Here is a 68,658-nt window from a genome sequence, read left to right as displayed (position 1 = left end):
CAATACATTGTGTAAAACAATAAGAAAATTTTAATGATATGTATTCATTGGACAGGTAGTAGCATTTGATAAGAGCCACTACAACAGTAGTAGTAGTAGTAGTAGTAGAGTATTTGATATCCCTGTGATCAATAGGACAACAACCAACATCATCAAACAAACAAAATTTATAGGTTATAACAGCCAGTAACACATACAACAATTTTACAGTTTACAACACCGTCTTCTTGAAACCAATACACTTACAGTTTTTGAAATTTCGCCGATGTTTTTCTTTCTTCTAACAACAATTATGAAGGTTGAAGGGTATTGTAGCTACTAATTCCAAGAGAGAAAGAATATTATTTTTACTGTATTATGAAATGTAATGTTACAAATTCGCATTTAATACAGAATGCAGTTTCTGTAGTGTACTCAAATTTCAGTGTGTTTTGAAAATAATCTGCGCTAATGTTCTCCTCGCATGATGGAAACACTGTTGGATACGACAAGGTAAGGCGTCTACGGTACATAAGACCACATTGTGTGAAATCGTTCATACCTCACGGACGGTACACACCATCAAAGCTTTCCCTTTCCGTCTCCAATAGTACAATTATGAGAACGGAGGAGATTATTTTCGAAACGCATTGATATTTGAGTACTGTATAATCTATTTTAAAATGTAAATGTGAAACATTTCATTTTACAGCAAAATTAAGTTATTACAAGTTTTTTTTACTGCTCTCTAATTGATAGTTACAATACCCATCACTCTGAAAGTCAAATCATAAAAAATAAAACTTTTTTTTTTTAATAAACATATATATGTGTATCACAGGTTTTGACAAAGGTTATACACAACAAACTTTAGGAAAACTTTCACAGACCAGAAGACCAAAATGATATGTGTTTTGTATCACAATTAGGTGTTCTTACACAAATCTTATTTAACGAAGTAATATCACGTCAGACACAAATATGCAAACATATATTCATATATCTTTTTCTTTTCTTCTTTTTTTAAGGTTTGAGTTAAAATTTTTAAGGTTAAATCAAATATACAAACCACGAGTCAAGAAACAAACATTTATTGATAAATTCATCCAGAACATTATTTTCTTTTTTTTTTCGACATGATTTTATACATATAAGTGTAAAATTTTAAAATATTCATCACAATCTTCGAACTGAAAAAAAAAAAAAAAAAAATTAAAATCTAAGGTGGACTTCGTTTCTGAAGTTACATTAGGTTATAAGCAAACTCGATAACTGTGAAATAAAAAGACAGGAAGAGAATTCTTAAGCATCAGTGTTACTGAACATACTCAATTTGCATTAGGCGTTGACAGATAATTTCTAGTGTTTATATTTCCTAGATCATAGTAGAAGATAAACATTTCTTTTAACCTTAATTTCACATAGAAACGTATGCGCTTCTGTCAATCATATTATTCTTAAAAGCGTTAATTAGACAACACACAATAAAGTCCACAAAAATATATTTTTTAATAGTATTGTGAGGTATCTATCTATATACATATTATAAATTAAAAAATACTCTATACATTTAACATTTTTTTCAGAAATTGGAATCTTTAACAAAGACTTATTATTCAGATCTTAATATTCGCACATACAACATTATTTCCTTTAAAATTTACTTAACTTTTTTTTTTAAATATAGTTTTTCAAAACCATGCCATATACTTACATACCAAAATTATATAAAAAAATAATCATAAATGAAAGTGAAATTCCAAACATTTCTTATAATATCTACATAATGTCGCGATCAATTTCAGATATAACTTAGTTTCAGCAAAGCTTGCTATCTTCGACCTCATCTTTCATCATTTAAAATAAAAAGTTCCATTTGCTATCTTTACTTACAATAAACAAAAATTATAAATACTATTTTATGTACAGTATTTATGTCAGGGAGGAACAATCAAAAAGCTTTATAATACACATTGCTAATGTTTATTTTTTAAAGGTAGCAGATAGTAATGTTCACAAATTACTACTTGGTAGTTGATAGTCTAAAGCAGCGTTTCTCAACCGCTATGTGCGAGATTTTTAATGTCTTCTAAGATCTTCCGCAAAGAAACTATTTTTAGAAGTTAATAAAAAAAAATATCGCCAATCTACTTGATTTCACACATGTTGTCCAAGTTTAAAGCTGGAAGGTTTTGCTTTTAACGCTGTTAATTTTCCTTTGAAAAGAAACACTGAACACAGAAAAGTAATTTCAATAACACGATTCTTAGTGTTGTCTTCCCGATTAAAGTCAAAAGAATTATGTTAATATGTTTCTATTGAAGAGTCTTACGTAATTTGCTTGTGAGATTTTTTATCTCGTGGTCGTTCCATAATTAAAAAAATGTATTGCATATATATTTTTGTGTGTTTGATTTTTTGCATTTAGGGGGAAAAAATCACATGCAGAGATGTGACAAAAAGTTTGAAACGTACTTTAGTGTGCCCCAAAGGGGGGGGAGTTGAGAAACGCTAGTCTAGAGCGATGCAAATAATCACAAATATATGGTCTTACTTCTCTTACGGAAAATAGGGACTAACATATTATATACATACATTTCTTGATATGCCATATTTTTTAAAACAAAACGAAAAAAAAAAACAAAAAAAACAGTTCTTTACACAAATTGAGTAATTGTTATTAACGATTTGATAAAAAAAACTTACATTCAATTTTTTTAAACATTAACGCTCGTAAAATTTTGAAACAAACTTATTATCGCACATTCGCATATAATTAAAAGTATTTTACATTGTTTTTAACTGTCGTGCAATAAAAATATTTTCTTTGGACAATATACTAATACACTCAGGAATTTTAACAATCATTTTACTCATTTGTAATTGTGATTCCTAAAAATACTTTGTACCTCCAAACCGAAGGGCATGTATATACATGCACTAATGCTTCTATTAGTATACGGGAAAAATGCTTCGATAAAGTTTTGAAAATGAGAATGAAAAAACTATGATTCTTAATTACCTACAGAAATATAATAATAACAAAAAATCCTTTTGGATAACAGTCTTCTTAAACAAGGAAATTATTATTCTTTGCTGGCAGCCCAACACACTATATTGCCTGTTGTATCAATATTTGAGCTCAAAATATGTTCAGTACGGATCACAAGAAACTTAATGTTCATATCATCGACAGGAATCCGTGGTCTAAATTTAATTAGTTTGATTATATTGCGGGTTATGATTCAGCTCTTGGCTGTTAGCAACATTGTTGGTTCTCTGAGGAGCTACTGGATACGAATCGAGTGCGTTGTTGAACTGGACCCCGAGTCCTGATGCACAGCCACAGTTGTAAGTCAGGTTGATGTCGCGATTCGATTGCCTCACTGGCTTTTGAAGCACCGCTCACCTCTTAATCATAAAAACCCATTATTACTAGCTCCACATCTTGATCTTTCTTTCCCTTTTCGTCCAAAACGCGTTTTCTTAGTTTCACCTGAGGGACATTTATTCCAGCAACAAGGTTAGTGACATCGGAAATATTAGAAAGTGTAGATGGAAAATTTATCTGAGAAATGTATCTATGTGTTTCATAATATTTTTAATACTCATTTTCAAAACATTAAAGAAGCATTTTTCCCTATAAAAGTGTAGTGCATGTGTTTACATGTTCTTTGGTACGGAGTACAATTTTTTTTTTTTCCGAAATCGAAATTACAAGTAAAATAATATTTGTTTTACTACAAACAGCAATATACAGGAAAGCAAACAACAACAATTAGAAACAAAATTTAGTAGAGCAATTAACATTTTTTGGTGGTCAAAAAAAAAATAGTTCGGGAATGGTATAAGACATTTCAGTCGTTGTGTTTATATTATTATTATTATTTTTTTATGATAGTGTTTCAGTAAAGGTATAAAAATATACTTGTATAATTTTAAACAACTTTTCATACGTTAATGAATGTTAAATATCCCAATATATTCTCAATTCTTAATTTTCAACTACGTATTCAGGTAAATATTTAAAATTAGCAACCAAGTAACTTAACATCGTTAACTTCCAATTTTAACATTGAAATCTCGTTCTGAATTAACAGTAATTATGTTAGCATTAATTCAAGCTGTTTCGCATTGCCTAAAGTTAAGTTAAATTCTACATACGTGGGTCGTTCAATATATAAGGTTCCCTAAGCTGTAATATATATATAGTGGTTGCATCAATTTATCCAAACCCTTTGCCAAAAAAATCAGGGCTCTGGTTATTTAGCACTCTTCTCATATTCCGCTTCACTTTTTCATCTATTTCGAAATGTTCAGCTTGCAATGCAGACTTTAACACCGGTTAAAAAAAAAAAAAATGGAAGTAACTCGGCGCTAAATTGAGGCTGTATGGAGAGTGAAACAGCCGTTCCCCACCCTAAGTGTTCAATTTTATGTCTTGTTTGCGGGCTGAGTGGGGGGTGGGCCTTATCGTGAAGAAGAGACCAGGTAGCTAATGTTAACTTGAATTTCCCTGAAGAAAAGTTCAGGTTCGACATAAGCGGACTGGTCTCTTGTCAACTGGTGATGAAGAAATGAAACTGAATGTGAGGACAGTGCTAAATAGCCAGATTTTTTTTTTTTTTTTTTTTTTTTTTTTTTTTTTTTTTAAGGCTTGGACAAATTGGTGCAACGGTGAGACAAATGACTGAATCTCAATGAAGATTATGTCGAGAAGTGAGGAAGGACCCACCTACGCATGTATGTATAGTTTACAATTTTTTTTTATTTTTTTTAATTTTTTTATTTTATTTTTTTTTTTTTTTTACAGCTTAGGGAAACATATATTGAACGATCCACGTATATAGTTAAACATGATATAATTTCGCTTTAATTTCTTCGATCTAATATTTATAATATAGAACAAATAAAGATTAGGTAGAAAAAATGAGATATTGCGTTTTCATGACACAGTAAAGTTTTCTTTCAGCTTTCCAGCAAAACTTTTTTTTTAAAAATAATATAATTATAATATTTTTCTTTAGGAGGCGTGGCAGAGATAAATACATCGTATGTTATATATTTCAGTATACATACACAAAATTAAAGCGTTTTTTACAGTTCAAATAAATTATTTGTATTTATTCGAATGTGTGAATATACGAATTTTAATCATTCTAATTTACAGTATATTTTTGATTATGCACTTAAAAAAAAGGTTTGTGCTACGGGAAACACAGTATATTTTTTTAAATAAAAAGTTCAATATATACTTTTTATAGCAACTCATTCCTTGGTTTATAAATAAATGTCGCAGATAGAGAATGTCTTCTTACAAATAATTTATCTATTTTAAATAAACTATTTGTGTACAATAGCGCCAATAAATATTCCCTTTAACTATCTGTCTTTAATTTTATGTTAGCAATTATTTGTTTTCCATGAGTTTTAGAATAAAAAGTAGTAGTTTACTCTTGATTGAATATAGAGAAGTAAAGCTGTTTTGATGTAAACATTAGATAAATAAAAACATTCTAATTTTATACATTAGTCATGTTATGATGAAAGTTTTGTTAATCTTGAATAAAATTACTGTAAATATGTAAAAGGATTTATGTTGATAAAGTATTATATACTTCATATATTAAATGTTATTTACAATATAATTCTTTTTATTACTATCGCTCAAAGCAAGTAATAGTGGAATAGAATTTTATACATGTATATTTTTTTACATAATAGGAAATATTACATAAAACAGATTCTCTTTGGCGAAATGAAATAGGTGGAAACAATTACAGAAGTATTCTTGCACGTACCACCGCTTTCTATAACCAATTAACGTTTCGAAACTACAAGTGATTCATCATCAGAATTTTGAGCGAATAAAAAATGGGGAAAAGGACATTAAAACTACAAGGGAAACTAATCAGGACTGGATTACAATTCTGGAAAAGTAGAATGAATTATAAGTTTTACGTCTCATGGTTATGCGGCAAGGCTAAAGGAGACAGTGATGAGAAATTAAGGAAATGGTGAAATGAAGAAAGTGAGAGGAAACGGGAGAACTCCGTGAAAACCCACGCACACGGTGTTTGTCCACCACAAAGTTAATTTGGTGAGAGCTGGGATCGAACAAAAGACCCCTTGTATCAAAGATGAACGCTCTACCACTGAGCTACCGCGGTCCTACAATTCTGAAGCTGTTTTCCGAATATAGAAGGTGTGTTATCAATTCAGAATCTGGCAACACTCAAGTCCATATCCACGGCCATACCGGCGTCATAGAAGAACCAGGAAGATGAAGTCTGCTATCAACTGTGACTTTGTGGAAGTAATCTACATGTGGGATGAATGGACGTTTTTCTTTTCTAATTTTATTCTTTTAAAAAGTTTATGAACTACGTGGGCTTGAAACGTAGTTGGTTACACAAAACTAATGCGAATGGTAAGAACAAGAATATTTCTATAATTAATTACGAGACACCATTCGTACGTAATATATTTAAAAAATAGCTGTAAACAGTTTTTTTCTGCTGTCCATCTTTTTGGAAAGTGCAGAATGGAATGTCATAATTATTGCACTTGGATACACTACAGTTATTTTATTTACCAGACATGTACTTCCACTCAAAATCAAACTGTTAACAAGTACTCCTCAGTACACAAAAATAAAATTTTAGTCATGAATCATTATGATAAGATAATATTTGGAAAATACATACAATCAAGAGCAGTATTTCCCAACAAAAGCTATTTTAATCTTTGGGGATCGACGAAGTCCTTATTTCGAGAATAAAATGAATTAAGCTAATTAAACTGACGCAAAGAAGTGAATTAAACTAGCTATGAACTAAAGATATACCACATTGACTTGATCCCTAGTCTTTCGTTGCAAGCGCTGCTATCGGTTGGAGGAATTCCACTCGCTTTCTCTCGCTTAGCAGCAGCCGAACCCTTATTGGCTCAACGCGTGGGTGTGTGAGCTTTAGTTCGCATTTTTGCCACGGCAGCACAATAGCAAAAATTCATGACGCATTTAGAATTGTTTTTGTTTTTTTTAGCTCATAACTCATTACGAGTTACTATTAATTGTCCATGACAGTGTTTAGTGATACTTATATAAATTCTAAACAAGATTCAAATTACCTGAGAAAACACAGATGGTAAGGTTTAGAATAATTTGACCTATACTTCTATAAGGAGATCATTTGTTGAAAAGAAAAGAAAAGAAAAGAAAAGAAAAGAAAAGAAAAGAAAAGAAAAGAAAAGAAAAGAAAAGAAAAGAAAAGAAAAGAAAAGAAAAGAAAAGAAAAGAAAAGAAAAGAAAAGAAAAGAAAAGAAAAGAAAAGAAAAGAAAAGAAAAGAAAAGAAAAGAAAAGAAAAGAAAAGAAAAGAAAAGAAAAGAAAAGAAAAGAAAAGAAAAGAAAAGAAAAGAAAAGAAAAGAAAAGAAAAGAAAAGAAAAGAAAAGAAAAGAAAAGAAAAGAAAAGAAAAGAAAAGAAAAGAAAAGAAAAGAAAAGAAAAGAAAAGAAAAGAAAAGAAAAGAAAAGAAAAGAAAAGAAAAGAAAAGAAAAGAAAAGAAAAGAAAAGAAAAGAAAAGAAAAGAAAAGAAAAGAAAAGAAAAGAAAAGAAAAAGAAAAAAGATAAGATAAGAACACTTGACGTAACAGTCCATTTGTGAGCCTAAGCCTACACCAGCGTCATCTGCTAGGGATCGGCTAAACTACGCCCAATCTAACGGCGAGCACGTGGTTAGCGCGCTGCGACGCCTTGGACGCTTTGTTCCTAACAGGCGCATCAGGAACTTTCTAAACCTAGTGGCCGTCACGTCTTGTTTCCACGTGGCTCCCCAGTTTGCCTCACAACGCTGGGTGGACGCCGATAAAAAATGGGAACCACCGGCCAGGAATCGAACTCGGGACCACGCGGACATGAGTCACGCTAAACTACGGTACTCCCACGATCATTTACGCACAGATTACGTTAAAATAAATTAATAGGCTGAGAATGGTTGGAAAATACTGGTCTAGAGCAATGAATAATTGACAGTTCTTGGATGGAAAATTATTTGCAAAAAGATTTGATTTCTTATAATGTTTTAAACGTGATGTGTCTTTTTTTTTTCTGGAGTCAATCCCAGAATGCCTTGACAAGACAAAAGACAGTTTTACCAACATCTGTTACACTTTACATCTCATCTGGAAATGGAAAATATTATGGTATATGAGAAAATAAAATATTAAAACGCAACATTGAATACATGTCTGGTATACATACAACAATACACGTTGTAACAACAGGTCTTCTCTCACAAGTTGGCCAAGGGAATAAAAATTAACAAGGTAATGGTCATTTAGTAGAGAAGCAATAATTTAGAAATCGTTGTAAAATTAACAAATGTTTAGTGCGTAGTAGTACGGAACAGTTCAAAAATGAAAATTACAATTACATAAAGTTATGATAAATGGACTTTCGTTAAAGGCAAATATGGAAACTAAGTTTCCATAATCTTCGTTTTCTTTCTTTCCTTCATTTTTTTCTTTTCTTTTTTTTTAAACCTTTACAGTGAAGGAATTATCAATTAATTTGGAAGTTATAAGTGACGATGTAACAGCCTAGTCCCACTATGTTGGTCAAGAATAAAAAATATGTACATATCTTAGACAAAATATTTAATTGTGATACTTTCTGTACAACAATAACAACTTACAAAATATTTACAAACTTTATTATTTCAATAGGACAATATTCATGTCATATTAGCATGAAGTCAAAAACACTGAAATACATAAATAAGGAAGAAGCAGTTTGACGTAAGAGTATTATAATTTATTAAGAATAAAACCTTTTTAAAGTGTGTTTCCTTGGCCAACTTAGTTCTGATGAGTCAAAATATATATGTATTTATATATATATATAAAGATAGGAAGCTCTCAAACTTTATTAACAAACATCGCATCCTTTCTTAAAATATTAAAATATCAATGAAAGAAAAACAAATGCTTAGATATTTATATATATAGGGTGTCCCAGGAGGAAGAGATAATATTTTGGGAAATGGCAGTATGGGTGATTCTAAGTAAAAAGGTTCATATGAACATTGGTCCTAATCTCAACGGTTTGAGAGTTACAGGTTGTGAACCATTTTTGACTTTATGTTGCACATTGTTCACCCTGTAATTATTCAACGAAGGTGGGACATAGCAGATTTGAAAGGTGATGGAATGATCTTTCGAACAGTATGAAATATATAGCAGTTGTGTCTTTGAAAATGAGGTTATTAAAGGAAAGTTAAGATTATGTAAGGGAATTGGATGGCAACGCTGATTCCCAAATTTCCCTCAATAACTTCCCTTCCAAAAACACCACTGTCACATGTTGCATACCGTTGGAAAGCTCATTCCATCACCTTTTAAATCCTCTATGTCTCACATCTGTAGAATAATTACAGAGTGAGTAATAAGCAACATGAAGTCAAAAGTGGTTCACAACCTGTAGCTCTCAAACCGCTGAGATTAGGACCTACGTTCATATGAACTTTTTACTTAGAATCACCCATACTGCAATTTTCCGAAGTATTGCCCCTTCCTCTTGGAACACCCTGTACATATGATATATAAAATAAAATGTATGATGGATATTTTACAGTTTGAAACAAAGATATTTATAGCATTAATAAACAAATAGTTTTCATACAACCATACATTCGGCTTTTGAGCATACACACACAAATCATACGTATAACCAAACACATACAAATACATACATACACATGTTTACATATATTGAACGAGGGAATAGAGAATAAGGAAGAACCCCTTTCCCCCTGCTTCCCCTTTCTTCACATTTATAACATACTAGTTTCAGATAAGCTTCAAAATATTTTTGTCTTTGGTTTACAAGCAAATCAACAATGTAAGATAGGGTACGTAAGGACAGTTTTTGTAGCTTGAATTGCCATAGAAACTACAGCGACAATTCCTTTCTTGTTGCAACTTAAAGTATCTTAGACGCACACACATTTCTGGCACAATTAATATAAGCGATTTATTTTACTCGTTTAACAATTGTGTGTGTGTATGTATGTATTTATCAGATCTACAGGAAATCAAAAATAATGAAAATGTGTTCACTTGTACATTCATATGTGTGTGTGAACATTTACACTAACAACAACAAAATACTGTAAAGAGTTTTCTAACACTTGCACTTTTTGAGATCATTTCGCTAATCAAACTAAATATTCTTTGGTCGTTTTTGAAACAAGATTTCAATAATAGATTCGTCGGCCAACGTTGAAACATCTCCCAGGTTTCGATCGTTGACAGCTACCTTTCTCAGAACCCGTCGCATGATCTTGCCCGATCGTGTCTTCGGAAGAGCCGGTGCATGCTGGATAACTTCTGGAGAAGCGAAAGGTCCGATCTTCTCACGAACTATACAGAAAATGAAAAAAAAAGTAATAATTCCAATTTGTTCAATTCAGTGGACTGGTTTAATTGTACACCATGTTTCAAAAAGAATGATCTGATTTTTGATGGTAATAAATACGGAACATGGGATGTGCAGGCAAGGAAATAAGTGTTGTTTGAATGGGCGTGGCCTAGGGTTTCAGAAAATCGCCGTTAGATGTCAGTCAATGCATCTTCTCAGTTTGCAGTCAGTCAGAAGCAAGTTGACGTCCGCTCAACAGAAGTAGTTTTGTGTGCTTCAGTTTGCAAAGACTGAGTCAGTGATTACGGTCCAGCGTGCTTTTCGTCGGCGTTTTGGCATTGATCCGCCTGCATCCAAAAACATTCGTAGTTTGTATCGCCAATTTGAAGAGACAGGATGCTTGTGCAATGGAGTCCAGGTCGGCCTCACACTTCCAATGAAATGGTGGAATTTAGCTATCGTCTAGATGTTGTTTGTGCTGCTGCTGATTGACACATAAAGCATTTGTAATAGAATAGCTAAAACTTGAAGAATTTGTATGTATTTTGCAATTTATCCCATTTTTGTAGTATGTTTTTATCAATTCATATGGTCTTTTAAAATCAGGTTATTCTTTTTGAAACACCCTGGATAACACCCTTCTCATTACAGTACATTGAAAAATTGTGTACATAAATAAAATAGAGAATGTTTTTTTCTCTATTTTGTTTAAATTGTATCAAGCTTATGAAGTATTAGCTGAAATTATAATAAAGAACAAAAATACCCCATTAAATATTATAAGATTAATTTAGTATATGGAGTTCTATAAATATAAATCCTGGAATCCTTACTTTTTTTCTCTCTCACACACATATGAACATTTAAAAAATACTTCAAGCATAAAATTTAACCCTCTGCTCACAATACCTACTCTTCTTCTAACGAAGAATAGTAAGAAAGAAATGGAGAATCGTATAAGATGATCACCAAAATGTATTTTTAAATAGTAACCTAATTATGACTTAAAAGCAGCGACGCAAATACGCTAGTTGTTGCCCGGGGCAAGAACTCGCCTTAGCGCCCACCTGACCAACCAAACCAAAACGCTCTCCCAAATATTTGCCCAATTTTGAGCCCGTCCAATCCAGGGCCCGGAGCACAAATTCCGTTTGCCCCCCTTAGTCACTGCTTAACCCTTAACGAGTTTTCGTTACCATTTGGTTACACATTTTTTGATCTTGCCTATTGCGTTTGAAGACTATTATTTTTAGCTATTTTTTCCTTGTGGTTATTGGTTTACATGCTTTCTGCGATCCAGAGAAGCTATTGCCTTCTGGTGACAACTCTGGTATATTTTACGCGGAAGGTAGTCTGTGGATATATTGTTTTGCAAGCAGTGCCGGTAACAGACAGAAAAGATAGTGAACCGTTAAGGGTTAAAAGAAGTACTGTCACAGGCTTTAAAATATAACTTGCGTGGAATTCACATAAGAATCATCACAAATAGACTAATCTTGATACAATGTTAAATGTGTGTTATGTTTAACACTCCAATAAATTATATTACACAGTTGAAAGTCAAACAGGTCATGAGACTTGTTCGCAGATTCGAAAGTTCAAACGATGGTCGCAGCTCAAGCATATTAAATTAATTCCTCATTTTCTCACACTTAGTCTTTCAAGTTATTTGTTTGTAGTAGCCAGTTAATTTTTAAGTACAAAAAATAACTGTAGATTCATTATGTCGGTATTTAAAGTCATTAAATTCTAATTTGCGGCATAAGTTTCCAATAATTGGAACAAAAATGTTATAATACTCTTTCCGATAAAAATAATAAAAGTACTTAATAACCCGGCCACTTATAAACTTTTTATTTCTATTATACTTTGACTTCAAATTTAATATTAATTATCAAAGAAGATGAACAAAACAAAGAAAAGATTCCTTCCATACTTTCAGGTCAGAAAATCTATTACAAAATGTTAAGAATTATTATGTAATTTTGTCTGCGAATTCGTTTTATGTGCTGAAGACAGTTTGACTTGCATAACGAATTTTCTTATTATGTAAATCTTTCGTTGACATATTTTATCGTATGAATCAAATTCCATTTTGTACATGAACCCGATTTTCTGCGTCACTCTTTTGATGACGTGTTTCTACGTCATAACTACGAGCACTTTGGGTAACAATCTCAGCAAAAGTAATAGTATAAAACCTCAAGATACTTCCGAGATAACGTAGTGTGTTACCAGATATTATGTCGTTAGCTGTCTCGCCGTAGCTTTGAAACTAGAATTACATCTTGTCTTCGAATTTCGAACATCAAAGTCAGTATCTGTTCGGAAAAGTGACAGTTTCATCAAACAACAAGACGTCTCTGTGGATTTCCACGATATTAAGTACTTGTGCTACGATATTAAGCACTTGTGCTACGATATTAAGCACTTGTGCTACGATATTAAGCACTTGTGCTACGATATTAAGCACTTGTGCTACGATATTAAGCACTTGAGCTACGATATTAAGCACTTGAGCTACGATATTAAGCACTTGTGCTACGATATTAAGCACTTGTGCTACGATATTAAGCACTTGTGCTACGATATTAAGCACTTGTGCTACGATTGCGCTCCAAATGTCTGCGTTCTGGAACCATAACTCCAATAAGAAACGAAGGAATGTGGTTAAGAGAAATCTATCAACTACCAAATTGAGTTGAGATGATTTTGAGTTTAACGTCCCTTTCAGCAGCGGGGCTATATGAGATGGGACCTACTGATTAACGTGGAATCCGAACCACACAAGCTCCTGCCGGGAATCGAACCCGGATCTCCCACGCGAAAGCCGCGTACGCTAACCGCTTAGCAACGAAGGAGCTCCAACTACCAAGCATGTCTCAACACAAACAATTCACAAACACTACGTTACATCTAATTAGAAACATTAAATCAATCACACATTGAGGCTTGTATCTTTTTATTCATGCCTAGACTTATCAACTTAAATCAATGTCATTAAACTCTTCTATCTGGAGTATAAAAGAGACAGTTATGTTTAAGTCACGAAAACCTCTCACAGTGCAGCCCAATTAAGATTTCAAGTGTAGAACTTAAAAATAACCACAATAGTAAATAACTTCAAAACTCTCTATATAGTAAATAACTACAGTAACGAATCATCACATCATTCAAAAAAACACGGAACTCAATTATTTTCATTTCAATAAATGTAATTGTAATTAATTGGTTTACCTTTACGCTTGATCTCATCCTCGAGCTTCTTTGTGAACTCCACTCGATCGTTCGGAGTGACAAAACAATAAAGGCATTCGCCTTTGACCGGATGTGGTGTGGCCACAACTGCTGCTTCGGCTATTGATGGATGCTCTACAATGGCTGACTCAACTTCCGCTGTACTCAGCAAATGGCCTGATACATTCAACATATCATCCATTCTTCCTGTGATCCATAAGTAGCCATCTTTATCTCGTCTTGCGCCTGCAAGATTAAAAAAATAAATAAGAGTTTAATTCAAATATTCTTTTAATATTACGATAAGAAAATTGTACAGTAACCAACAAAAGAATATACCCATTCCCATATGCTATTATGTCAATAATTTTAAGATATGTTGATCAATTTAACTTACATGATGATGACCATGCAACTTGAGCTAATGCTGGCAATGACTTTTCCAAAAAGCTTTAAATTTCAGAATATCACGCATTAAGTCTCACCTTTGACTTAGCTGACCAGGATATTTTATTAAAGAAACTAGCAAATTTTGAATTTTTCTAAAAAAAAAAAAAAAAATCGCTAACATTTTGAGCTTCCCACTCACATAATCGTAAACAATATCTAGTTTAAAGGCTTTGTCTCTAAAAAAAATTATTAAAACATCAGGCGTTCCACAAGGCTCAAACCTTGGACATTAGGTATTCCTTTTAACGATTAATGGTATAACTTAATATACTGAAAATTCTCGTACGATGTTATTTGCAGATGATCTAAAATTATAAGCTAGTTCACTGATGACTACATAAAAGTACAAGTGGATTTACAAAGTGTAAAGATATAGTGTGATATCAATCAATTTGAGTGAAATTCACTCAAATGTAAAACTCTTTCGTTTACTAGAAAAAAAAAACTATGTAAGTTACGATTATTCTATTGTTAGAATACACCTTCATCACCTGAAACGATTAAAAATTTAAGTGTGTTATTCGACTCAAAGCTATCATTCACTCATCACATTGAAAACACTATTAAATCAGCGTACAAAAATCTTGGCTTCATATGTCGTTTTAGTAAACAGTTTTAGGTATAATCAATCGACAGCTTTTAAATTATTTTAGTCGTATGTTAGACCCAGGGGCGGATCCAGGACCGACTTCTGGGGGGGGGGCGGTGGGTTGTCATAATGCTACTTTTAAGGGCTCCAAACTCTGGGATGGATTTTATTTATATATATAAAACTAGAAAATTTCCACTTCTGGGGGGGGCGATTGCCCCGATCGCCCCCCTCTGGATCCGCCCCTGGTTAGACCTCAATTAGAGTGTGCTTGTGTTATTTGGAACACGAATATCGAAAAATATTGTAAAAGTGATAGAAAGTGCTCAGCATAAGTTTCTGAAATTATAGAGTTACTTTCCTGTACATTAATATCTGCATATATACAGGTTGTTTCAAAACAACACCGACAACGTTTGAAAGGCGATTCCTGACACGAAGATAAGACAAAAAGTATACACCAACATGGTTGCACAAATACTTCCTTTTGGAGTTATAGGTTGCCAAAAACATGATAAAATGAGCTTTAAAGTTCCATAGCTCCAACCTATGGGACGTAGTCGGGTCAAGACTTCACTTAAGAACTAGTATGTGCCCTACCAAATATCCAAGTTTCAGAATCCTGTGGTACTTCCGCAACAAGTTTTATAGTGATAGTTGGTGAGTACTTCAGAGTATATGCCCGTAGCAAACCTCCCTCTATGAAACTTGTTGCGGAGAGTACCTTAGGATTCTAAAACATGGATTTTTGGATAGCGCACATATTAGTTCCTAGGTAAAGTCCTGACCCGACTACGGTACGTCCCATAGTTTTGGAGCTATGAAAGTTTCAAGTTCAATTTTACATGTTTTCGACAGGCTAAAACTCCGAAAAGAAGCATTTGTGCACCCAGGTCTATAGTTTTTGCCTTATCTTGGTGTCAGGAGTCACCTCCCAAACGTTGCCGGTGTTGTTTTGAAACACCCTGTATATCATGTACTGAAGTTATAAGCAAATACAATATTTTAACACTGAAACAAAGAAGAAGTCTCCAGGACAGTACTTCTTCATAAAATCGTGAACAATATAGCAGTGCATGTTCCATCATCCAAAACAGAAATAACAATAGCGATATATTTTACTGCGTGAAAGCACGTACTGACATCTACATAAATCCCTTAAAAGACGAATGAGTGCTTCCTACAATAATATAGAATCAGTAGCACAAGATATTGACATATTTGGAATGAGTGAAGATGTTTTTACAAAGAACAGTGTGCAAAGTGATGAATAGAGACCAGTAAATGAACTAATTAATGTATGTAAAAGTAAGTGTATCTAAAATTTTCTTTGTGTTGGACTATTATATAATAATCTTAATTATGTGCAACACTAATTGAGCATCATGCCTGTTATGTTGAAATAAATAACGACACCCCATCTTAGGTGAAGGTCGCCATTATTCAAGTTTAACTTTGGATGTTTGGTTCTGGTATAATGCGATACAGAAACCATTTCTTTCGATTCGCGATGTGGTTCTGTTATATTCTTTTGGTTTGATTTGTATTTAGCGCCCCTTTTAGCAGCGAGGTTATATGAGAGCTCAAATGGTAGAGCGATGGCTTCGCATTCGGGAGGTCGTGGGTTCTATTCCTGCTGCCGACCATCCTGACTGAGGTTTTCCAGGGTTTTCCTCAGTTCTACCTGGCAAATGCCTGGATGGTACCTACTTAAACTGGTCCTGGCCAATATCTTCCCAAAACCTTTCCATTGTTGTTGTTAGATATCCAGTATAAAATGGCCTCTGAGCTGTATCTGGTGATTGTTAAATACATGCTAAAATATTCACTCATTTCATCAGGACCAACACCAAGATAACGTGTCTCCACCAAAAATACAGGACTTCTCCGTTTTTTTTTGTTTTTTTTTTAAAAAAAACTAATTTTAACATATAAATAAAATCTCAACTGATCTATATAAAATTTTAAGTATTGAACACCAACGTACCATCTCCTGTGCAATAATATCCTGGAAATTTCTTAAAGTATGTGGTCTCAAATCTTTCATGGTTCCCATATACTGTCCTCATAATGCCTGGCCACGGCCTTTTGAATACAAGATAACCCTCTCCTTCGCCTTTGATCTCCTCACCATTTTCCTTCAACAAGGCTGGAACCACTCCAAAGAATGGAAACGTCTGAAAATAAAAGAAAAAAAAATTAAATCTTATTTAAGAGAGAACTAGTTTCATAATAAAGATTGACATTAAGATACTTAAATATAGTAAGAAGAATGCAATCTTGCGTTAATTTGTCTCAATCTTTTTCATAGGGATAAGGGTGGGGAAGAGAATACGGTGGCTCAGTGGTAGAGCGCTCACCTCTGATACGAGGGCTCCCTGGTCCGATACCAGATTACACGAGTTTATGGTAGAAAATATTGTGTACGTGAGTTTTTCCAAGGATCTTTCATTTCTTCCCATATTCTTATTCCACGAATTTATTTGTATCTTTCATACACATTTCACCAATTCTTTCATATAATAATTCGGTTTCATTTAATTTTTCCGGATCAAGTTGCTTCATGATCTAACTAACTCTATGGCTTATGGACCCCGGAGGTTCAATGCCGCGTCCACAAAAGCTCTCCACTGACTTCTATCCTTAGCCAACTGGATCCAGTTTCTACTTTGTATACTTATTTCTGCAAGATCCATCTTAATATTGTCCTCCCATTTGCGCCTAGGTCTTCCTAATGGTCATTTTCCGATTGGATTTCCAGTTAGAACTTTGAAAGTGTCCCTACTTTCTTCCATTCTGGCTACATTACCTGCCCACCTTAGCTTCCTAGATTTGATGACTCTAACAATGTTTGGTAAACGATATAAATTATGCAGTTTCAGTATTCCCGATTCTCTTGGGTCCGAATATTCGTCTTGTTCTCAAACACTTTCAGTCTCCGTTCTTCCCTCAGTGTAAGCGAATATCGTTTTATATATTTTTAAGCTTCAAATTTCTCGACAGAATTCGCGACGACAAAAGATTTTGAACGGAATAATAACACAAAGTCCCTGCTTTTAGTCGACATTTAATTTTTTCGTGAACATGGTTTTGGTCTGTCCTAGATATTTGAAAGTATCCGCTTTATTGAAAGTATCATTTGATACCTTAACGCACCCATAATTTGCAGTGTTACAATCTCGATGAATTCCCATATATTTAGTTTTCTCTGCATTTACTTCTAAACCCAAGTCCATGCAAGTGTTTAATAAGACCTTTGTATTTCTTTCTATTGTTCTTCTATCACTCCCTGTTAAATTTACATCATCAGCATACGCCATAACCTGGTGAATACCATTCAGCTGTTCGTGATCAGTATTGAGTTAAACCACTCATGCTCTGGATAAATGTGTGCATGTAATATTTGAAAAAAAAAAAAAAAAAAAAAAACTAAGGGGGCGGGGGAAATCTAGCTTTACCCTGCCCTCCTGGCTTCTTATGTTCAGTCTACATTCACTATCAAATAAAGCGAGGACTCATTCAGAACTTAACACTTCTAACGCAAATTACGATTACTTATGAATGAACGCAGGAAATTTGAATTGTAATGACCCATGAAAATGTTAATTACTAAACATTATTGTTAGGTATATCTGTTGTTGTGTTTTGTTTTAAGTTCTATAATCCTACATTCTGTATTTCAATATTAGTAAAAGAATAACAACAGGCAATTTTTTATAAAAAAAAAAAAAGTGTCAACATCAGACCAAATAATTAGTAGAATAGCAGAAAGAATGCATTATCAAAATCGGACACTTTTTTTATCAATTATCTTGTATTCAATAGCAAATTTTCGGCAATCTAGTTGTTACTATTTATGAATTCTAAGAAGGTGAGACTCTTCAGAAATAAACTATGAAGATACGGGAAACTTAAAATAATTCAACTTATACAGGGTGGACATACATTTACATTTATACATTTATCTTGGTATATTTATCTCGGTTTGTATTAATACATACAAAAACTGTAATTTCGTACTATGTAAGTACAGTATCAACAAGGGGATATTAATGAATAGAGTAAATAATCGATTTCTAAAACACTAACTCCTCTATAGGTGCGAACACAACCGTTAGAAGTGTTCTGAATGTGAACACTGAATTGTCGAAGCACAACCATGTGGTCTGAGAAAAGAACGCATATTTAAAGGGGAATAAAACTTACAGTACCACACTTCTTATTCAGTGTTGCATGCGAAGGACGCTACAGTTCACAAACATCGAAAAATAACTTCCAGTAGAAATCAATTAGTTCCGGTTTCAAAGTTGAAATCCATAGAACAAAAACTAATAGATAGCTATAAAACTGTTTTTAAAATTGATTCAGCGTCCATTTCCACTCGTATCACTACTGAAACCAGAAATTGTTAAAATTTACTATTGTTTCCTTTTTCAATATTGATTTACATTAAGTAAAAACTGTCAGAAATATCGAAAAGTGTTTTCTTGGAATTGATTCAGAGTCCCAAGAATAGATTCGATCTCCTGCATTAATCTTCTATTCAAACCGGAAGTGAAAGAAATCATCCACTTCCTGTTTTAACCTTTATCGCCATAGACCAGAAACGGCAAAAGATAGAGATAAACTATTATTTTACAATCGATTCAGCGTCATAACAAAAGATCATCTTCTGTATCTCTACTAAGACCAGAAGTAGCAGAAATTTACTATTTAACAAGATTCACCTTTCGCCATCTCTCTCTTATAGTTGGAAGTTATAGATCTTGTTTCAATACTGAATTTGCATAGTTTGGAACTGTAAAATAGTTCCACAATTTTAAAACAAAGATAGTTAAGTGATAGAATATACCAAAGTAGTAGTTGTTGTTGGTGGTAGTAGTAGTAGTAGTTGTTGTTGTTAATAATAATAATAATAATAATAATAATAATAATAATAATAATAATAATAATAATAATAATAATAATAATAATAATAATAATAATAATAATAATAATAATTAGAGACCGGATGTTAGGCAAAATGCCTATTCTTTAATATTAAAGATATGATCAAAAATAACGCTTCAAAGTTTATGTGGGGGGTTATAGTTTCGATTTAAGCCAATTTTATTTTGCCTATTTTGCCTATTTCGACCTTTACTGCCTAAATAATTGCTTTAGTGCCTAATGTTGCCTATTTTATGCATTTTCTTTAAAATAAGCATTCATTGGGAAAATACAGTATATAATTTATACAACATAAACAAAGACGCATATATACGTATAATAAGTGTTTGTAAATACAAGTACGTGCTACGTTACAATGTACATACAGGGTGAACTTCAAAGATGTGCATATAGTTTGGGAGGTGATAAATTACATCAAAAGAAGACAAAAAGTCCTGCTGTATTTTGTCGAATTCTGTGTCGTGTACGAGTCACAGTGGTGCCAACTTGGAATCGAAAATCAAATCTTGACAATTGGAACGGAACAGATAGGTGTGCACATACGTTGGGAGGTGATTCGTGACATGAAAAGAAGATAGAAAGTCCTGTTGCATGTTGTCGAATTCCTCGCATATCAAAAGAAAGCAAAAAGTCCTTTTGCATGTTTGGAATTCCGCGTCGTGTACGAGCGACAGAGGTGCCAACTTGGAATCGAAAATCGTACACATACTTCGACAGATAATTCGTGACATGTAAAGAAGACAAAAAGTCCTCTTGAATGTCAGGAAACACCTCCCGAAGTATGTGCACACTTTTATGTCTCGTTCCAATTGTCAGGATTCGATTTTCAATTTTAAGATGGCACCCCTGTCACTCGTACACGACGCGGAATTCCAAACATGCAAAAGGACTTTTTGCTTTCTTTTGATATGCATCCTGCAACAGGTCTTCTTTTGATATCACGAATCACCTCCCGAAGTATGTGCAGATCTTTTAGGTTCACCCAGTATGTATGAATGCATAACAAGCTTCGTTTTTATATGTAATAAAAGAAGATATTAATAAACAGGTATGTTTCTATATTCTTTGAACATTATCTATGACCTGAACCTATTTTTTAATGGTATTGAGTATTTCTCTTCATTATTTCGAGTTACATTTTAGTGCCTATTTTACTGCCTATTTTTAAAAATTTTAGTGCCTATTTTACTGCCTATTTTTAAAATTTTTAGTGCTTATTTGCCTGCCTATTTTACAGGTTTTTAGTGCCTAAACATCCTGTCTCTAATAATAATAATAATAGTAGTAGTATTAGTATTATTTGGATCTCAATTAAGTTATTGTGTTAATAAAAGTAAGGCAGTTACCGCTGATCCAGGCTTCATGGGTGTGCAACCAGGAAGGGGCGTCAGAACATGACCACCTGTTTCAGTCTGCCAAAAGGTATCAACAATAGAACACTTTTCTTGTCCAATCATGTTGTAATACCATAACCAGGCTTCCGGGTTGATAGGCTCTCCTACTGATCCAAGAACTTGTAAAGTGTTCAACTGGTGCCTAAAAAGAAAGAAAACAGACATATTAAACGAATTCAGAACAAGTAATATAATAATTTTTGAAGACAATTACAAACAGTGAATACATATATTTTATTTGCGTATATCTTACTAAAAAGGAGTCTTTATACATAATTTGGGGTTCACTTTAATTTTTTCGGGTAAAGGATGAGGGTAGATAGTTTTTGTTTGTTTTTTTAAAGTCAATTTTCTGTTTCTTACATTTTCATTTTTAGCATATTTTTGGTATCTTTGTCGTAAATACAGGAAATGTACTTCATAGTTATACTAGCTGACACGGCTTTGCACCGGAAAATAGTATTTATGTACAATATTTAAAAATATACACGTCCTTGGCTAAATTTGGGTTTTAAATGTCATCAGTACCAAATCAGCTTTGTGACCCCGAAAACTGAATTCTACAGTAAATCTCTGTCATTTTAGACATTTTATTTTTCACCCCTTTTTACCCCTATGTTGCTGGGAGACTGAACTTGGATTTGGCATCTGGAGCATCACTATTCATCTCAGTGACCCCAACAAAACAATTAATTCAAAACTACTTAGGTAATATAGGTAGTTTTTGATTAAATGTACATGTCAATATCAGCCCCTTCCCACTCCGCCTAGGAGTGTCTTACACCCATAGTTTTTTTTAATTATTATTATTATTATTACCAGATTGTAAATCATATGTATAATCATGTCCAAAATTATTGTCGCATGTTTATAAAGATGATGATGTAGGAATATAATTTGATAACAAATTCGCCCGGTATTTCTTATAATCTTAGTATGTGTATAATCGGCGAAGACTTGTATGTGGCAAATTTCATGTCAAAAGAGCAGTAAATAAGAACAAACGAAAATACAACTTTCGTGTCCATTCAGCAACATTTTGTTTTACTCATTCTAATTTTCGTATTTATGATTCTTTTGCTATGAAATTTACCACGAATATACATTTCCCGATTATACATATAGTATCAATATTAAAAGTACCCTGCAAAATCGTTATCAAATTATATTCTTGCAAGAAGATTGTTATAGATATGCGACAATCATTTTGGACATGAGTGTACATATCAACTTGTTTTTAAAACTTAGTTTCCCTGCAGAGTTTCATCTTTCTAACATGAGGAGTGCATGGGACGCTCTACTTTTGGTATAAATTTTAAACCACTTCTTTCCTTTAAGATAACTATATAAATATATATATATATATAAATAACCTACGATCCCTTTGAGACTTCAGTCTCTTCGTCACAGCTGCTTAAAAGTATGCCTAGCCAATTGTCTGGATTTGCATACCAGGCGAACATACAAATTTGTTTTTATATATCAGATAATTAAAATACTTGTGTTAATAACGCAAATTAATATCTCCTGCTTATAAAATAACGTATTTTCAATTTCTCGCGTATTTTAGCCTGTATTTTTACACTTCTGTTTATTTCTCGAAATCCTGAACTAATGCCTATGTATCTCATTTATGGTACACAAATAGTTGTTCTCTCTACGAAAGAGAGAAGTTTCATATTACTTAAAGAAGATAACATTAAGGTTGTGTTCTCTTACTTTTTCACAGGTTCATCTCCAAATTTCATAAGAGCTCTAATTGCTGTAGGTGCTGTGTAGAACTGTGTTACTTTGTACTTGTCGATCACTTCCCAATATCTTCCATTGTGCGGATGAAATGGTACACCTTCAAACTGGAAATAATAAAATATATAGATTAAAAACTGATTCCAAATATTTGCTACTGAAAAGAACAATTAATCCAGTTAAATTTTATTTGTTAGACAAAACTTATGGTAAGGTGTACCAAGTTGATGGTTTCCCCTTAAATTTGGAAATAAAGGCATGTCTTAAGCGACATTTAAAGGTAATGAATATAATGAGAAATTAACAGAATATTTTTTCTGTTTCTTCTACGTCAAATTTCTTTTAGTCCTTGCATATATTTAAGGGTATATTCCAGTTTACGAGCATTTAGCAATCACCTCTGATTGACAAGTAGATAAGACTTGTTATTTACAATAAAATATGTAATTATAGTGCTAAACATACGTAGGTGAACAAAAAAATTCTGCATCACATTTTATAAAGTGGTCTTAAGTATAATAATAATAATAATAATAATAATAATAATAATAATAATAAATAAAATGACCTGCACGGTATCTGAATAAAAACACAAACGTAACTGAGAACTTTACATTTTCCATTATTTTAGAATTATGTTTGGCATTTCGACGTCTTCTTCCCGTTACCAATATTTCATCAATTTTAGTGAAATAAAATTTTGAACTGCAAATAGTTAATTACAAACAAAAAAAAAAAAAAAAAATCTATCAATTTACAATGTAAATATAGTTTTCTTTGCATTAATTGTTTACCCAGAAACCTCATTAAGAATTCTGACGAAATAAGTCTTAAAACAAAATATGAAAATCTTTGTGTACTATTTTTAAACTTTGAAGCAGCTTTACCTATAATACCGATAAAATCTTTTCAATTTTATATACAATAAAAATAACTGAAGCAAGCATACCAAAGCTTCTACCATTCGACTCGATCGGCATTTGTATGTGTGTCCGTCTGTTTTACAAGAACTCTCGTAAAATTCACTCGATTTTCATGAAGCTTGGTATACTTTTCTTCAATCGTGACGGGGACATATAGCCTCGTTGCTGACGTCCCCATTACTCCCCCCTACTCAATCAAACAATCAATATTTTTCTTCAACTTGCAGAAATAACACCGACTGATAAGCTGGATTATCACAAATTGTGTGCGAGATGGGTGTTTAAAATGGTGACAGAACTTTTAGTTTTTGTATCACGCATTTCTATAAATAATTATATACGATTTATTTTACACTATACACATATTTATTATTGAATTATTATTTTACAAGATCTCCCAATCATTAATTGAAGCACGCTTATACCAATCAACATTGTGTTCCATCAAGATAACTTTCCTAAAATTTATCCGATTTTAATAAATGTTTACATGTTTTTTCTTCTTTGAAGATTAGGAGAAAGAAAAAAAGAAAAAAACTTATTGCCTGGGGTTGAAACCGGTTATAGCACTAAACGGTTACATTTAAACATTTTTAAATATATCCTATTTTTGTGGCATTTTGACAAACGTGAAAAAAAAAATCAACGAAAAGACTTAACAGAAAATTGTTATTTTTCTAAATTTAACATTAGCAACCATCTCACTTTAAGTTCTGACTCCTGAAAAACTCCGTACAGTTATAAGCTTTCGGTTGTTCCCTTGAAGCCTTGTTCATGAACAATAAGGATAGAATTAAAAGAAAAAAAAAAACCCTCCAGGAAATATAAAGGAATGAACCCACTGGGGAAAAGCAGAAAAAAAAAAACTCTTTGTCAATTGCTGCTTGTTACTCGTCAAGTAGTTAAAAGTGTTGCTTGCTACACATCGTCAAGTGGTCGAAAGTGCTATTGGTTACACGTCAAGTGGTCGAAAGTGCTGCTTGTTACACGTCAAGTGGTCAAAAGTGCTGCTTGTAACACGTGAAGTAGTCAAAAGTATTGCTTGTTATATGTCAAGTGGACAAATGTGCTGCTCGTTACACGTAGTTACTACTTGACGTGCGGCAAACAGCAACCGACAACGTGTATGTTCATTGATCTTCCCGGTAACTCCACTATTTATGTTTCCTTGATGGTTTTATTTCATTTAGCCGTATTTTTCCTTTGTGAACAAGCCTCGAGGGAAGAGCCAAAACTTGCCAGCACAAGAAAGTTTTAGGAATATTGTCTAAACATTAACAAATTTTACATATATATATATATATATATGTAAAATAGATCTATAGAGTATCTATAGAGTATATAGATATATATGTATTTCATGTGTAATTATGTGTGTATGCATATGTTCCTCTGTAAATGGAGTTTGACTCTGTAGAGGACTATTATAAATAAATAAATAAATATATGTTACATATACAGTAATACTATATTTACCATTACAGATGTTGCTCCATTAGCAAGAGGTCCATAACAAACGTAAGTATGACCGGTAATCCAACCAATATCAGCTGTACACCAATATATATCTCCGGAATGATAGTCAAATACATATTTGAAGGTCGTTGCTGCATATATCAGATAACCAGCGGTTGTATGAAGAACGCCCTTTGGTTTCCCTGTTGATCCACTGTACAAGTAGAGAACACACGTTTATTTTTATTTTTTCATTCATTTTCTGTTTAAGTCTGTCTGAATTGATACAAAAGGTAAACATTATACAATAACATGTTCATGATTTATATCTTTTTACGAAGAAGTAACTGTGTTATGTGAGATTTTATGGACTACAGTTGTGAATATTGAGTATATCTATTCCAATTTATCTCTGGTCATTTAATTTTGGAAAATTAATGTAGAACTGCTTTCTACAAGAAAGAAATGTCACTTACCTGAGCAAGTAGGAAAGCAAGTCAGAAGTTACAACAAAATATAGTACAAAAATTCCATTTTATGAACATCGATCTATTAGGCAACAAGAGTGACTTTTTTTTTATCAGACCTTTGTAGAGTTAATCAATATTTAATCAACATATTACTTTATTCTCTTTGTCTTCTAAACCAGTTAAATTATTTCGACTATGTAACTCAACATCACAAGAATAATAAAACCGTTAAAATCAATTTCAAAAAAAGTGTGTGTGTCTGTACCTTGTGTACAGCAGAAAAAGAGGATCCTCAGCATCCATCCATGTAGGTTCGCAATATGGCGACACGTCATCCATTTCGTCATGCCACCAAAAATCTCTATCTTCGTTCCATGAAACCTGATTTTAAAAGCAATCAAATATTAATAAGTTAAAATGAAGCAGAACACACCATACGCCTTGAAATAACTATTTGCAATATATCTGGTAATTTGTACATGTAAGACATTTATTTAAGTAGGATGATACGAATATATTCTTCCAAACTATTTTCAAGTCTGTTCATTAAGATGCTTAAATTTATTGTTTTGAATGTAAAGTATTATTTACAATTTCTCTTATAACAAAAAAATTGAAAATTACTTATATTTACCCAGATATTTTCATATATCGTACTTTCATGTATATTGTAACGTACCACGTGCTTGTGTTTATAAACAATCACATGTTCTTCTGTTTGTAAATATCAACCACATGTATTTACGATGGAGTACTATACCTCACGTTGGATTACTACAAGAAGCAGACAACGGACCACCAGCGCCATCTAGTCACATGACAACATGCGAGCAGCACCGCCACCGTGCCTGTCACCAGTCTGCAATTCAACGGACAGTCACGAGTCTGCGATTGGTCTCCCTCCTGTAGCTTGCGTGGAGCTCTAGGATTAACCCAACCTCATAGAATCTAGTCTGCTGTGGGACTCTTGGCTTCCGTTCCACTTGGCTTAGCTTGCTCGGAGCTGTATTAAGATCCCAACCTCAGTTGCTTAGCCTGCTTCGAGGCTCTGTAACTGTTAACCTCCTCACTGCTTGTTTCGGAGTATTGGGAATTCCTACACCACTCTACCTAGCTTGCCTGGAGCTCTGTAGAGATCCTGCCTCAAGGCTGCATGGTCTTGGGCTACCTTTTTTTCTACCTCGCATTAGAGAAAGTTGCATTCTAGTATTTCTGCAAATACTGTTCTTATACTAGAGGATTTTTATAATAAACCGGTAGTGGGAGTCCCTTCGTGGCTAAGCGGTTAGCGTACGTGCCTCTGGCGCGGGAAATCCGGGTTCGATTCCCGGCGGGAGCTCAAGTGGTTCGGATTCCACGTTAATCAGTAGGTCCACGTCTCATACAGCCTCGATGCTGAACGGGTCGTTAAACTTAAAATCAACTCAAATCAACTCGATTCCGGAGTCTGATTTAGTCAACCTAGCTCTACCTATCCCTTTTACAATACCAGACAAACACACCAGAAATTAGTTTTAATACACAAATAAAGAAACACTATATTTTCAGCACCTTTGCTAACACTTCATTCGACGAGGAAGAGGAAAAAAAGTAGAAATAAACGAAATATTAAAGAAAGTAATAGTAACAGATGAGTATGAAACGGCGACATACTGGCGTCTAGAGTTACGTAATAATGTTTTGACAGGCTGCAAGTGGAGCAAGTTCCTTGAAGGAAGACAAAACTCACGGAATGATCTGGCTGAAAAGACTACAAAAGGTAAAAGAAAAAGAATTTATACGCAAGGGCGTTGGGTTTTGAAAATCAGTGGGGGGTGCTCTCACAATCGTACGATCTTGGGCTATGGAATACATTCAGGTTTACCGGGGGTCTATAAACCTACCACGGTAAATTTGAAAATCCAACCCCAAATGCAGTTTTTTTTTTTTTTTTTTTTTATATATGAAAATAGAGGTTTTCGTATTTGTATTCCTTTTTCTTCCCACCCTCCAGTGGAAAATTTATATTCTTGAATGAGAACATGGCGGCATAACCAGGTAGATTTCCGAGTTTTAAGTTCCAGCCTAGTTTTCTTCACGCTATTCTGATCGTCAATTGTGATATAAGAAGTATGAAAAATTTTAGCTGAAAATAGCACATGGAGAAACGCTCGTTCAATTTGTCACTCAAAAAAATCCTCAGCGCCATACTTCAGGAATTTTAAGTGTTTTCATTCCTGGTAAAGTACACCCAAACTTTATAATCCCCCTTCCCGCTCTATGAAAATATCTGGTTCTAATATAATTAAGAATTTCGATTTGAGTTTTCCTTTTTTCTTCTTCTTTTTTTTCTCTTTAGCACCCCACAAAATTTTTGGGGATACTTGATCAGCACTCCAGGAATATGCGCCCTGTTGATAGACATATGTAACAATTGAAAGAAAAGGGGACACGATGCGGGCATGAAAGACAGGCTTATTAGAAAATTGATGTAACGAAGAAGGTAAATTATAAGTACTTTCACTCTATACTTCATCAGATACGAAGGGAAGAAATATGAAGAAAAACTAATGTAGAGACAAGTCAGTTGAAATGACCAGTTGAATACAACATGGCAGCCAGCTGAATGCTTCGTAGCTACTTATCTTTAATTTCCTTAATATTCTCTTATTAATATTAAGGAAATATTAATCGACCTTTAATATTTAGTTCTACTTCTTACCTTCCCTATCTGATGAAATATTTAACGAAATCTCTTAAAATTTTCCTCCTTCAATTTTGTTACGTCATAACCTAATTTTATTTATTTATTTATTTATTTTCTACTCAGTAACTTTACAAATAAGCCTTACCTTATTATCAAATGCTTTCTTCTTTTCCGGTGATTTTTCAATTTCATCTTCACCATTTCTGCACATGGATGAATACAACCGCGGTAAATGTCTAACAACAATGCATGCACTGACTTCATGTCCGTGTTTACTGCACTTTTCCAATGCTAAAAGACAAAGAAAAAATAATAAGTAGATCGAAAACAAAGTATTAATTAGCTACAATGACAAAAGAATTAAATTTTAAGAATTTGCAGAATAAAGTTAATAACACTAGATTCAGTAGCTTACTAATAATTTTGTAAGAATTGCAAAAAAATTCAACAATGTGTAAAAACTATATTTGGATTTTATTTCCCCCCAAAAAATCTTAGTACACCATTTGAGATATTACCACTAGCTAACACAATATTTATTTTGTATACTCAGTCTTATACATTTTTCTAACACTTATACAGGGTGGTCCGGCAGTGGGTACCCCTAATTGGTGTTTTCTGACAGTTTTAGGTTTTACCCACATTTGTTTAGTAACATTGCTTGGCATTGTCTGGAAACATTGCTATCCATGTTCATTTGTTTTCTGATGCGCAATTACCTGAATCAGACGTTTCCTGGTCGCTGGATTGGAAGAGGTTGTTCATCTTCACCAGCTTCCTTTGCCTGGCCTCCAGGAAGTCCCGATCTGACGACACCAGACAATGCTCTCAAGGGTTTCATAAAGCAACAAGTAAGAAACATTCGATATGACAGAACGCAGGAATTACGAACAGCTGCGGAACACGCCTTCACCCTCGTGATTCCGGAGTATCTCCGCAAAACATATGCGAAAACTTAGCGCAGAATTCAGCTGTGTTACGATATGGATGGTGATCATACCGGTGTTTATGACTCTTAAGACTTCAAGGTACAGTCTGTGTACAGGCATTCTATCGTAACTAACATTATACTGTTGAAACTAAAGGGGGGGTACGCCCACTTCCGGACCACCCTGTAGAGCAGTTACAATGGCGGTACTACAACACATATGTATTCTCAGTGATTCCACCTGCAATATTGGAAAAGGAACCATAATGAACTATTACATACCCCAAAGTTTTTACTAAAATAGGGAGAAGGCTCCAGGAACTAAACGTTCGAAGACTGTGAAGACGGCGCCCAAGGAGGCCGAAAGGAAAGAAAAGAAAAGGAAATAACTTCCCTTTATAGTATGTTAACACGCACAAGGTAATTTAATTCCTGAAACTGCCACATTGTGTCGTTCGTGTGCTGACTTCGTAAGAATCACGTGGACAATTGTGCTTGAACCATGTGTGCATAAACGTTTAAATTTATTTCTTGGTTAGCTATTGCAAAATAAAGAAAAAATTGATTGTAAATTTTGAATAAAGATCAGTGATATACCGCAATAATGCACTTATTGGGGGAACAAATTTAACTAAAAATTATAGTAGTGAATTAGACTATCGTACTTATTCACCCGACTTAGCTCCTCTTGAATTTCAACTGTTACCAGAATTGAAACCTGCGCTATAAGGACAGGGTTATTTTATACCTTTGTTACTGAGAATAATGAAAGAAAGTAACTTAGAACTCTTTAGGAGGAAAAATTCAGGACTGTTTCCATAAGTGGAAAAATGAGTAATAAGCCACTATACTCGGATCAAAATAAGAAACTAACTTAACATTTGGAGGAACACAGGTTGCTCTGTTGCCACGCCATAGGTATTCCGCTGAGGCGTCCGCTAGGGGTAGTCGTCTACTTCGGTTAACGAACACTTTTGAACACGTGTTATAAGGCGACAACATTATAATGATGTCCCTTTCTACAGAAACTCTGCACTTGTAACTACTACCATGACGTTTATGATTGGTTCCCTTCTCGGTGACCTTAATAATCCCGCGATGTAGCTCTTCTCTTCTCAACACAAATTTCCATGCGACTTTTGAACTGTCAATTGTTTCTAATTTTGATCCCAGTATAATATATAGTTCAGAACACTTAATAGAAATCCAGAAATCCATTATAGTTTGGTAATCTTGTATACCGATACAAGAAAAAATAAATATCTAGAAGTTTTCACCGCAAATTCTCTACGAAATGGTGATAGAATTCTGTTCTGATGAAAATTGCTGTCAGAAATTCCGGAATATTATTCTTAAGGGAGGTGGGAAGAATTGTGTATACAGCACTTACTATGAAAGTGGGTCTCCTAACTACAGTAGGTGCTCTTTAATTTGGCATTCTATGGCTTGGCATACATGCAATCCGCTAACGATCGAACTGCTTGCGTTTATTTCAGTGGAATCGGGCATTTGTTAACCTTGACTGTTAGGTCGTATCACTGTGTTGCCCGTATTTTTTATTCCATCTGTGCTTATTGTAACTAAGTTTTCATTTCAGTACAGTGCTTCCTTTTTTGTAGTGAGTTAAATATTACGTTTGCACAATATTACAACTGTGCACATACAGAGTACTGTAATGAACTCATGCTGTACTCAAGAACATTTTTCAAGTGGTAATAACACTAATAAGCGTAAGCATGTGACTCTCACTATACAGCAACAATAGAAATAATATCAATAGTCTGTAAAAGGGCGAAAACAGAAACTTCATAATGTGTGATTTCAATATTGCTTGTTCTACAATTTGTGATGTGATAAATGATCAAGTATTTTGTACAGATGACATTTGTATCGTCTCCACAGCTTTAGAATACGAGTAAACACTTAAAAACACATGTTGTAATTGTTTGTGTTTTTATCTATAGGATTTATCTTTGAAATCCCCGTTAAAATATATTGACGTTTGACAGTCCGGCAAGGCCGTGATCCTGTAAGTGCTGCATTAAAGACTGCCTACTGTATTTAATTTTTAGAGTACAGTCATTAGCAAAAGTCCACACATCCTTTCACTTGTTCTTTACCAATAACTTCAGTGTAAATAAGCAATTTTGAGAGAAGTTTTCAGTAAATTATGGAAGACTATCTAATACATCCATATATTAGCACTGCTCAGTCAGTATTTTGCGACCTTTCCATCCTCTGCATGCGTCATATTGAACTCATTCGAGTGAATGACTTTCCACTCTGTGTATCAAAATGCTCCCATATACTAAATTTCGTGCATTGTACGTCCGGAAGTTCATAAAGAAACAAGAGTGAAAAATCGTAATTTCTCCTTTTTCCTTTCGGAGTATAATTTCGTAAATGAAACTTAGCATAATCTTTTTAAGATATGTTTTTTCTTTAGATATACATATAAAGAACTTACCAGCGTCACATACTTCCTTTAATAAGAGCAGTTTTTGTCCTCTCCAAACACCGTCTGCAGTTATCAGAACTTTGCTTTGAGAATCCAATATCCGCTCTGCCAGTGAGTCGGCGGAAAATCCTCCGAACTAAAAAAGTAGAAAAAACGAAAACTATAATTACTAAAATTAGCAATGCTTGAACTACGGCAACTTTTGGAAAGAAGCTAGGACCTAATTTGCTTGAAGTGATAGTGTTTGGCATCATCTTTTCCTATGAATTTGCTCAAATTTTTGAAATGCTTTAATACTTTGAAACTAAGAAGCGACCTGGCATCACCTCTTCCTGTAAATTTGTTCAAATTTATTTTTGAAATGCTTTAATACTCTGAAGCTAAGAAGCGACAGACCTGACTAGAATGGCAGAAGTAATGGGCTATTACGACTGCTCATCATTCAGTCACAGATACGATCTCTTCTGGTTGACCATAGACCTTCGTTGGTTGTAAGACGGAATTTTTTTCCATTCATTTGGTGTTGGGACTTCCTTGCTCAAGTGGTAAAGTATTTCAATATGGATCTTTCACAAATTTGACAGTGGAAATACGAATACACTTTTTTTAAACTTTTTTAGATTAGTCAATTAGAAATACACGGTAGCTACAAATTCTGAAACCAATTTGATATAATCTTTATTATCGTTTAGCACATGTCTACTACTATTCTCAACACATCTTCTTAAATGAGTCACCATGATTCTCTCAATTCTTTGCAACACGCTAGAATCCAAACCAACCGTTACAGCAGTTATCCTCTCAGGGACATGATGCGGATTGATTTTCTACTTGTATCAGAAACCGGCTGAAACTGTATTAGGTGGAAAATCGAAATGTAAGCTTTCGGGTTTTTTCTAGAAATCGGTTTCCGGTTTTTATAAAATAAGTTTTGACCATCCCTACTGTATCTACATGTGATGCTATCCAACTGACATAGAGTAAACACGAACTCGTTTCAGAATTTATAGTCATACTGGAGATCGTATCAGAAGTTTTTACTTACCACAACAGAATGTACAGCACCAATCCGAGCGCATGATAGCATAGCTATCACTATTTCCAGTATCATTGGCATATAGATGGCGACTCGATCACCCTTTTGTACGCCTTTCGACTTGAGTACATTGGAAAATTTACAGACTTCTTGCAGCAGCTTCTTGTAGCTAATTCGGCCATAATCTTCGGGATCGTTGCCTTCCCTGTAAAAGATATTTTTTTGAATACATAAAAAAAATCTTTAGGAATACAATTAGCAGTTACGATACTTCATAATTTTAATATTCATGCTAATTTATGAAATATGAAGCAGGAAGGAATTGCATTTTGGAAATCAGATAATTAAAGAAAAATACAGTTCTCCACCTCTGACTCCAGTCATTACGAAAAAAAAGTAATAATAATAATAATAAGACTATTTGTAAGTATCTATGATACTATTTATTTCTCCTTTCCAGTTTTCGAAAAGACAATGAAGACATGCTGCAATTGTGAACTTTGCATTATCATCAATGGAAATCGAATTCTATAGCTGTGCAAGTACAGTTCGTTTCTGTAAAACTTGTGTTTATTTTCGTCAGAAACCCAAGTTTTATACTTTGCGGTAACGCACATCGATATGAAATTGGGGGGTGAGGTGATGTTTGTGTATTTTGGTATAATAATAATAATAATAATAATAATAATAATAATAATAATAATAATAATAATAATAATAATAATAATAATAATAATAATAATAAATAATAGGACGAGTGAACCGAAGTCAAGAGCACCCGGCGTTCAAACCTGCGGAAAATAGCCTCTGTTGGGGGCGAGCCTGTCGCTTGATCAGCCGGAGGAAACCAATTGAATTAGTTCATGAAAAAAGGGCTTCAACACCAAAATGGCGAAATTGAGTTAACATTGAACTTTTGGTTCCTATTGGGTAAATCTATGTTTCTACACATAGAGAGCTTCAGTTTCATTGGTTTAATATTTTATAAACAGATGTCAACCTCGATTATTCTAGGCAGCATGAAGTTGAGTCAGTGACTGAAGTCCTTTCTGCATGGAGAATTATATTTGTTTTATATGTTAATGACAATAGCCATTGATGTCACCCCATTCGGTTGGCAGACCGGAAACGTCTGGAACCTGGCAAACAACGTTTTAACACAGTTTTGTGTTTAAAAAAAAGCAACAAATAAGTAACTAAATAAAATTACATGCATACAAGACTTTGTCTATAATTTACATGCAAGAAGGGTTCGATCCACAGCAGAAACCATTTTTTATAACCATGTAAATTAGAATAAAAATCGTTTTCCTATATAGCATTCGATTAATGTTATTTTTATCTACACGAAAAAAAATTGATTCATCTTGATTTTATAGTTTCAAATCTGCAATATTTTTTCTTATTTTTCTCAAAACGAAGTTTGTTTGAAGTTCTTTTTTCCATTACCTGCTTCAATTATAGTGAGATTTATTCCTTAGATTATGGTCTACATGCACACCAAATTTCTTTCCACTAGTTACCGAAAAATAAAATACCATACCATATATATATATATATATATATATATATATATATATATATATATATATATATATATATATATATATGATAAAAATCATCATATTGTAATAATATTAATAGTCACTCAACTCAATATACTAACCTAACCCAATATAATTCGTAATATTCTATATACATTGATACAACCCATAGAACCGGTTGTTAGGTTATTTGAATGACACCATTGGCCGTATCTATCGCAACAGGTTACCCGACCTACCCTATATTTCCCGTTGTTTTTATGAATATAAATTATCTGGTTCGTGCATTGGTGTAATTTAACTCCAGCAAATAACGAGAAGGCATTTTAATGAAATTATGTAAATATCGAAACACAGTGAGGAGAAGAGAGAACAAATGAAAAGTCACGTTACATTGCCTCTGCCAGTTCATTCGAAACGAATTGGACCAGTCTAAGTTAATTTTCATTGATTTGAATAAGTAAGGATGTGATATTTTTTACCGCATATTTGATTGACAAACTTTCATTATTTTGAGAATATTTCTGAATATTACAACTAATTTTTCTGTTCAATGAATACAACAAAATAATCAAAAAGTGCAAGGATTAATCCTTAATTATGGATTCAAATTTGTTTTGGGACAAATTTTCGAATACCTCTTCTCCTCTTTCGCTTATTCAATTATTGTGATGATGTCGCAAAGTACAAAATAAAAGATAACCCAAGGAGTAAAGTCTACAAAGCGCTGGAGACGCGAGGAAACTGTTCGTGCAGCAGTTAGCAACAATGTGCTCGTTTTCACTATTCTCAAACAAGTCTATGTGCACCTTGTTGACACCAAGGTTGTTATAAAATAAAGGATCTGCCCATACGCATCTTCAACATATGAACTCAATGAAACCAAAAAACAACCGAGCATCGCCTGAGCCGGCACGTCTGATTGCCTTCTCGTTTCAGCCATGATTGTTGGTTCGAAACATTGCGATCTTAGTGGCGCGGAGTGGGCAGAGTAGGTGTGGCGAAGTTGTGACGTATGGCTTCACGATTTTGTTGTATGGACAGATCCTCTATTTTATAACATCCTTGGTTGAGACGGTCAGTCTCAGTGTGACCAGCGCTAGTACTTTCATACTAGATTTAGCACCTTTGATTTAGCACCTTTTAGTGTTCTAGTGCGTTCACCAACAAATCTAGTACTTTTCTTTTCCTCTTCTTTTCTCATGAATACATTTGGAAGAGAAAAAGTAATTTCACGAAAATTTGGCAATGTACGAAAAGTTCACTGTTTGTTGGTAACTTTTTTCTGCTTGTTTCATTTTTTCGACAGTGGTATTTCCAAGCGCGGAAGAGGGACATAGATGCCGCCCGGTCGCCTCCTCCAACTAATAAATGATCACAGTAAGCAATATTACATATTTGGTTATTGACTTAAACAGTAGGCTATTAGGAAATTGAAACTCAATTTTCTCAATAAATTCATTTTATATTTGTTTTCTCCCGATATCCTCTATATTTGTCATACTTGTGTTAATTCAGTGGTTTTACAGTGAGTTCTAATACGACATGTAAGCAGGGATTCCGCCAAGATTTTTGATTTGGGGCTGTAAAGTCAAAGTTGGGAGGCTGAAAGTGGTTTGCACGGTTTGTACCGAATTTTAACTGTAAAAAATTAAAGCTATGGGGGGTCACTCCCCCACCCACAGGGAAGGGGGAGCTGCCGGAAACCTTCCTATAAAATATTAATATCGTAAAATGTCATAAATTGGGTGAAACAGGAGCAGATAAAATTTTAGTACTTTTTCCCCAGATCTAGTACTTTTTTCTGCATAGGTCAATATATATATATATATATATATATATATATATATATATATATATATATATATATATATATATATATATATATATTGCTGAGTGGTCACACTGGTCAGTCAACTTGGCAGCCGTTTGTAATGCAGCCCCCAGCTTGCTGTTACCGCCAAGAGCAAAATTTGTGCAATAATTTGGTTTCTAAACGCAAAAGACGTGAAATCAATTGAAACGAATGTGTGTTGCAAATCGTGCATGTAATATCAGAAACGTCTGTAAGTGGTTGTACGGAGTTTTCAGCTGGTCGTACAGAAACTCAGGGGCGAAGAGAAATTCGCCCTATGTCGACGAAAAGGACAACTTTTTGGAGTTGACTGTCACGGATGAGGGAAACCTAAGCGTTCCACTTCACACTTGAGACCAAACAATCACGTGAGTGCCGACATTTATCTTCGCCCAAGCGATAGGGTTCAATGGTTCCTCAAAAGATATTGCGATGAGCTGGTATAACATAAGCATACATAAACTGTCACAGCGCCCTCAACAACGCATCGGTAGAAATGGTGATTATGTACGAAAATAGATAAATATACAAACTTTAAAATGATGTCCACATTATTGAAAATAAACTTTTTTTTGTATGTCTAAAAGAAAGCTATTTTACTTTGTAGATTACCCTCGTACAAAGGAAAGATCGGGAACACCTGCTGCCATCTGTTAGTAATTAAAGCCTTTAGATTTTTTTAAGGACGATGATCGTGATGTAACAGATTGCTTACTGGATAAAAACGAAACAAAATATCACAGACTAAGAATTTAATTGATTACCTTCAAAATCAATACAAATTTTTAGTTAAGTTCTTACCGTCTGATTGGCTAATCATAAAAAAAATATTTTAGTTGGTTATGGATTTGAGTTAGCGCCTCGTTCAGCAGCGAGATTATATTAGACGTGGACCTACAGTTTAATGTGGGATCAGAACCACATGAACTGCCAGATTTCGAACGCGTGTTCAGCAAGCCAAAGGCATGTACGCTATCTACGTAGCAATGCCCACGAGAGAGATCAAAATAGTTTAATTAATACAATCCTTGAGGCAAAAAAAAAAAAAAAAAAAAGCAAAAACTAGATATCTGACAAGAAAGTTCGAACATTTACTCTATTATGAAAACAAATAAATAAATAAAATTACTGATTGCTAATAAAACTTCAACTGCCCGTTTTATTGGAGTTTTATTGGAGATCAGTTGGAGTTTTATTGGCATTCTTGAATTTTCCAAAGCTGCAATTAAAAATTTCTGAATGAAGAAAATAGTATTCAACTCTTTGCTAGGATGGCTATTAGTGTTGTGTTGAAAATGAAATGAAATGAAATATTTGAGTTTTACGTCCCACGCTTATGCCGGTGAAGGCTAAAGGAGACGGTGATGATGAGTAATGAATGAAATGGTGGAATGAAGAAAGTGGGAGGAAACGGGAGAACCCCGAGGAAACTCACGCACACATTGTTTGTAAACCACAAAGTTCACTTGGTGGGGGCTGGGTTCGAACCTGGGATCCCAAGCACGAGAGGCGAACGCTCTACCACTGAGCCACCGCGGCCCCCAACTAATGTTGTGTTATATATAATTTCAGTAGGAGTATGACATATAAACATTCCTACGAATAGTGCTGTGTTTGATCCCGAAGTTCATCTACAGTAAAATTATTATAAATTAGTGCGGTTAAAATTATTTGAATAACTTTGCTTCTGTTATTCAAATACTCGTTTTCAATATTCGAATAACGAATTTTATTCAAATGTTCGAATAACGGACTTTGTTCAAATAGTGAACTTTGTTGGATTGTTCGCAGTGTTTCTTTCTGAAACAATGTTCCGGGGAGGCACACTTAGTATTCCGGGGGGGGGGGGCACTGCTGGTACTATTCTATTTATTTTGTATTAATGATGTATTATTTTGGTCTCCTCCATCCCGGGTTCGATTCCCGGTGGGGTCACTCGGTCGAGAAAGTGTAACAGCTTTTTCAGGCCAGCCACCTTGAATGAGGTTCTCCTGGGTTTTCCTCATTCACACCAGGCAAATGCCGGGGTGGAACCTAACTTAGAGGTCCCAAACCGCTTCCTTCCCCAATCCTTTCTTCCTTCCCTTTCTCCGGATGGTGTGCTCGCCGAGGGACGTCATTCCTCAAACGTGACGGGGTAAATGGCCATAAGATGCCGAAAGCCCAGAAATCTAAATCCTAAATCCTTTGGTCTCCTCCAGGGAGGCACTCTCAGAGCTCCGGGAGGCAGTGCCCCCAAAAAAAACCGGTCTGGAAGAAACACTGATTATTCGAATGTCCGAATAATGAACTTTGTTAAAATGATTGAATAATGAACTTTTTTAAAATGATCGAATGATGAACTTTGTTAAAATGTTCGAATAATGAACTTTGTTAAAATGTTCGAATGATGAACTTTGTTAAAATGTTCGAATGATGAACTTTGTTAAAATGTTCGAATGATGAACTTTGTTAAAATGTTCGAATGATGAACTTTGTTAAAATGTTCGAATAATGAACTTTGTTTGAATGTTCGAATAATGAACTTTGTTTGAATGTTCGAATAATGAACTTCGTTTGAATGTTCGAATAATGAACTTTGTTTGAATGTTCGAATAATGAACTTTGTTCGAATGTTCGAATAATGAACTTTGTTCGAATAATGAACTTGCATCGAATGTTCGAATAATGAACTTGCATCGAATGTTCGAATAATGAACTTTGTTCGAGTGTTCAAATAACGAATTCTTGAAATGAAATAAAATCTTTAGTTTTACGTCCCACTGTTATGCCGGTTAGGCTAAAGGAGACGATGATGATGAGAAATGAATGAAATGGTGGAATGAAAAGTGGGAGGAAACGGGAGAACCCCGAGAAAATCCACGAGCACGGTGTTTGTCAACCACAAAGTCCACGCAGCGCAAGCTGGGATCGAACCAGAGACCCCAAGCACCGGAGGTGAACGCTCTACCACTGAGCCACCGTGCCCCCGAAATAACGAATTCTGTTCGAATAACGAGTGTTCGAAGAATCACTTATTCCAATGATGAATCGTCTGAATTTTAACAGTACTATGAACTATTGCTTATAACATACTTGGTTGATATACGTATATACTAATTTAAAGCCCTACAACATTATCTGACGAGTAAAATGCCAACGTGTGGGGACGACTAAAATGCGAACAAGAGGATGTAATTACTCAGAAAAAAATAAAATTATGAATAATACACAACTTGTAATGGGCATTTACAATTTAGCTTTAGCGAATTTCACAGACTCTAGAGCTAATGGTTCTCAACCGATGTGTCGCAACACACTGGTGTGTCACGTGGTCCCCTAAAGTGAGTCGTGAAATTTTAGAATTAAAAAAATCATAAAGAATTTAGTAATAATCAGTTAAAATCGAGATAGACTGTGCTAGTCAACACCTCCAGTGGTAGCAATAATGCTCAGTGCTATATAAAGTCATTATAAAAGCTAAATGGTTTCACTATGATAATAGATATTATTATTATTATTAATATTATTATTATTATTATTATTATTGTTTATAAAAATATTAAACAAGTATGCCGCGATGTTCAGCAAAGTGTGTCGTCTGTCAAAAAGGGTTGAGAACCACTGCTCTAGACGACGTTGGACACTTTGTCATGAGAAGGAGGAGAGGCTAGTATGCAGGGTATATGAAGAAAAAAATGAAATTTATAGTTCAACGTTCCATGGTTATTCACTTTAGACTAAAGGAAACGGATGAAAGTAAATGATATGAATTAAATTTTTGTGCTCTCAGATCGGAAATCGAACCCGGGATCACGTGCTCCAAAGGCAGACGCGCTAGCCACTAAACCAGCGGAGAGAGCCAGGAGTTTACGAAAGGGGGCGGCGTCAGGAAAACAGCGCAGAAAACCAGTAGTCTATATCTTCTATAGGGACCTTTATTAAACTAGTATTAGTTGGAGAAAGGGATATATGGCTCTATGTATCGGAAATCAATTACAGTTTAGAAGATAAAGGTAAAGAGCCTTTGGGAATGCAGTCACCCCAACATAGATCCGCCACTGCGATGCTGTATCCAACATTGAAAATTCTGCGCCTCTTTCCGTAAAGAAACCAGGTAAAACGTATACTAACGGAATGGTTGCCAACCTTTTTGACAGACGACATTCTTTGTACTGAACTTCCAGAACATCGACACACTTATTTCATATTATTATTACCGTAAATACGCGCGTAACTTTCGCCCTCGCATAATTTTCGCATCCTAATTTTGAAGGGCAATTTCTGTATATTTTATTTTCCTCGCGTAATTTGCGCACGCGGAAACTTTTTCTGAAACAGCATTTTTCCAGGAATCAATTATTGTAGCTAATGAACAATTGGCAACGCAGCAAAGCCATTGTTGTATGGTAAGAAACCACACGACTTCTTAATCAATTTTTTAATGTTATTTCTCTACAAATTTAGAATTAGTTGTTTGTTGTCAATTCTTGCTACAAAGAAAATGTGTACCGGTATTTTCGTGTTAGTTTGACTGGGGGGAAAAAATAGATGATGTTCACTGATGTGGCTAATTTTTTTCCCCGCATAATTTACGCACCCTGGTTTCAAAACAACTTTTTTCGTCTAAAAAAGTGCGAAAATTACACGAGTAAATACGGCATTAATATCTATTATAATAGTGAAACCAATTAGTCCTTATGATTCTATATAGCACTGAGCATTATTGCTACCGCTGGAGGTGTTGACTGGTACAGTCTGTCTCGATTTCAACTAATTATTATTATATACTCCATCGTTTTTTTTAATTTCGCGACACACCTTAGGGGATTGCGTGACACACTAGTGTATCGCGACACATCGGTTGAAAAATGAAATCTTTGAGTTTTACGTCTCACGATTATGCCGGCTAGTAGGGATGCGCACGAGACGAGTCGAGACAGGATTTTCCTGACAAAATTCGAGTCGAGACACGACTCTTTCAATAGAGAAATATACATTTTTCGAGTCGAGACATCACATTTTCGAGACGAGACAGCCACAAATCTTGTCTCGTGCGCATCCCTACCGGCTAGGTTCAAGGAGACGGTGATGATGAGAAATGAATGAAACGGTGGAATGAAAAAATGGGAGGAAACGGGAGAACACCGAGGAAACTCACAAACATGGTGTTTATCTACCACAAAGTTCCCTTGGCGCGAGCTGGGATCGAACCCGGGACCCCATGCACCAGAAGTAAACGCTCTACCACTGAGCCACCGCGGCCCTTAACACATCGGTTGAAAACCACTGGACTAGAGGTACATGCGACTACAAAGTATAGCATATTATTATTATTATTATTATTATTATGCATTATTATCTCTCTAAGAAACCCAAATAAACAAGCATTTTATTACGAACAGATAACTCATGACCTATTGGTCTGAATTTCCTTTAAAAAAATAGAAGTTAATAGGGTACATGGTAATTGATAAAATAAATATGTTGCGGAAAAGAGAAATTTAAATAACAGAGTGAGTCTTTTATTATCAGTCAAGGTTACGGAAAATGAATTTATAGTTGACGTACATGCATATTATCTTTCAAATACTCGTATCTTATATATATGTTATATAACTAAAGTTACGTGATTTTTACTTGGGTTTTAAGAATTTACTTACCGTTTGACAAAAAAGGAATATTACAATACCTAAACACTTTCTTTATAACTAAAGTTCCTAACCTTTCTTTTTCTCGCACGCCGCTTTGTTATAAAACATTTAAACTTGCCTTTAGTATGTATGATTCCGGGTAAGTTTCCGAACACGGACACATTGTACAAGGTTTTCTTAGCACCTGTTATTTTATAAGGTATATACAATCTTCCAGCAACCCTTTTTTGATGCGATTTCACGCCCTTTACTCCCCACAGGTTAGGAAACACTCTGTATATTATTAGCAAAGTGTAGAGCTAAAACTTTTTCATTTAAAAAAAGGGGGTAGGAGTAGATATTGCAGTTAGTTCAATAAATAATAACACAGCCACACACACACACACACATACATACATTCAAATAAATAAATAAAAAGATCTGTGCATCAAACCCCAGGATATGGATTCGATGTATTTTGTTACGCCGAATTCAAATTTCGAAACCCCAGGACGATACACCGTGTCAATTTTTTGTTGTGGGTCAAAAACTTTAGCGATTTTGGATAGGGAAGATACACGTAAGACAGCCATACAAAAAGGAAAGTTTTGTGCAGCGGACTCCAGAGTATGGATTCAGTGTATTTTGTTACGCCGAATCCAAATTTCACTTTGTCACTTTGGTTTCATGGGTCTGTGCACCAAACCCCAGGATATGGATTCGATGTATTTTGTTACGCCGAATCCAAATTTCGAAACCCCAGGACGATACACCGTGTCAATTTTTTGTTGTGGGTCAAAAACTTTAGCGATTTTGGATAGGGAAGATACACGTAAGACAGCCATACAAAAAGGAAAGTTTTGTGCAGCGGACTCCAGAGTATGGATTCAGTGTATTTTGTTACGCCGAATCCAAATTTCACTTTGTCACTTTGGTTTCATGGGTCTGTGCACCAAACCCCAGGATATGGATTCGATGTATTTTGTTACGCCGAATCCAAATTTTGAAACCCCAAGACGATTGACCGTTTCAATTTTGATTTATGGACGAAAACTTGAGCGATTTTGAAAGGTAGGACACATATTTTTTACCCATGAAACCAAAGTGACACAGTGAAATTTGGATTCGGCGTAACAAAATACACTGAATCCATACTCTGGAGTCCGCTGCACAGAACTTTCCTTTTTGTATGGCTATCTTACGTGTATCTTCCCTATCCAAAAACGCTAAAGTTTTTGGCCCATAACAAAAAAAAAAAAAAAAATGACACGGTATATCGTCCTGGGGTTTCGAAATTTTGATTCTGTGTAACAAAATACATCGAATTCATACGTGGTGTCCGGTGCACAGAAATTTTATTTGTGTGTGTGTGTGTCTCTGTAATTAATGGTCTAATTGGAAATAACGTACAACTGGTATATTCGCCTGTACAGATCTGTGTCAGGTATACTTAATATAATCTTCCTCTTCAGTTGTTAATCAGAAGAATAGTTTGCAGAAATCTCTAGGAATCTCGACGTTCTGCCAACCTCTTCATTGTCAATAATTGGGGCAACCGGTGTCCTTCATTACTTGGTTAATGAATTCTAACAGTGGCCGGGCCCTGGCAATCCCACCCACAACAGTATCTTCGGTATGGTCTAATAAGTTCATCGTGTGTCAGAAGGTCATCTATCCAGATAAAGTAGGCCAACGTAAAGGGGGGAGTGTAAAATTCGACTGTCTCGAAAGCCAAGTAGTAAGTCCTATTGCTATCACTACCATTACAAATATCCAAAAGTGCCTGAACTTCTTTTTTCATTTAGTTATACTCATCTCAGGTAAGTAAATAGGAACAAATAAAAAAAGGAAGAAAAATGGATGGAGGCCTTGAAAGTAAAAGGTAAAAAATGCACCAGTATTCAGAAGATGCTGTCTACAATGCATTGAGCAGAGTGGGTCATGGTGGGTAGTTGGTCGCACTGAGTCAAGCCTTTTGACTTACGACCCACTCACAAATCTTGACCCACGACCTACTGACTTATTCCATCTCTGTCTTTGTTTTCTTTTTCCTTCACATTTCAGATTTTCAAGAATGATGTTACCTACTAGAACTAGTAATCCTTTTACCTAACGCAAACTTTTTCAATCTAATTCACACAACGATCCTCTTTGTACCATCGTTTTGCCAGCTCGGTTGGTAATAAGCTCTTTGATTATTATTGTTTATCACTTAAAGTTGTGAGCATATGGCCTTCATTTTGAATTTTAAGGTAACTGCAGATATATACTCCAGTGCAGCTAAATAGGCCAAGTGTTCAGTGGCGGGACGTTTCCGACGGAATTCGCTAGAATGCACTTCCAATATGTGCCACGGGCTTGGACAAGTCCGATTTGACTAATACTCCGGGAGAAAGCACTAAGACCGCCACGCCATGCAGTGTTCTTTTCCTTCGGGAAGGTTCCGTGCAAGGATGGTATTATATCAATGCAGGTAGGAATCCGTTATTAGTACCGTGCTAACTCAGAACAGCCGATTGTTTACAGCAATATACGCCTTATTTCATGTCCGTCTAGGAACACTATCTTGTCCTTGTCATAGACAAGTTCCCTATCATTAAAGATGGAAAAAAATTATTTTTTTTTTTAAATTTGAACAGATGTAGAAGGAAAATCAAGAAATAAAGATAAAAGAGCTCATTGCACTGGAATTGCAAACTGATATATTGAGATTGAAGCTCAATATTGAATCCTATAAAAAGGATCGCAATCTTTCCTCCAGGTGTTTTCTTTATCTTTCACTAACATAATAGATTATTATTTAAGAAAAAACAGAGGCAAGAGATTGTATTTGCAGTGTTTAGGCCTTTGAGTACGAGTGCTCTTTCCCCTCCCGTTTGTTGTTCTTGAAGGGGTAGCGTACTAAAAATCGTGACTTTTAAGATTTATTCTATTTGGAGAAAGGGGGCGACAAATTATGTCATTGCATGCTGCGGCACTTTGCCTAGGGCCGGCCCTGGTCGTATGAAGATATATTGAATTAGTGGTTCCATTAACACATGATAGAGAATATTTCTACAATAGTTCAGTGGTTGACACCCATCGACTAAATGCTGCATGCATCTACGCTCAGAAACTGCGATGTCGTGTTCAAATGTTTAGAAGCTGAGGGTGGAAATTTCTAGCACCTCTTCTTATTTCATTTCGTTTCTCACACACACAAGTTATGTCATGTACAAATTTTGTTCCATTTACCTTTTCCGACACAACAATTTCTGGAGCTATTTTCCATTGGGATACACTGTATTACGTATCTAATCGTTGCATACAAAATGTCGCAATAATGGCCGGAGCTGTCCCGATTTATTAGATATGCAATTCAACAAGAAGAATTATATGTGTTATTTTTCTTTTAAAAAAAAAACGAAAGAAAAAGAGAACAAGTGTTATCTTTTAAGGCTATATTTTATATACAATTTTAAAACTCAGCACCTGTAGAAATAGTGATTACTATCTAAACATGACATTTCATTCAATTTAACACAAATTACTGCATAACATAATGCAACTTTTATAAGGCTAAATTGCAATTCCAATAACAGAGCGCGGTTACCTCAGCTTTATACCGACAGAATCTGATCTATTTTTGTAACACACGGAGATATATATATATATGGAACGCCTATATCTTCCTACATTTTTTACTTTTTATTTTTCACTACCTAGTATTAAAAAAAAAAATAAGGTGAAGGACGTGGACCTATAGTATACAACACGTGCAATCTGTAACACGTGCCGCATCTAGGATATGAATCAAGGATTCGATCCAATTGCAAACCCGGAAATAAAACTGAATGTTAATTTCCCCACTAAAAGGGTAAACTTTGTTATCTGCCGGAAATAAGCACAGATAAGGAGTTTCATCGACTTCTGTGAATGTTGGTAAAGCAGCAATCTATGAAAAGAAATTGGTTGTTTTCTTTATTTTCTTTTCTCTCTCTCTCTCTCTGTCTCTTTTTTTAGTGTACATAATCTATTCCAGTTATTTCAGAAAGAACTCTATTCAAAACATTTTCCTTTTTGTGCCCTAGGTTAAAACGGTATATCTATATATACGTTACGTTAAAATCAGTCATGTGCAAATACAAAAAGAAAGATAACATTTCAAATACGTGTAACGTGAGTTTTCGATAATGTATCAAAAACCTGTCTTTTCTTTGTTTGTTTAATATTCGATAACAACATTAGCCATATTGACGAGCATATTTTACACTTTAAGTTAAACACATTTAACCAAGGATGTTATAAAATAGAGGATCGGCCCACACGTATCTTCATCATATGAACTCAGTAAAGCTAAAAAAACAACCGAGCATCGTCTGAGCCAGCACGTCTGATTGGCTACTCTCGTTTCCGCCATGATTGTTGGCTCGAAACATTGCCGTCTTAGTGTCGCGGAGTGGGCAGAGTAGGTGTGACGAAGCTGTGACGTATGGCTTCACGATTTTGTGGTTTCGGCAGATCCTCTATTTTATAACATCCTTGCATTTAACCTACTCAAAGGAATTCTTATAGCACCGAATGATTTCATGAACGAATGATATGGAATCAGGCCCGCAGTACCGTATGCAGTTTGCCATCCGGTGCAATGCCATCATTTCCCGCCCTCTTTCTCCAGAAAGAACAAGTCTTAATAGCTACGATTTTAGGTATGCTACCCCATCATGAACAACAAAGGGGAGGGAAGGGCCTCTTCGTTCAGACACGATGGTTCGCTGGTAGTATGTTTACCTCCGGTGCGAAATGTCCCTGGTTTGATCCCAGACCATGAGAGTTTATAGTGGACAACATCGTAATCGTGTATTTTCTCGGGATTTTCCCCGTTTTCTCCGACATTCTCATTGTATCGATTCTTTCTTATGGGGGCTGCGGTGGCTTAGTGGTAGAGCGTTCACCTCTGGTGCTTGGGGTCCCGGGTTGGATCCCAGCCCCCGCCAAGTGAACTTTGTGGTGGACAAACACCGTGTGCTTGGATTTTCTCGAGATTCTCCCGTTTCCTCCCACTTTCTTCATTCCACCATTTCATTCATTACTCATCATCACTGTCTCCTTTAGCCTAACCGGCATAACCGTGGGACGTAAAACTCACAGATTTCATTTCATTTCATTTTCATTTCAGTTTCGTTAATCATCCTTCTCCTGTAGTATAAGAGCATATACGTAGAACATTAAAGACTTCGTTTCATTTTCATTATTTTTCAATTTGGATCTATTCCCTATAGATATTTGACTCACTATTTTAAAAAGGATTATGAGAGGGGGAGCATATTTAACTCAACATTTCATCGTTGTATGTAACATCCTATCATGGTCTGCGCCGGTAGGATTCCGGCTTATTGAACGAAGCCCCCCCCCCTTCTTTACTGAACGAAGAAAAATGGAACATCAACTTCTATAAGATATTTGTATCACTATGAACTCATGTTTCCATTAAATAATGTATAACCTGTGTACTGTTAGAGCGGGATTCGAACCCAAAGTGTGTTTTCCACTATAGAATACACATTGAGAAATACTTAAAATGAATTCAAGTTTAACATCCCACGATTATGCCCTTTAGATTAAGAGGGAGGAAAATTAAGAAAAATGAAATGAAATCCTTGAGTTTTACGTCCCACGCCTATGCCGGTTAGGCTAAAGGAGACGGTGATTATGAGAAATGAATGAAATGGTGGGATGAAGAAAGTGGGAGGAAACGGGAGAACCCCGAGAAAACCCCACAAAGTCCACACGGCGCGAGCTGGGATTGAACCAAAGGATCCCAAGCACCGGAGGTGAACGCCAGAGGAAGATTAAGGCAAGTGAATAATGATGGTCGAAGAAAACCCACGGACACGATGCTGTCCACCACCAACTTACTTGGCCGGGATCGTGGCAGGGACCCCACGTACCAGAAGTAAGCGTGCTTTGCCCTAGAGAAATACTTTAAAAAATACAGGCTTTAATGATATTGAGTGCACAATAAGAGATTGTTTGACAAGTTTGTGTATGTGTGTGTGTGTGTGTGTGTTGTGTATGTACTGCCTTAGATATGAGGACAATATTTTAAATTATTATTATTATTATTATTGTCTAGTTTGTGTGCTGGATTAGAGTAGTTTAGCGTTTCTTGGTGATACGTTTGCTTGTCTTTGGTTTGGCGATCTCTTTCATTCATTTATTTTGTAGTTTGATAATACGTAGAATGATTGTAGCTTTATTGTAGCCTTAGGGTATCAAGACATTAACAAAACAATGGTGTCAGCAATTAAAACAACTAATGTCTTAACTGGTCTTCTCTCTCCGGCGGGAGCTCATATGGTTCGGATTCCACATTAGTTAGTAAGTCCACGTCTCGTATAATCTCGCTGCTGAAAGGGACGCTATTTCATTTCATTTAACTGGTCTTCTTCATTAAAACTATGATAAAGCAATGCAGTTTTGCTAAACCTAGATTTTAACTGCCTGCGACAGACAGATATGATTGACTAACTGTCGTTGACAGACTGCTAGCGTATGGCTACTCTGTAATTTTACTCTCGCCAGAGTTATGTTATATATTATACTATGAGTCAGTCAGGGTTTCCAGATCTTTTTGCCAGGACTATGTCTATAATAGCAAAGTTCCAATACTCTGCACAAAGTATCTTCCAAGCAGCTGTTTTTTGCTAAAGTCCCCTTGTCTGGCAGCACGTCTTTCCTTTTTTCCCCTTCCTTTAGACATCTTTTAAACAGTAGGCGGTCTATTGTTCCAAAACGCACCGAATACGCTCGAACTGGCGTTTTCTCTGCGTTTTTATTGCTTTCGCGTTTGCAGAGCATTGTGATTAGCCATCCACATTTAAATACATGGTCAGCGTATTCCGAGCGTACGCATGAGCAATAAAAACGATTTGCGAACGCTACGAATAGCCACAGTGTTAAAACTGAGTGATATCTGATCTTTTAAACTCTGGACTCTTTTTATTAGTTTTTATATTTTGATAATTGTTGAGGTCGATGTACCGTAGAGAGAATTTGTCTTCTTGCGTATATGAACCATGAAGCATTACATAAATGGCTCATAGATATACATATGCAAGTACTACACGCTTGTTGACATTTTTTATGATTTTAGGTTACATTTGTAGACAGTTAGATAAGCCTTTTTCAAACGAAACGCTAAAAAAGAAAACAAACAAATATAAAACAAAATTAAGGTTGAGATTAAAATCATTTTAGATATAAATAATAATTATCATTCTTCAACATATCGCACTTATAACTAACTTAAAGGAAATGTCCTGCATCAACAAACGAAGATGCTATAAGACGGATAGGAGAGAAGAGGACACTTCTAGCCACCATCCCTCGTAGGAAAGCCAATTGGATTGAACACATTACGAAGAAATTTTGTTCTTCACACTGCCCTAGAAGGAAAGATGGAAGGGAAGCGAGGAATAGGAAGAAGAACACAGCTGATCGATGACTTGAAAAATAGAAGAAAATATTGGGCGTTAAAAGAGGATGCTCAAGATCGAGAAACATGGAAGAAACATTTTTCAGGCCCAAATCTAAAATTGAAAAAAAAAAATCCATTAGTCTCAGGACCTTCTGCAAGGCAGAATACTTAATAATAATAATAATAATAATAATAATAATAATAATAATAATAATAATAATAATAATAATAATAATAATAACGTGCAGTTGTTTGTCCGGTCCGAATAAGTCTGGTTTTAACATCTTCTATACAATGCACTTCAACATTTAAAAAGGAATGGATTTAACCACTATTCCACGTTTGTCCTAAACAACTGTAGATATAGATAAGTACAATTTGATATATTACCGTTTCAATGTGTTGAATACGAACACCGAAATCATTTATTGCCCGAATTTTAAAAATACCACACCGTCTCAGAGGTGCAAGATGGTTTGCTGTTTGGGAACTGTAACCACGGACATATGTAGGGTAAGTCTTGGGGGGACTAGAAACCCTCTTCCGAAACTCCGGCTATAATTTTAGGGGCGAATTTACAAGTATATTATCGAAAATCACCAATATTAGTGTCGAATCCGTAGTTTTCGGGGGTCGCTGAGCCGAACAGCGACACTTCCGATGTCGTTTAAATCCAAATTCAGCTACCATTAGTGCTCCTAAGGGGGCTGATGACTTAAAATAATTGAAAATGACCGATATTAGTGTCGAATTCATAATCTTTGGTATGCCTAAGTTGATTGGTAACAGTTTTGGTGCCCTTTATGCCCAAAATGAAACGGGCTGATATTTAGTTTCTCCTCCATTTGAGCGAGCGACAGTGATCGAAGAGGGTTAGAGGCCCCACAGGGCTCGTTGTTTTCTACCTTTATTACAATTTAGACAAAAACAAGGTACTCGGTTCTGGAGCCATGAAATGAGTTGGGGGAGATACTAAATGCCATGGATTGCCTCCCCCCATGTAACATATTGTGCCTGTGCGGAGAACGGGCATTCTGCTAGTTTCAATATACTTTATTCTCATATTGAATTTAGACACACACCCGAAATAAATTGCTGCGTACGTGCTTGGTTGTAACTATATCCCCATCCTTATACTTCTTATCTTCATTCAGATTTTTTAAACATCGTTTATCAGTATCAAGGCTCATAAAACGCAGAGCTACACTTTCATGTGGTATCCAAACCTATGAGCTCCCATCAGAGATAATTACAGATTTCCTTCGAGGGAGTTTTAATACACTAGGGGTGAAATTAGTATAGTACAAAAGTACTGGTAACCCACGTCAGCACGATCAGATAACGGAACACCCCCTGAAATCATCATTGGTCCCACCGAGAATTAAATGTGTCCCTCGCATTAAGGACGCGCTTCCCAATTGCGTACATATCGACGAAAGAGTTCGGTATAAACCTCAGAGAATATGGAATTTATACAAATTTTCATGAAGTGGGAGGAAATGGAAGAATCTCGACAAAACCAAAGCTCACGGTTTGTCCAACACAAAACTGATCTGGCGCGAGGTGGGAGAAGGCTTGTTAAATCAACTTAATATAAATAATTTTCTATTTGTATCACAACAGCGGCTTAATACCGAAGTTTTGTGTCCCTTGTAGGGCCGTGCCGTGAAAAATTAGCGCTCGGGGCGAGAGTATACGACGGCACCCCCATTGGTATATTCCAAGCAATTTCTTTCTTTTTCCTTTTTTCTCCCGAATTTTTCGCCCCCTTACTTCGGCGCCCGGGGCCGTAGCCTCGCTCGCTCCCCCCCCCCCACGGCACGGCCCTGGTCCTTTGGTAGTCGAACTTTAAATCAAGCACAGTGAAACTTTGTTCGGAGTCTTTACAATCAGGTCTGGCGTCTAGGTGATCTTTTCTTCCAGGAAAGGGGGCACGGTGGTTCAGTGGTAGAACGTTTATCTCTGGTGCTTGGAGCCCCTTGTTCGATCTCTGGGCAAGTAAGATTGTGGTGGACAATATCTTGTTCGTGGGTTTTCCCGGGGTACTCCCGTTTCCTCCCTCATTATTATTCCACGAATTCTTCCATCATCATTCACTTACCGTAATCATTTGTCTCCCTTAGCCTCAAGGACATAATCGTAGGACATTAAACTGAAACATTTAATCTTTTTCTTTCAGCAGATTCACAACTTCTTAAAAATTTTGAAGAACGTAGCACTGAAAGTCCAGAAAATTGTAAGTTTTATTATTGATCTTTTCTCTTTGACTTTGCATTGATAATTTAAATAAAAGATCCTCGTGAGGAGCATTGCAAAAAAATTTAGCGTCCCTGAACGCCGGTGCCTAAAACGGGAAGGTTCTAGAACACAGGTTTCGCTCATACAGGTCAGTTCCTTTCTGTACCAAAGTTTAATATTTATTTCACATAGTATTTCCGAGCGAGCATCAACGAGTGAAGGCGGGTTCGAGCCCTGCACGGCACGTTGTTTTCTGCCTTTATTACAGCTAAATTGAAAGGGGACCTGTGTTCTAGAACTTTGCCCCTAAAACTGTCGTTCGGTTTACCCGGCCTTAATTCTAAAAAAGAAAGATCACGATACACAAACTTAAGCTCTCGTATTGTATTAATAGCTCACGCCAAGCGAGCTTTGTGGTGGACAAACACCGTGTGTGTGGATTTTCTCGGCGTTCTCCCGTTTCCTTTAGTCTAGCCGGCATATACGTAGGACGTAAAACTTAAAGATTTCAGATTGTATTAATAAACCATAACCCATAGTGTACGAGCCTTTGACGGGCTACCCCACTGACCTTCTACTCTCCTTTATTATTGAACCTCTCGGGCAATAAGAAATCTTGTTTCTGTTTCCTTGGAAACTAGTAGCTAAGTAAAAGACCACAATATAAAAGATAAAAGCAATTTAAATCCCAATGACAATATCTTACTCAACGGATATCATTTAGCTAGTGAAAATGGATGACACCTCGAAGCGATTCCATTTTTTATGTCGTGGGGTAATGCGAAGCGCCTGTATCACTGCAACACACATAGACAAACTTTTTTCAATCTTAATTAGACTAGAAACATTTGTTTTAAAAAAGTTTATTTTTAATTATGGCGATAAAACTTACCAATAGTAAGCTATTTTGTCCCCCAATCCATTTTTGACATTTCGATCGAGTAAATTGTAACAAATATTTGTGGTCGCACCTTCCATCCATTTTATTGAAATTGGTCCTTTATTAATATCAAAGTTATAAGAATAAAATTTTCCTGTCGGCTGCGTTTTCCATGCAAATTCATTGGCGACCTCTTGCCAAAACTCCTCCGGATTATCGATTGATTTCTTATACAGTTGACCGTACTCTGTGATTGATTTCACGTAAGATTTTCTCGAAAATGCAGGATCGGGTAAGTACACTTCCTTGATATTCTTGTCCGTTTCTTGCTTCGACATTGTTGCACACGGATATGCAATCGCTCGCAATTTCACAGACTACAAATAATAAACAACTCGCACCAAACTCCGGCACAGCAGACGATCCACTCACAACCAGCACCAAAAAAGAGTAAATTGACGCAGCGTTGCGCGCCGCACGTCTACTTGAACCTCGATTGGGTTTTCTTTATTGGTTTCACTCATAGATGGCTCTGTATGTTCAGCGACGTTGCCATATTTCGTTCTCACGCAAGTGTCACTTGTGAAGTATCGTTGCTTATATACGTGTCATGATAGCAAGACAGGAAAATAAATTGTTATTGTCACGCCCCCTATTTCTGTTTATTAATATTGAATTACAAGATAAGTGTTTACTAATGTCACCTTATCAAGTAAGCCGGCCGACAAATAAACAAAAATTACAATTTCAAGCACAAATATGTTCTTTGATCATTATGGTCTGACAAGAGTTATTAGGTAATTTCCTATATATGGTATTACATGTGGAAAACAAAATAAAATGCAATCTAATTAGTATATCTTTTTAAAAATATATTATGGTTACGTAACTGTACTGGCAAACTAATAAATTTAAATTTATCATATTCCGCCTTATGCAGAGTCGTTTTGACAAAGATTAGCGTCATGCTAAAGGCCCGACTTATGCAGGAAGCATATGTAAATCGAACACTTTAGTATGGCACTAATCACACGTCAGAAGGACTCTGCATATGGCCCATTATGTTTTTCACCGGCATGGTCAAAAATATTGCTGTTATTTTGACTAAAGCCGGTGATCGGTACAAACTTCTTACCAGCCCCTTTATGACCGGTTTGTTTCAAATCTGTATCTAGTTCGAAGCAATTTCATCTTATTCAATAGTTTGAAGTAATAGATTTAAAAAGTAACTTTCATTTTGTAAATCCAAAACTGTCACCTTTCACCATCTATCAACGATTAATAGTATAACTTCTAAGGAATTTTATACATTCATTAAGAGTGAAAAAGGAATTCTTAATGCAATTTACTGATCTTAAAGTACAAGTTTAAAGAGTAAATTTCATTTTGTAAATCCAAAATTATTACGTAAGAATACTTTTGTTCATCTGCTTCGATAATTTTAAAGAAGTGTAGTTACTGGTAAATACAATAAAATGATCAATGCCGATTTCAGTTTTTCATTTGTAGCATAATGTATCTACTAAGCTTATTAGTGGAATGTACTAAGGTTATGCGCGCCGATACGTGGGTGCTCCGGGACTACAGCAACCACACACATAATCTTGTGGGTGCGGCGCGCCCACAAGATTTTTAGTTTGGGCTCGGATTTGAACCCATTTCTTTTGCGTTTAAGTCAGCCGTGTTACCGACTGAGCTAGGGCAGCCCCAACGTATCCTTATAGTACCGGTATATTTTACTTTATCACAGCACAGACCTTTACGATAGTGTTGATAAAAGATTTTCACTAAAAATAGATCAATCAAATATCGAGACTTCCCTAAAAACATATAGAACACGTCCCGCCATTGATATACACCCACACAAATTTTGGAAAGTCGGCGCCGTTACTTAAGGTTATGCAGAATACTGGTACTAATGCACATTTGTTTACGATAGTACCTACCCATGGATGGTCCGAACAGACTTCACACTTAGATCTATATCAAGAGGGAATTTTGAGAGGGTGTCGGGTTCTTTAATTTTCCAGAGTTGGCAACCCTAAACTTCTGTTTTAATACCTTCCTTCAACTACAGTCTCCTTTACCCCTTCCCTCTCTTTCCTTCCACCATATTTTCTAGCATGTCCCTCATAATAAAGTTCCTCCTCAGCCAATGTCCCAAGCAGTTCCTTTTCCTCCTCTTAATTACATCTAAAATTCTTCTTTTTTTCCCCTACTGCTACTATTTTAACACCTTCTCATTCGTTTTTCGTTCAACCCAGCTAATTCTCCCCTTTTCTCAAATACTTTCAATATTTTTTTTTCATCGATTTTGCGTAATGTCCATGTTTCTGTTCCATAGAATACATATTGGAATCAGTAAAATAAAATCTCAATATTTAATTGGAAGTTTGTTGAATACAAATAGCTAATCTTAGTTGAAAACTAAAAAATATATATGAACCTATAGTCAAGCTTCGTTTATCTTCACTCCTATCATCAACTAATAACCCAGATGACAAAGCCAGGCTGTTAGCTGTTTCTTCCTCCAAAAACGGAGCATGGCTTCAAGCCCTACCTTCTCACACACTCGGCCTACACCTTTCTAATGAGAGCTTTCGTATTGCTACAGCTCTGCGCTTAGATGCTAATATTTGTGAGCCTCACTTTTGTCCTGCTTGCAACGCATATGTTGATAATAAAGGATTACATGGCCTTTCATGCAAAAAAAAAAAAAAAAAAAAAAGTGCGGGAAGACAATCTCGACATCATATTGTAAACGACATTATTTGTAGAGCCCTCGTTTCAGCGGGAATTCCTTCAATAAAAGAACCAAATGGTTGTTGCCGCTCTGATGGTAAAAGGCCTGATGGCATGACCTTGGTACCATGCAAAAATGGAAAAGCACTAGTCTGGGATTTCACATGTTCCGATACGTTTGCTCCTTCCAACTTACCCCATTCTTCAATTCAGGCAGGTCTCGTCGCCGCTCACAGAGAATCAGACAAAAGACTAAAATACTCAAACCTATTGGACAAATATTGGTTTGTAACAGTAGCAATAGAAACCAGTGGGTCTTGGGGTCACGAAGGATCTAATTTCATTAATGAAGTTGGTCATCGAATAGCAATCAAAACTGGTGACCCCCGAGCGACTGCATTCCTTTTCCAACGTATCAGCATCGCCATCCAGCGCGGGAATGTGTCATCGATCTTAGGCACATTACCTCCTGGTAAAGAACTGGACGAGATTTTTCTTCTATATCACACAATAAGACGGAAGGAGACATATCCGAGGAGGCTGACAACCACCCGGGTCTTGGTCTTGGTCTTGCATTTGCTCATCACTGCTACGGGAGTTCGGCTACGGGCATATAATTTGAAGTAGTCACCAACTACCTCTATAAAAATTGTTGCGGAAGTACCACAGGATTTTGTAACATGCATTTTTGGATAGGGCATATGTTGGTTCCTAAGTGAAGTCTTGACCCGACTAAGGTAGGTTCCATAGTTTTGGAGCTATGGACATTTAAAGTTCATTTTTTTTTTTTTTTATGTTTTCGGCAGCCTATAACTCCGAAAGGAAGCATTTGTGCACCCAGGTTGGTCTATACTTTTTGTCTTATCTTGCTGTCGGGAATCACCTTCCAATCGTTGTCGGGTTGTTTTGAAACACCCTGTATACAATTACACTGCTCCACTGACAAAGAATACGACTTCAAATCAAATGTCGTAGGCTTAGATAACGAACTGTTAACAATAGACACTATTTCAAGTACATTAACTAGTTTATACTGAGTAGTATTTTCTCGTACGTATGTAAATTTTAGAGTTTCGCATCCCACGATTATGCCCTGTAAATTATAGAAGACGGATGATCAATGGAAATGAATTATTATTAAAGAGTTGGTGGAAGCAGATGGTAGGATGAATGGGGAAATGCTCGAAAAAACACACGGACACGATGCCGTCTACCACAAACTCAAAATGAAATGAAATGTTTGAGTTTTACGTCCCACGGTTATGCCGCCGAGGCTAAAGGAGACGGTGATGATGAGAAATGAATGAAATGACGAAAGTGGGAGGAAATAGGAGAACCCCGAGGAAACCCACGCACACGGTGTTTGTCCACCACAAAGTTCACTTGGCCGTAGCGGGGTTTGAACCCGGGACCCCATGTACCACAGATGAACGCTCTACCACTGAGTCACCGCGGCCCCTATCATAAAAACATATGTCCAAGGAGCGAACTAGGTATTCTAGCAACAGAGGTGAGCACTTTACTCTTTTTTTTTAAAAAAAAGAAGTGTTGTTTACCAATCAAAGATTCGTTATACTGTTTTTACTCTGTATGACCCTGTATGTATCAGTAGTAGTCCCCCCCGTATGGCTAGCCGAGTCAGCAAAAATTTCTCGATTCTGATTGGCTGAGAGAGGTCACGTGACGTTAGGCCCCGCCCACGCGGGAAATTCAAATTTTCAGGTCACGTGGTATGACGTCATGAGTCACCCTGCGGGGAAATCCCTCATTCTCTTTTATGACCGGGATTTTTGAAATTTGTTCCCTTTTACGGGTAAGATGTGTGTTTTGATTGGTTGACAGCTGTCACATGATCTTAGACCCTGCGATATTTGAAAATTCGTTCCCTTTTACGGGTAAGATGAGTGTTTATGATTGGCTGATAGAGGTTACATGATCTTAGACCCGCTACACGGTGAACAGGTCACATGGTATGACGTCATGTTTTACCCTTGCGGGGAAATCCATTACTAATTCGTTTCCTTTTACGGGTAAGATGAGTGCTTTGGTACCTTGATTCTGATTGGATGATAGAGATCACGTGATTTTAGATCCTAGGATTTTTGAAATTAGGGTGTCCTTTCTGATGTATACTTTGGTATCTCGATTCTGATTGGTTGATAGAGGTCACATGATTTTAGACCCACCACACGATGAACAGATTACATGGGAATACCCCTCACTCATTTGTTTCCTTTTACAGGTAAGATGAATGTTTTGGTACATCAATTTTGATTGGTTGATAGAAGTCACATGATCTTAGCACCCCCACAGCCCATGAGTGAAATATAGAGCGATATGTCGGTGATCACCCTAGACCTGTATTTTAGAATTTTGTTCCCTTTTATGGTTATCCTTAAAGTTCCCATGGAGGGTTCAACCTCCTCCTTAAATAACCCTTTTTTGGTATCATGATATTGTACTGAAGTTTACATTAAATATTATCGTTCTCTTTGACAGATAAGATGCTTACCAGCTTTCTTACCTTGATGGAGATCTTGTCCTTGAATTAGTAGCCTATGTCTCTGGAAGTAACAATGGTGAAAGAGAGGTGTCGCTTGTAGATTTCTTATAACACATTGTTGTGAGTTTAAGCGATTTTTTAAACGCTCAGTAAGCACTTCATTAATGGAAACAGTGTTGCCAGATTTTTTCTACCTAAACTGCTCCGATTCTTTTCGAAACGGTTCCGCAGAGTACAAGAAATTTTAAACTAAAAATTTTTTCGAACTAAAAAAATTTCAAAACTAAAAAATTTAAACAAAAATTTTCGAACTAAAAATTTTGAAACAAAAAAGTTTCAAACAAAAAATTTTCGAACCCAAAAAAAATTTCGAACTAAAAAAATTGAAACAAAATTTTGTCGAACTAAAACATTTTTTTTAAAAACAAAAGTTTCGAACTAAAGATGTAAATCACATCTAAAAATTTTCAAATCAAACTTTTTATCGAACTAAACTTTTAAAATTTTCGAACTAGAAATTTAAACCAAGTTTAAGAAAAAATCCTAAGAAATGTTTTTTTCAGGAATCGAACTCAGGTCTTTCAAACCAAAGATGTGTATGCTAACCGCTTAAATGAATTCGGTTTTAATCGATCTTGGTTGGTTTCGAACCATGGTCCTTGAAAAGGATACACATATACTTTAAGAAAATAAATCTGACAGTGTAACGCTTCTCAAATCAAACTTTTTATCGAACTAAACTTTTAAAATTTTCGAACTAGAAATTGAAACCAAGTTTTAGAAAAATCCTAAGAAATGTTTCTCCAGGAATCGAACTCAGGTCTTTCAAACCAAAGATGTGTATCCTAACCGCTTAGCTATGAATGAATTCGGATTTAATCATGCTTGGTGGGTTTCGAACCATGGTCCTTGAAAAGGATACACATATACTTTAAGAAAATAAATCTGACAGTGTAACGTGGATTAAAATAAAATGCTGATAGACTTCTTTGTGTGTCGACATAGAAGCACATATGATTGAAAAAATGCAAACGTCAGCGGATCGCATTACTTTAGTTTTACTACGAACGTGTCAGCATGATTCATGAAAAAGCAAACATTGACATTCTCGTATGGAATATGATGAAAATGAAATGTCGTCACAGTTACGACAAGTAGTGACATGTAGAAATCATTTGGGATCGGAATTGCGATACTATTGAGAAACGTGAATGACGTCACGATCGATTGTTACACATTGTTTTGGTTCGTGATTCATGACAAAAGCAGCGAGCGTTTTGATTGGTTCGTTGTGATGTCATTTTATAAATTTCCTCGTTTCTGATTGGCTGACGGTGACGTCGTTTTCGCAGCGACCTAAATAAAAATCTAAATTTTATTTTTCAAATCTTATACCGCTCTCAACTATTGTGTGAAGAAGATCTCCTTTTAAAAGTGTCTTCATTTAAGAAGCTTTACTGCACCGACTTTTTGTTCATTGAATTTGAGGTAAGTTCAGTGAGATTTTATTTTTCACACAAGATTCGAAAATCATTTTTATTTTATATTTGTGGGGGTGGATCACGAATACACTGTTTTACTTTTAGTACGAAATATTTAGACTATGAAGAAATTAGTGGAATGGGAAAGTGGGAGTACGAATCAGGAACCCCCACACATTAGAAGTAAGCACGATAAATGATATGGTTTAGCGTCCCTTTAGCGAGCACCCGTCGGGAATTGAACCATGGCCAGAAAATGTGTGCGCTTAGTTTTGAAAAGAATACATTACAAAATTTCTAAAACTATGCCTGAGAACAATATGGTTCGATACCCTTTGAAAGCATTAGCGTCCCTTCAGCTTAACGTGATATTCGAGCAACCGCCCGGGATTGAACATGGGCCAGAGGCGTGTACGTCAATCATTTAGACAGCAATAAAACACACATTTCAGTAACATAATTATTTTTAAAAAAACTTTGATTTCTAGTACATGTGTTTTCATAATGAGATTCTGAACGTCACCGCCAGGAATCAAACTCAGGACCTTTACATGAATTACTTAGTTAATTATTTATCATGAATGTTATGATTTCCCGGGCTAAGCAGTTAGCATACGCGCCTTTGGCGTGGGAGACCCGGGTTCGATTCCCGGCGGGGAGCTCATGTGGTTCGGATTCCACGTTAATCAGTAGGTCCACGTCTCATATAGCCTCGCTGCTGAAAGGGACGCTAAACTAAAAATCAAAAAATCAACTCAAATTCACGCTGCTCAATTCCTTTTTTCCCATTACATATTTGTTTTACCGTACCTGTTTGTTGTTTTCATTTTTTAATCATGGCCGAATCGGGTTTTACTGTTCGCAATGAAATCACTCGTCATTATAGACGATTTATGTACGTTTATGTATTATGAGGTGTACGTCAACCATTTAGCTTAGTTTTGAAAAGAATGTATGATAACGCGTGAGAATATTAAATTACAGAAAAGGCTTGACATGCCCCGACGTGGACACACATTTCAGTAACATAATTATTTTTAAAAAAAAACTTTGATTTTTTAGTACGCGTGCTTTCATAATGAGATTCTGAACGTCACCGCCAGGAATCAAACTCAGGACCTTTACATGAATTGCTTAGTTAAGATTTATCATGAATGTTATGATTTCCTGGGCTAAGCGGTTAGCATACGCGCCTTTGGCGTCGGAAGCTTGGGTTCGATTCTCGGCGGGAGCTCATGTGGTTCGGATTCCACGTTAATCAGTAGGTCCGCGTCTCATATAGCCTCGCTGTTGAAAGGGACGCTAAACTAAAAAATTAAAAAATCAACTCAAATTCACGTTGCTCAATTCCTTTTTTCCCATTACATATTTGTTTTACCGTACCTGTTTGTTTGTTTTCATTTTTAACCATGGCCGAATCGGGTTTTACTGTTCGCAATGAAATCACTCGTCATTATAGACGATTTATGTACGTTTATGTATTATGAGGTGTGCACGTCAACCATTTAGCTTAGTTTTGAAAAGAATGTATGATAACGCATGAGAATATTAAATTACAGAAAAGGCTTGACATGCACCGACGTGGAAAGCAAACCCACCGAGGCTTGAACCAGGACCTTCGACGTCCGAACCATGTACGCTAACCGCTTAGTCACAATAATAATAAAAAAATACGCTATACAGATTTTGTTTCGACAATTACGTATGTGTATCGTTAATGTTTGATGAATCTCTTCAACTTGCAAACGCATCATTTAAAGGTCGTTGTGAGTGGGGGAAAAAAAATGCTTACGCGTGCTTTCTAACATCTCAGTACTGATGAAACATTCATTCATGCATTCCTTTTATCACTATAGAATGGTAGGTCAGTTAAATGCTGATGTAGTGCTCTCGAGTTTGACAGCAATAAAACACTCATTTCAGTAACATAATTATTTTTTTTAAAAAAAAACTTTGATTTCTAGTACATGTGCTTTCATAATGAGATTCTGAACGTCACCGCCAGGAATCAAACTCAGGACCTTTACATGAATTGCTTAGTTAAGAATTTATCATAAACGTTATGATTTCCTGTTTATCAGGTGATTAAGATTTTTCTTTCTTCTTTTCTTTTGTAGTAAATTCACGCTGCTCAACTCTTTTTTCCCATTACATATTTGTTTTACCGTACCTGTTTGTTTTCATTTTTAACCATGGCCGAATCGGGTTTTACTGTTCGCAATGAAATCACTCGCCATTATAGACGATTTAACATCGAGGGCAGAATGCTCGAAATTCAATTCAACGCACCACCCGTAGGAACCGATATCATACAGTATGTACATAATAGTTTCCAAGCAATGCTGGACCATTTGTTAGCCAATGTCGACGATGAGGCGATGGTTGGTTTATCAGTAATATCACCACGGAACACGAATAAACCGTTTTGGGTGAGTTTTCGCCAAGCACGAAACTTGACACTGGAAACGATGTGGGCCTCCTTTGAAAGAGTGTTACAAAGTAACAATGCATTTCTCCTGCACGAACCATTCACGGTTCATTTCCATCGTGTGGATATTCCACGTGGCTATGGCGGTTTGCGGCAAGGAGTACTTCAAAATGAAGAATTATTACGTTGCAAAAAAGGGATTGTACGTGTAAAAAATCAAGATTCAAGGTGTCTGGCGTACGCCCTTGTTATTGCTATTGGTCTGAAGACATACAAGAATGTAGATATGCAACGACATAAGCAGTATAAAAATCAATCGAAATGTATTGTGGACGATGAAGTTGATGCGTTATGTTCAAATGCAGGAGTCAATTTGGATCATGGTGCCAGTGTAAATGAAATACGACAATTCCAGGCATACCTCAAAGAATATAAAATTACAGTGTATACCAGTTTCACAGGCCGTGATATCATGTACGAGGGACCCAACGACGAAAATCGCACTCCCATAAATTTGATTTGTTTGGCTGGCCATTTTGACATCATCCAATCTTTAACTGCTTGTTTTGCAACCAAGTTCTACTGTGAAGCGTGCCATAAAAAATATAGTAAACGTAATGAGCATGTGAAAAATTGTCCTGTAACGTGCTCCAAATGTTTACAGAGACCTCTATGCGACAAGAACCAAACACCGATATTATGCAACGACTGCAATCGTCAATTTTACGGCGAAGAATGCTTTAACAATCATCGTAATATTGTATATCATCAAGGGGAACCTATATGCAAAATGGTGAAGCAATGTACTAGATGCTACAGAGTATATTCTTTTGTGCATACTGGACAACGACTTCATGATTGCAATGAGATCTTTTGCAATGTTTGTAAGAAGATTGTTCCGGGATCACATCAATGTTTTATGCTTCCCGATCGACAATGCTTGAAACCTGGTGTTCCTTCACTCATGCACGCAAAGAAAGCCTTATTGATATTCTATGATATAGAATCTATGCAGGACACGAATATTGGCGATAATACGTATGTACACATTCCAAATTTATTGGTTGCACAACAAGTATGTTATGCATGTGTTGAAAACGCTAATATCCAGCAGTCTTGCAGTACGTGTGGTCAGCGCCAGCATATTTTCCAAGGAGAGGATCCAGTTTATGATTTTCTCCAGTACTTGCGGGAACGTCGTCCCAATATAAATAGGATTTTCTGTGTCGCACACAACGCTAAGGGATACGATGGACATTTTATTTTAAAGGCTATGGTCGAACAATGCCAATGGAGACCTGACGTCATATTAAATGGGACCAAGATACTGAGTTTAACCTTGAATAATCTGACGTTCATTGACTCGTTGAACTTCCTACCTATGGCATTAAGTAAATTGTCAAAAGCGTTCAATTTACCCGCAACCAAAGGCTACTTCCCGCATTTCTTCAACACCAAGGAGAATCAATCGTATATTGGACCACTTCCAGAAACAAAGTATTATGGTGCAGATGAAATGCCCGTCGAAGACAGGAACAAGTTCATGCAGTGGTACAACGATCATCGTAATGACACGTTTGATTTCCAAAAAGAAATTCTCAAGTATTGTATTCAAGATGTCAATGTACTGCGACAAGCATGCGTTTCGTTTATGACGTCATTTGAAACAGAAACCAAAGTGAATCCCTTCTTGGAGACGATCACGATTGCCAGTGCTTCCAATTTAGTATTTCGCCGGAATTTCCTCAAACCCAGCACCATAGGAATTCTACCGGCACATGGATATCGATGGAGAAGTACCCAATCAATCGCTGCAATGCAATGGCTGACCTACATTGAAAAAAGCGAAGGAAAACAAATCTTACATGCGGCCCGACAAAAAGAAGTGTTTATTGCGGGATTCCATGTTGATGGTTACTACCAAGATCCTGAGACGTTAGAGGAGCACGTCTACGAGCATGCCGGCTGCTTTTATCACGGGTGTAAAGTATGTTTTACTACAGGCCGTAATCAGCCCATCTACAGCAATCCAGAAGACACCATGGAATTCCGTTATGAACGAACGCAACGCAAAAATGCAAGACTGCGTGAATTGGGGTACATTGTACATGAAATGTGGGAGTGCGAATTTAATCAGTTCTTAAAACAAAATCCTGCAATGGCGACGTATCTAAAGAATCACCCGTACATGAACCGCAGACCATTAAATCCAAGAGATAGCTTTTTTGGAGGAAGGACCAATTGCGTGAAATTGTACCACCAAGTCGACGAAAAAGCGGGGGAAGTAATAAAATATTTCGATATTGTCTCGCTTTATCCTTACATCAATAAGTGTGCTAAATACCCTGTAGGCCATCCACGAATTTATCTACAGGGTGATGAAAATATACCACCAATAAATAAAGTCAATGGTCTAATCAAAATGTCGATATTACCAAGTCGCCATCTTTATCATGGTCTCCTGCCTTACCGATGTAACAAGAAACTACTCTTTCCACTGTGTGCTGCGTGTGCCGAAGAAATGAACCCAGACCCTACAGCAACGTGTACGCACAACGACCAGGAGCGGTGCCTCACTGGAACATGGGTATCATATGAAATCCAGAAAGCAATAGAATTAGGATATCAACCAGTGGAAATTTTTGAAATTTGGGACTATGACATTGAACAATATGATCCCATCACGAAAACAGGTGGCTTGTTCACGGAATATATCAATACGTTTTTGAAATCAAAAATGGAAGCGTCTGGCTGGCCTAGTTCCTGTGTCACCGAAGAAGACAAATCAAAATTCATACAAACCGTCCTGGAGCGTGAAGGTATTGCATTGGATCCGTCCAAAATTGAAAATAATCCTGCACGAAGAAGCTTATCTAAGCTTTGTCTTAACTCTCTTTGGGGAAAGCTTTGCCAGCGTACAAACTTTAGCCAGACCACAATTATTGATCGGCCGGAAGAATTTTATGAAAAACTCACTTCCCCCGACATTAAACTCCATCAAATTGTACCCATCAATGATACGATGTTGTATGCGTTCTGGGAGTACAATGAACATGTGCCTGTTCAAAATCGAAACACCAATGTCGTGTTAGGTGCATTTACAACATGTCAGGCACGTCTGGAATTGTACAAGTACCTGGAAATGTTGCAGGAACGTGTTTTATATTTCGACACGGATTCTGTGATATTTACGGAGAAGCCCGGGGAGCCAACCATTGAACCTTCAACGTACTTGGGATGCTTATCGGACGAGATGGAGTCTTATGGACCACGAGCATACATCAAGACATTTGTCAGTGGAGGACCAAAAAATTACAGCCTAGAAATATACAATCCGGATACCAACGTCACCAGTTACATATGCAAAATTAGAGGATTTACATTAAATTACAATGCAGGACAACAATTAAATTTCAATACGCTAAAAGAAATGATTACAAATCAATGCCGTGGACAAGTCACCATCACTATCCCCCATAAGATATGCAGGAACAAAGACCATACCATCGTCACACGAAAGGAAGAAAAAATGTACAGTATCCAGTACACAAAACGTCGATTTAAAGAATTCAATTCCTATGATACGGTTCCGTACGGGTACGTTAAAAAACAGAAGATGGAACTGGAAAAAGAAGATGAAGAAGAAAAAACTGTAAATACCCAATAAGGCCGCCATTTCTTTTCCTTTTCCTTTTCCTTTTTTCCACTCCTTAACCACAAAGCAGCAACACCAAGAAGAAAATGAAGTACCCACAAGAGTTCATAAACCATCAACACAACCATCAGTGGAAGAAATGCAGTCATCTCGTACCGAAGGAGGAACCTTGACCATAAAGGAGCAACACCAAGAAAAATGCAGTACCCAGAAGAGTTCATAAACATCCATCGGTGAAAAAATGCAGTGATCCTGTACCCGAGGAGGAAGATGAACCTAAACAGATCCATCATTTACGAGTAAGTTTTATTTCTCTCTTATCAATATTGACTCATTTTTATTGTTTCAGAAAAAAAAAGAAATTCTTAAATTAATCCGTCGTTTCTTCTTTTTCTTTACAGGATACGGCTACAAGATTCGAAGATGATGACGCGTCCAACATATTCATTAACTAGATCCTGTATTTATTATGTTAATAAACATGTATAGGAAGACCACATACCTTTCGTTAAATACAACTAGTTGAAAAAAAAATATGTTTTATTATTTCTTGAAACCCTGAACACTTGTTTTCAAATCATGGTAATCTTGAAAATTTAAGGTGGAAAATATATTCAAGATTTGGTTTACATGATTTTGTTCGAAAAAATAATTAAAGAATTTTTTTAGTGTCCAAAATTTGATTTTTAATTTAGTTCGAAAAATTTTTAATTTGAAAATTTTCAAATGTGGTTTACATCTTTAGTACGAAACTTATTTTTAAAAATTGGTTCGAAATTTTTTTTAAAATTTTTAGTTCGAAAAATTTTGATTTGAAAATTTAGTTCGAAAGTTTTTAGTTTAAAATATTTTTTCGAAAAATTTTTAATTTTTTTTTAGTTCGAATTTTTTTTGGGTTCGAAATTTTTTTTTAAATTTTTAGTTCGAAAAATTTTGATTTGAAAATTTAGTTCGAAAGTTTTTAGTTTAAATTTTTTAGTTCGAATTTTTTTGAAATTTTTGTTTCAAAATTTTTAGTTCGAAAATTTTTTGTTTGAAACTTTTTTGTTTCAAAATTTTTAGTTCGAAAATTTTTGTTTAAATTTTTTAGTTTTGAAATTTTTTTTAGTTCGAAAAAATTTTTAGTTTAAAATTTCTTGTACTCTGCGGAACCGTTTCGAAAAGAATCGGAGCAGTTTAGGTAGAAAAAAATCTGGCAACACTGTTTCCATTAATGAAGCGCTTACTGAGCGTTTAAAAAATCGCTTAAACTCACAACAATGTGTTATAAGAAATCTACAAGCAACACCCCTCTTTCACCATTGTTACTTCCAGAGACATAGGCTACTAATTCAAGGACAGGATCTCCATCAAGGTAAGAATCATCTTATCTGTCAAAGAGAGAACGATAATATTTAATGTAAACTTCAGTACAATATCATACCATAAAAGGGTTATTTAAGGATGGGTTGAACCCTCCACGGGAACTTTAAGGTACCAAAAAGGATAACCATTAAAAAAAATCCAGGTCGAGGGTGATCACTGTCATACCACTCTGAATGTCTAGCATTGGGGTGAGGGTAAGATTATGTGACTTCTATCCTCCAATCAAAATTGAGGTACCAAAACATTCATCTTACCTGTAAAAGGAAACAAATGAGTGAGGGATTTTCCCATGTAATCTGTTCATCGTGTGGCGGGTCTAAAATCATGTGACTTCTATCTTCCAATCAGAATCGAGATACCAAAGTATACATCAGAAAGGACACCCTAATTTCAAAAATCCTAGGACCTAAAATCACGTGATCTCTATCATCCAATCAGAATCAAGGTACCAAAGCACTCATCTTACCCGTAAAAGGAAACGAATTAGTAATGGATTTCCCCGCAAGGGTAAAACATGACGTCATACCATGTGACCTGTTCAGCGTGTAGCGGGTCTAAGATCATGTATCGTAGTACCAAAGTACTCATCAAAGAGGATACCCAAATTTCAAAACCCAGGGTCTAAGATCATGTGACCGCTATCAACCAATCATAAACACTCATCTTACCCGTAAAAAGGGAACGAATTTTCAAATATCGCAGGGTCTAAGATCATGTGACAGCTATCAACCAATCAGAAACACACATCTTACCCGTAAAAGGGAACAAATTTCAAAAACCCCTGGTGAGGGATTTCCCCGCAGGGTGACTCATGACGTCATACCACGTGACCTGAAAATTTGAATTTCCCGCGTGGGCGGGGCCTAACGTCACGTGACTTCTCTCAGCCAATCAGAATCGAGAAATTTTTGCTGACTCGGCTAGCCATACGGGGGGGACTACTACTGTATCCCTTTGGGAGACAAAAAATTCTCAAGAACTACTTGTAGGATCAGCATCAATTTCAGTCGTGTTGTAGAGCATTAAAAGAAATAAATCGAGGTGATTCATCACCGGAAGTGGTAGAAATCAACTATTTCCTGCTTTAAAGTTGATCTCTATAGAGTAAAAACGATAATAGAAAGTGAGAAGCGGCTTTGTGGAATCAATTAAGCGTCCGAAGAATGTATTACGTCTGCATTTTAATATCTCTTAACTAAAACCGGAAGTAGCAGAAATGTATTACCACTTCCAGTTTAAATATTAATTTTAAAAATGTATCACCCCATACAAACCAGACTTCTTCACGTGGTGTACACGTTACACTACTATTAGTTTTATTATTATTATTATTATTATTATTATTATTATTATTATTATTATTATTATTATTATTATTATTATTATTATTATTATTATTATTTCTACACTTGCTTACACTGTTTGGATTTCCACCAGATTCGCACACTGAAAGATCGAGGGCAATTAAAAACACCCATGCCAATCACAGGTAGTCGAATCTTAACTGGTTTAGCCTTACGTTCATCAGCCTAACGCCTCAGCCTGCTCAACTACACTACTAAGACACCTGCAGGGGCCGCAATGGCTCAGTGGTAGAGTGTTCACCACTAGTGCGTTGAGGTCCCTGGTTCGGTTCCAGCTCGCGCCACGTGAGCTTTGTGGTGGACAAACACCTTCTCTCTCGGTGGCTTCTCTCGGGGTTGTTCCGTTTCCTCCAACTTTACTAGGGATGCGCTCTAGTCGAGTCGAGTCGAGATTTAAGCCTGTCTCGACTCGACTCGAGAAAATGTTGTCTCGACTCGTGTCTCGACTCGAAAATATGTTTCTGTCTCGACTCGTGTCTCGACTCGACAGTCTCTGTCTCGACTCGACTCGAATTCGAGTCGAGACGTCTCGAAATTCGAGTCGAGACAAAATGTACGAGTTAAAATATACGCACATATCAGCCAGACCATTATGACTACCTACCAAATTGTCAGTATGTCGACTTTTGGCATGGATAAAAATTGCGACACGTCTTGGCATACACGCAATGATCCTTGATAGGTAGCTGGAGAGAGCTGACACCACATGTGCACACTCAGGTCACCTAATTCCCGTAAATTTCGGGAAGGGGGGCGATGCGTTTTGACGTCACGTTCAATCACATTCCACAAGGGACATCACTCAAATGTCCG

At 35.8% G+C, this 68,658-nt stretch overlaps 1 protein-coding gene across 1 annotated transcript; it reads right to left on the bottom strand.

The window, feature by feature from the left end:
* Positions 1–8,618: 8,618 nt before the first annotated feature.
* On the bottom strand, positions 8,619–52,809 carry AcCoAS (acetyl coenzyme A synthase). Its single transcript, XM_081764486.1, has 11 exons — positions 52,320–52,809; positions 32,729–32,924; positions 31,693–31,819; positions 28,443–28,588; positions 25,877–25,992; positions 25,163–25,355; positions 22,737–22,870; positions 20,970–21,159; positions 16,661–16,850; positions 13,635–13,880; positions 8,619–10,399 (listed from the first exon to the last, which is right to left on the bottom strand). The coding sequence occupies exons 1-11, from the start codon at positions 52,643–52,645 to the stop codon at positions 10,200–10,202; spliced, it is 2,064 nt and encodes a 687-aa protein (XP_081620612.1). The 5' UTR covers positions 52,646–52,809; the 3' UTR covers positions 8,619–10,199.
* Between the last annotated feature and the right edge of the window lie 15,849 nt (positions 52,810–68,658).

This window comes from Thermobia domestica, chromosome 7, assembly GCF_964235325.1.
Source record: "Thermobia domestica chromosome 7, izTheDome1.hap1.1, whole genome shotgun sequence".
NCBI lineage: Eukaryota > Metazoa > Arthropoda > Insecta > Zygentoma > Lepismatidae > Thermobia > Thermobia domestica.
The sequence above is the reverse complement of the archived record's forward strand: the minus strand, read 5'-3'. Positions and strand labels throughout refer to the sequence as shown.

Excerpts from the sequence above, each read along its gene's own strand:
- AcCoAS (XM_081764486.1), bottom strand. The coding sequence starts at position 52,645 with ATGTCGAAGCAAGAAACGGACAAGAATATCAAGGAAGTGTACTTACCC. Across the intron at positions 32,925-52,319 it reads GACAAAATAGCTTACTATTG|GGAAGGCAACGATCCCGAAG; the intron begins GTAAGTTTTATC and ends TATCTTTTACAG. Across the intron at positions 13,881-16,660 it reads ATATTATTGCACAGGAGATG|GCGCAAGACGAGATAAAGAT; the intron begins GTACGTTGGTGT and ends TTAATCTTGCAG.